Raw genomic sequence first — 72,089 nt, forward strand, 5'->3', positions numbered from 1 at the left:
CAGAAGCATTACTCCCTCTAGCAAGTTATGCATAACATCTGGTGGAAGACATTGAAGACACTAAAGTAAGGCAGTTGGACATTGTCATTTTTCACACAGTCTGTGATATTTATGTACTTTTGTTGTTCAAAGAACAAAACTATCCTCACAAAACTTTTCTTGGATCATGCAAATACAAAATCAGCATATCCGTCCAGCATTGAACGACACTGAAAAACCACCCATTTGAGCAGAGAGGTGAGTAAGTCAGTATAGCTGACCTCCATGTTATTGAGCATAACGGTGAACGTAGCAGCAAGCTCTGCTGGAATGAGTTCTTTACGTTTAGATACAGCAGATGTCAGACATCTACTCTAGTGGATGGTTTTTCTAGGTAAAGTTGAAATAAAGTCAAACATTACAAAAGGCTGGTCAGAAAAGATGGAGTGGATTTTGTGATTTCCACAAAATTGGAACATGCAGGACTAACAGAGCCAAAAAAAAAAAAAGCAATAATGTGTCATCTGTGAATGACATGAAAAGACAGAAAACCACAAACACTGTGTTGAAACACACAGCCAACCAAACCATGCAAACTGAGAGGTGAAACAGGAGTGACTAAATACACCAGGGAGTAATGAGACACAGGTGGGCAAATCACACACAGGTGAGACACATCAGCTAATCACAGGAAGAACAGGTCCTATCAAAATGAAACAGGAAACATGAACTGGAACTATAACCAACAAATAGATGGCAAATATTTTCACTAATACAACTTAAATGAGCCAGACTTATGGAAATAATCAAAGATTTTCTTAATTCTCTTTCACTGGATACCCCCAGTAGTTTTTCCATGTTTGTCTTTCCTGTCTGTCTTCTGAGACTCCGCCCCCTTGCCAGTTTTTCTTCTTAGTAGGGCCGTGGCACAGCGCTGACAACAGGGCACACCTGTGTGTCATCACTCATCAACCTCAGTATAAGAACCCTGGCTCTCCAGACACTTGTCTTCAGACTCTTCTGCTCTCAGTGCAGAAACTCTCCCGACCCCTGAAAAGCGTCACTGTGAATTCAGACTGATCGCTTCTTTCCTTATCAGTGCTCCCCTCTCTCTCAGTTCATACTTGCCCTGGTTCTGCTGCCTGCTCCTGCTGTACTTGACTGCTACACTGTCGTTCCTAGCCATGCCACTCACCAGCCATCTTTCTCCATCTTTTCTGCAACAGCTGGGATCTCTCACTCCTGATATCCCCCCAAACTGCTGCTTTGCCCACTGAAGTGAAGCTCACAGCCCAACACCCCCATCTCCTCATCTCATTAAGCTCTGTACCTGCGGCAGGTACACAAGGCCAGGAAGCCTCCATCAAGTCTAATAAAAGGTGGCAGCATAGCTGGTCTGCTTCTGATTAGTATATTGTGGCATTGCCCACTTCAAGTCTTCTACCTACCTTCCTCCAGAATTGCTCACTGTGATTGTCCAAAAACTATCAACGCCGACATTTATTTTATTGCGCATTAATGCATGTTGCTCACATGCTTTTATTTTGTAAAAGTCTGTTGCTGGCTGCTGCGGTGTAGGGGTCAGAGTCGCCGGACACCGTAAACATGCGCTGTGCACCTCTGTAAAATTCTCAATAAAATTTAATGAATGAGTGTATTTTTCACCACAGAATACTAATATCCCTCCCCCTGCGCTATGCTGACCTGATGCGTCTAGTGGTTGACGGCTCTCTATTTTTCCCCACTTTTAATGATAAATGTCATGTCAAACCAGCCATTCCCATTAGGAGAGCCACATGCCTGACGCACCTGTCTTAATATGGAACTCAACATGAGAGCGAAGGTGCGCTCTGCTCTTATTTCCATCTCACCCCAGAGAGAGAGAGGCCTACTTGCAGCCTACTTGCAGATGGTAATGCTCTGGAGCAGGTGTGAATGTTCAGGGGTTTGGAGTGTGTTGTTGCTCAGGAGAGAGTCTGGTCCAGCTAGCCTTCCAATATAACCTCCCCTCCATGTTTTTCCATGTTTGTCTTTCCTGTCTGTCTTCTGAGACTCCGCCCCCTTGCCAGTTTTTCTTCTTAGTAGGGCCGTGGCACAGCGCTGACAACAGGGCACACCTGTGTGTCATCACTCATCAACCTCAGTATAAGAACCCTGGCTCTCCAGACACTTGTCTTCAGACTCTTCTGCTCTCAGTGCAGAAACTCTCCCGACCCCTGAAAAGCGTCACTGTGAATTCAGACTGATCGCTTCTTTCCTTATCAGTGCTCCCCTCTCTCTCTCAGTTCATACTTGCCCTGGTTCTGCTGCCTGCTCCTGCTGTACTTGACTGCTACACTGTCGTTCCTAGCCATGCCACTCACCAGCCATCTTTCTCCATGCTCTTTTCTGCAACAGCTGGGATCTCTCACTCCTGATATCCCCCCAAACTGCTGCTTTGCCCACTGAAGTGAAGCTCACAGCCCAACACCCCCATCTCCTCATCTCATTAAGCTCTGTACCTGCGGCAGGTACACAAGGCCAGGAAGCCTCCATCAAGTCTAATAAAAGGTGGCAGCATAGCTGGTCTGCTTCTGATTAGTATATTGTGGCATTGCCCACTTCAAGTCTTCTACCTACCTTCCTCCAGAATTGCTCACTGTGATTGTCCAAAAATTCTGAGATCCTCTAATGGCTTGGTCCAGTCTCTAAATTGTGGTGGATTTGGCATGTTGTGCCAAAAGTTACAGGTGAAGGATTACTGCTGTGGGATGAGTAAATGGTAAATGGACTTGCACTTATATAGCGCTTTTCTAGTCTCTTGGACCACTCAAAGCGCTTTACACTGTAGGTCACATTCACCCTTTCACACACATTCATACAGCGCTGTAGCGCAGGAATCTAACCATTCACACACATTCATGCCCCGATGGACACATCGGGGGGCAAGTGTGGGTTCAGTGTCTTGCCCAAGGACACTTCGACATGTTGCCAGGAGGAGCCTGGAATCGAACCACCGACCTTCCGGTTAGTGGACGACCCGCTCTACCTCCTGAGCCACAGCCGCCCGAGTCCGTATACATGATGGTCAGTTTTTGTATGTCTTCCTCTGGGACTCTGTGTCTACACTGCTCCTCATCCTCTAGAGGTAATGGGTGTAATGGAGGGGTCATACGTCTTTTGCCACATACCTTAAAGACCCCCTCCCATGAAAATCGCGTTTTTTGTGCTTTTCACATGTTCCTGTGGCATTTTTCTTGTGTTAGAGGACATATCAGCAGAAATGGATGTGCACAATTGCATTTCTGAGTTTTTCTGCCTTCAAATTGCTGTGAACCAATGGCAGAACCAATGGCAGACACAAACTGGCCATTTCAGGGAGACTGGAGTTGACGTGTCACAGCTCCAGGGGAGGGCACTAGTGCTACAAGCTCCCGCCCCGCTCTGCATCTGGCTCAGAGGTGAAAGGCTTGACAGCTCGGTGTAGCTGGGCGGGTGCAGAGCAGCGCAGTCTCCGCCGCCCCCCCCCCCCCCCCCCCCCCTCCAGAGGTGCGTTGCTAATGAGCTGCTGGTGCTGTGCAGAAGAATAGCCCTGGGAAATGGCACAGGTTTTGTGCTTTGTTGCTAAAAACTTCATAATCACAATTTAAAAGACCACAGAGAATGTTTTAAAATAACCAAAAAGGGTCGCGGGAGGGGGACTTTAAGATTGTAATTCATGTCTGCACTAGTGACACAGGATGGATATCGTTAGGATTTTATCGATACCAATACTCCTTATCGGTACTGATACTTATCGATACTCTTATCGATACATGTAGTTTAGTGTAAAAATTATTATGTTAAAAGATTCAACCATTTTCTTTTTTGTTTGTATTTTTAATTAGGGGGGGTAACACCAGCAACATACAGATGTAGCCACCTAGAAGTTCCCCCTGGTCCCTGGTGGGACCACTGTGGGACCGTGATGGGTCCGTGACGGGCTCCCGCTTGGCCCGTGGCGATAATTTAATCCCCCGCGATGATGTAGCGAACGCAGCCACGACTGTTAACGCCCCTCTGCAGCCCGTGTGAAAATCAGCTGCAGTGTCTCATTTGTCCACGGGGAGGAGCAGTGATTTTGACCCGAGTTAATCTGTCAATCACTTTTCCTCCTCCTTTCTTTTTTCCCTCAGATGAATTGCTATAATTGCCTCCAAAACAGGCGATCTATAAGTAGCTTCAAAGATAAATAAACACCGACAGAGCACAAATAAAAATGTATATCACTCGCAGTTTACCTGTCTACAGAATTTGCATTCTACTAAATGTTTGCCTTGTGGTGGTTTTAATGTTAACACTGAAGCATACGGTGCGCAAATAAACCCTAACCAATAAACAACATACCGACGTGTCCGTGAATATACACGCATGAGACTGTATGTAAAATGAAAGTGTGGTCCTATGTGACCGCCCTTATATTCAAACAAGAGGAAAAAGAAACAATTATGAGGTTCATAAATTAAATCGCCATGGCACAGCTGAGACTTGACATAGGCTACTTGATGTTTTGTGTTTGTTTGTGTGAAACCTGTAATATAGTTATTTACAAGCCCCTCTTTCAGTTTTTGCCAGTCGGCAACCATGAATCTCTGGCTTGCTCATTCACTCCCGATCCGCGAATAAATACATTTCTAGTGACCACAGCGCGTCACGTCTCAGAACCACGGGCTACATTTGTGTATTTATTAGGGCTGTGCAAGTTGCGTTATGGCAACTCATTAAACTATCAACGCCGACATTTATTTTATTGCGCATTAATGCATGTTGCTCACATGCTTTTATTTTGTAAAAGTCTGTTGCTGGCTGCTGCGGTGTAGGGGTCAGAGTCGCCGGACACCGTAAACATGCGCTGTGCACCTCTGTAAAATTCTCAATAAAATTTAATGAATGAGTGTATTTTTCACCACAGAATACTAATATCCCTCCCCCTGCGCTATGCTGACCTGATGCGTCTAGTGGTTGACGGCTCTCTATTTTTCCCCACTTTTAATGATAAATGTCATGTCAAACCAGCCATTCCCATTAGGAGAGCCACATGCCTGACGCACCTGTCTTAATATGGAACTCAACATGAGAGCGAAGGTGCGCTCTGCTCTTATTTCCATCTCACCCCAGAGAGAGAGAGGCCTACTTGCAGCCTACTTGCAGATGGTAATGCTCTGGAGCAGGTGTGAATGTTCAGGGGTTTGGAGTGTGTTGTTGCTCAGGAGAGAGTCTGGTCCAGCTAGCCTTCCAATATAACCTCCCCTCCCCCAGTCCTCCTTCAAAGTTGAACAGCCAGCTCCATTGCAGGCACTGTGCGATTTGTGTGACAATGGGTGACCAATAGGTGGCCTATTAGGGCAAACAAAAGATTGAGCAATGATAATGCTAATTCCCTGGTCGAAGGCATGCACTGAATACCTGCAACTGCAAACATCTTAAAAAGGCTTTCATCACTCCCTTAGTTTTTTCCTATTTAAATGTAGATTCACAGTAAATAAATTGTGATAAAAAAAATTGACAGGTATTATTAGCTACAACAATTTATTTCCAGATAAAACAGTGGCCAGCGCATCTCCAGTAGCTAGGTCTGTTATAATTTCACTTCTTAAATCAAACATGTACTCGTGGTTCTATGAATTATGTGAATTTCCACTCACCACCAGCAGCGGCACTTTAAATGCCGCCTCTGGCGATATGTACTGTTCTGTGAGAGAAGCGCCATCTCCTGGTCATGTCATGTATTTCATTGAATGGGTGGAGTTCCAGTAAAAACTAGTCACACCCAGGAAAAGGAGGGGGTCACTCCAGCTGCTGGGACTTTGCTGGAGCTCTGCTGGAACTCTCATGGGAACAGCATGGTAGCAGCATGGCAGGGGAATTTCTATGTGGCTCCCACTGTAATAAAAAAAATTGACAGCAGAGAAGAACACCTCCTTTAAACCCTGAGCAAGTCAACAGTTAACCTGCAGAAACTGCAGTTAATCTGTCATCATGATAAAATAGGATCTCCTTCTATGGATCTTGATGAATATTTTGCTCTGACTCACAGTTCACGTCAGCTCAGGTGATCTGCAGGTTGTTGTTTCACTTCACTGCTCCGACGCTGCGCCCTGTGTGTCTGTGTACAGCACTGACACACACACGCTGCATACAGCAGCCAGTCCATGTTCTTCACACCGTAGACCAGTCATCTTATGAGACGTGTTACCGCAGAATAAACGACTCAAGCGGCTCAGTGTTTCCGCATGGGAGTTTTCTCCTGCACTTTCTTACCGGAGTGACATCAGGTCGCTCTGACTCCACTCTGCTCCTCACAGCAGCAGACATGAAGCTGCTGGAGCCTCCTCTGTCTCCTCACTGACCTGCTGCTGTAGGCTACTACACTCAACTCTCCGCCTCCGACACTAATCAAAGTACTTGCTGGGTCTCCGGTGCGAGGCTTCAAGCACACGACAACCCGACACACGTGAACGGACCGGGTCGGACTCGTATCATGGTTCGCTCCACACGCACCGTAGGCCGTGTGTCGGCGATGCGGCGCGGAGAGACGCTTGCCGCGGCTCGCCCGGTCCAAGTGCTGATTAGAGCGACAGAGATCAGCTGCAGTGACCGCCGTGTAGCAGTTCCATGGCGCTGACGAACCCGGTGGAAATTGGGGGGTGACAAGCTGCTGTCGCGGCGGTGTCAATATTACGTAACGGTTAGGGAGACGTTCAAAAAGTAGCGATAAGAGTACCGTTTGTCCAGAATCTTAACGGTACTCTGGTACCGACCCAAGAGCCGGTACCAAAAAGTACCGGTCCACGGTATACATCCCTAGTGACACCACCCTATAGCAGTAGGATATTACAATAGATGCGTGGGGAATCCCTGAGGTGGTCTTTGTTTTTTTTTTGGTGTGTGTTTCAGACGTGCACAGTGATTGCAGCTCGTCTGATATCATGTTAATTTCATTTGTTTTATTTGTTTGAGGACAGTGCACATTCATGAACAGTTAACACCATGGCATCCTGTAAGTGTGCCGGATTTAGCTCAGAGCTAATTTCCATCCGCAGTCCTCACATATGAAAAAAAAAAAAAAAAACAGACATCACAGAGCACAAGTAATAATAACAATTACAATAGAAGAGAAGACGGCGGGTGACGATGTACATTGGATCAGACAACTGAATGTAGTATTCAGTGTCTTGAAGTTGACGGCGTGGTTCGTGGACAATGTCAGCTATTTTATTCTAAAAATCTCTCCAGTTTCTATACATGTCTGGCTGATGTCTTTCAAGATGGGGGATGAAGGAATTCAAGGACTTGATCAAATAACTTTTCGTGGAAAGTTGTCGTGGCATGTAAATCACAGCATTAGGAAAAGCCAGTTTTGCTGTGTTGCACAGCGATTCCAAAGTCAGAAAATAAGGATTAGGTGTTTCCTCCCAAATGACAAGATTGCTGTGTCACCATAGGTGAACTTGGTGTCTTATGGCGTGTGTGGGCAGCATGTGAAATTTTGCACCCGGAAAACTGTTTACTTGTACATGGACGTATGGAATGCTATAGGACGCCTAGACAAGTTGGAGTCCCCCTAATTATCGGGGGTCTATGGGGGTTCCAGTCCACTTTGTATTTGTCACCGTGATGAGGATGATGCTTGAAGAGCAGCACATGGTCTGTTGGAAGAAAGCAGGGGATTGACCTTGTGACAAATGCACATTAGTGCAAATGGGCAAGACGTCTCGACTTGGATGACATCCCATAGTGCAGTCTTAAGACGTGGCGACTCCTGCATGCTTTCCCGTCAGGATTTTCAGCAAGACTGGACCCAAAGGGACAACAGGGAACGTATGGTTACATTGTAACCTTGGTTCTCTGAGTGAAGAGACTATCTCTCCACTCAGTTACATATTCCATATGTACGGGATATGACCCCCGCTGCTTTCCATCTGAACGATACCCAAAGCGCTTTACAGTACACATCACATTCACCCATTCACACACACATTCACACACTGATGGCGGTAGCTGCCATGCAAGGCGCGAACCACGACCCATCAGGAGCAAGGTGGGTAAGGTGTCTTGCCCAAGGACACTACGGCAGCGACAGAGCGGGATTCGAACCACCAATCCTCTGATCATTGGACGAACCGCTCTACCACCTGAGCCACTGCCGACCCAAACCAAGGTGTAGAGCTCTCTAGCACCCCCATCGGTGGACCAGAAACAACTCCCGGTGTGGTAGGCCTCCAGGAGGAAACACTGGAAAACCGAGGGACTAAAAACAGTAAAATAAGATTAAAAAAAGGTATAGAAGATAAAAACTGAGGGAATTGAAATAGTAAAATGTATAAAACAGACCAAATAAATGACGTGAAATGGGATAAATCTGTCAACTGACTAAGACATTGAAATAAAATAATTAAAATAAATATGTAAAATATAAAAGTAAAACAAAACAGGGTAAGCTAAACTAGATAATATAAAATAGAATAATAATAAAATTGTAAAAACGGGGGTGTGCATAAAATTAGAATTAAACAACTCAGTTAAAAGTCCGATTTAAAAAGGTGGGTCTTGAGCCTCTTTTTAAAAACATCAACAGTCTCTGCGGCCCTGATGTTCTCCAGGAGGCTGTTCCACATCGGGGGCCATAATAACTGAATGCCGCCTCCCTGTGTGTTTTAGTTCTTGCTTGTGGTATCGTTAAAAGGCCAGCACCGGAGGACCTCAGGGTCCGCGAGGGTTGATAGGGTAAAAGTAGGTCAGATAAATAAGAAGGCCTAAGACCGTTAAAGGAGCATTATCGCAAATACAGCAGTAATAGCATAAAATAAGCTGACATATGCAAAAGATGGGTCGGGGGGAGCCATAAGTAAATTTACAAAAAAAATCGCCAACAGTATAGTGTCCGTGGGGCAAATGCAGCATTTGTCTTTGTTATGATCCAAGCCGGCCCGGCGCTTGCTGCGTTAAAATGCACTCGGAACTCGCAAATCCGACCTCCGAACCGGACAAATATGCAACAGTAAGTAATGTAGCAGTGTTAGGGTGCTCACAGTCACTGAATCGCTGGTAGAACACTTTGTCTCCACGTCCCTGTGTCTTTCTTCAGCTGTCCTCTCAGTGTTATTAAGGAGGAGGACGTTTCAGTTGTCGTTGTTGTGGTTGTGCGCGACGTAGATAGCTTGTGCTGATGTGCCGCTTCCACTAGCGAGTTTTCTTTTTCCCGCGATTGCACGTTCATTCGGCCTGGTGAGGGAGGAGGAGGGGGGAGGGAGAAGGAGGGGGGGCGGGGGGGGGGGCTAAACGAGGCTGCTCTCTCTCTCTGACAGCTGCCCACTTGTTTATATCTGATAAGCTCCGTCTGGCTCCATCTAGTGGCCGAATTTTGCGATAATACTCCTTTAAGACATTTAAAGACTAAAAGAACCTTAAAATCTTTCCTGAAGCGCATGGGGAGCCAATGCAGCGATTTTAAAACAGGTGTAATATGCTCCCGCCCTCTGGTCTTCGTCAGCACGTGTGCGGCTGAATTCTGTAGTAATTGTAGATTGTGCATGTTCTTTTTGAGAAGACCAGAGAGTAGGGCATTACAATAATCTAAACGACAGGTGATAAAAGCATGCATCAGCACTTCCGTGCTGGCCTGAGAGAGAAACAGGCGGACTCTGGATATGTTGATAAAAACCTATCTTTGTTATGTTCTTGATGTGCAGAAAAGTCAGCTCAGAGTCAAAAATCACATGCATCAAACTAGATGTGCCCAAACTTCTTCCACTGTGGACAAGCCCAAACTTGTCCACAGTGGTCAGAGACAACTCAGAGGCTCCTTAACTTGACATTTCAGTTTTTCTTCTGGAGTCTCTCCATGACATGGACACTGATGACAGCAGCCACCATGACGATCAGACCCACAGAGAAGACGACTGTCTTCACCAGGCAGAGAGAGACACCAGCAGAGAGACTCTCTGAACCTGCAACACAACAACCACCTTCATCAGACTGACACTGGTCAACAGGAAGTCATCAACCTCTTATTATTCTTCCTCTGTTTGCTCAGCACCTGTGTGTTTTACACTCAGTAACATCATCCACAACATCTGTCAAACTTGGCGAGAAAAAAACAAAGTTGGTGATGTCATTAAGTTATTATATTATTTTTTTTAGGGAATAAATTCTCATTTGTTCTAAATGTAACTGTGTAACATTATCAACAGGATGTTTTCTCTGTCAGACTTACCAGTGTGTTGAGGACAAAAGTGATCAATCATCATACTGTCATTGGTCCTGCTGACCTGGTTGCTATGGTTACAGATGATTGTGTCATTCAGCAGGTAAACATGGAGAGTAGCACCAGAGGTTGTGACCTTTGACCTCTGACTGCAGGTGGTGCTGATGCTGATCTGATGTGAGTCCAGTGATCTGCAGGTCACAGGAGTCTGAGCTGTTTGTCACAGAGTCGACTGTCAGCTTCACTGGAGACACTGGATCTGAGGGGAGAGTTTACAGGAAGAGTTTTAGAAACAGCAGCAGATTCTCTCTGGCAGCGTCTGAAGAGTTAACAAACCCACCTTCAACTGTGACGACATATCCAGGTAGAGTTGGACTTTGACCAGTCGATATCACTTGTGCAGTATAAACTCCACTGTCGGACTTTTGTAGATTCTTCACTTTCACAGAGAAATTTTCCACAGACACCATAACCCTTCCACTGTAAAGATCAGAGACTGTTGGTTCTTTTTTAGGGAAAAATGTTACAAAATTGTCACCATTGAATCTCCATTGAACAAGAAGAAATCCCTCAGGTACATCAACCTTGACCTCCAGATGTAAATCCTCTCCTGTCTTCACAAACACAGGAGTCTGAGCTCTGGACCCTGTGGAAACAAAACACACATAATACAAACTGTGGATTTTTAGTAAATACTAAATTCTACTGTGTTTCTACTTATCATTTCCGACACTTGGATTATTAGATCAAAAATTATGAATCATCTGTTTCATCATGATTCACAGTAAAAAAAAATAGTTGTGGAAACATATTTAACGCCACCTGTTGGAGGACAGAGCTCTTTACTTTTTCTCACAATGTAGAGTGACACAAATTATTCATAATCACCACAGAACGACCAACGACACTGTCACATTCAGTGAGGTCATGACCATTAAGATATTAATATCCAAAAAGCTTTTTCTCTATATAAAAATGTTTCTGTTCTCACACTTATTATTTAACAATGTAAATTCATTTTAATTTAATATCTGCCTGATTATCATACAATCCCGTTTTGTTTCTATTTTCCATTTTTCTTAAATCTTTTATTGTTTTTTGTTTTGGAACTATTGGTTTTGTTTTCTTTGTTTTGCACTCACTTATTTTCAGTTCCTGACTTTACCACAATGTTTCAGTGCTGAGGTGCAACAACCAGAATTTAACAAGAAGAAGAAAAACCTAAATATGGAGCATTAGTTAAAATATATTATTTTACCTTGACATGAAGACACCAGGAAAACAGCAAATAGAAATGAAATACGTCCCATTCTGATGCCTTCCAACATTTGGTTTAAGTGCAGGAGAAACTTTAAAGACGTCCTGAACACGACACACGTCACACAGTGATCTATACGAGGAAGTCAACTTCTTTTCTGTGGCTGACCAGACTTCCTATTGTTCTTACACAGCATGTGCACACGTCACTTATCGACTTTAATGCTTAAAATACAATCCAGTTTTATTTAGAAAGTACAAATCACAACACACCTGGTCAAGTTCATTTAATAGATGAGATCAAGACCTTACAATATAGGCATAATAGTATTCAAAGATCAAAGAAAGTAGGCAGGGAATTGTACAAAAAAAAGTTTCAAATCTTAATTATCCATCAGTTCTGGAAGCCTGTTCATGGAAAAGGGATCAACCTTGTACTAATTCGCAATGGTTAACAGCAGGGGTGTCTTTCTACTTGGCTTTAGAAAAGATAAGCTACATCACAAAAAATAAGCTTGACAAGTTTTGGAAAATCTGAAAGGATTTCTGTAATTTCCTTGAGAAAAATGATATTGAAGTAGATGGAATGATGAACTGAAGATTTATTTATCTTTTCATTTTATCTTGTTTTAGTATACACATTTATACCTTTACAGACATGTACTGTATATGGATCTGTGTGTGTATATTTATATATGCAGTAATTAATGCACTGATCTTGATCTCGAACGGTGGATGTGTGAAACATAATTTCGTTTTTATGTGACACATAAGAATGACAAATAAAACCTATCCTATCCTATATAGATATATGCTTTTATTTGTTTACAAATTTTTCATTTATTGATCTTTTTTTTCCTTTTTCCTTCTCGATATTTTATTTTGTTTTCTTCATTATTATTGCTATCATTATTGTTGTTGTTTTCTTGCATGTGCCTTCTTGTTGTTCACCGTTTGTAAATTAACAAAATGTGCAATAAACAAAAAAGATATCCATAAGTTTTTCCAAATCCGTTTTTACTCAATAAATACAATAATTGAAACAGATTCCTCTGATAAACTGTTTGTGGAGGCAGTTTTCTTGAAAACTTTGATTAATGCATTGTTGTAATGTATCAATGAATGAGGTAATCTTTACAATATTCTAAAATATTCAAAAACATTTGAGAATTTCACCTTCAGAAACAAAACAAACTTAAAAAAAGAAAAAGCAAAGCTGTTTATTGTACATTCAACATTAAAACTGTAACCACTCTGAGTTGAAATAACCTGAGAATTGTATGTTTTTCAGCAAAGAATTGAACATTGTAAACTTCACAGACAAAACAACTGATACAACTTGCTCAACAAAATATGACACTGAAACACAGAACTGATAAAACTACACTTCACTCAAGCAGACACATTCTAAAATGATAAGTATAAGGTGCCTGACATACAGATTCAATCCAGTTCAAGTACGAGTTTAAAAAAAACAATCTATTCTTAGATACAGTATCTTAGAAAAAATATTTTATTCTTATCATTTGTGTGTTTGTTTCTCGTGGCACATAAAAGTTATTTCAAGTTTTTAAAAAGAAGATGAGCATATAACACTGTGTATCATTGAGTTATTTTTTGGGCATTAGCTACTACAGTAAATGGATTACAATCCCTCCGGTCTCATGTGATGTACTAGGTCCGGTGTGAGGTCCGACCATGGAGTAGATGGACTGTGAAGGTTCACTGGTTGGACTCTGATCCAGAATTTGGCTTATTTCAGCCTGGGAGATAAATCACAGAAAACATTTTTGATGAAGTTTTCCTGTTTGTCATGAAATGACTAGCACAAGAAAACACATGCATACTTTAATTCTGTGTGCAGGTATGAGGTACCACATGTAAGTTTTCTCTGTGGCTGAAATGGCCGTGTATCTTCACATATAATTTGTGCAAAATGAATATACAGTGCAGTAAATGGGGTACAGTATATTTATATTACTCAAACTGCACCTTTCACACTTTCTATATGTTTTAGCTTGGTGATGAAGAATAAATAGACATGAAGGCAATATCAACTCTGACTTTGACTTGTGTTGCTACAGTTCAGCTGATTTGAACAACACAATATAAACCCACATGTAACATAGGTGCTTTAAGTTACACAGGTTGAACAGTCCCATTGTTCCTGTAAGTATATGAACAGTAATTCTCATGAGGATTTGGAGATTTGACTGTGTGTTCTGTTACAAAGCACACTCTGACTCACCTCTTTGAGCTGCTGCAAAACCTACTACAACAAACAGGACAAGAGCTAAAACACCACCAACACCAACAACAGGAGCAATGTGATTACGAAGTGATTCAGGATCTGTAATAAAAGACAAAAAACTGATTAGAAATGCATGCCTATTCATAGTAAGAAAGTGTCCTGTTATAGCAACTCATCTTGTGCTTTTGACATATTACACAAATTACAGTTTTACGAAAGATCTAATCATTAGGAAATAATTAGCCATTTATTTGTTCATAATTTATATCTGGCTTAAATCCAGGTTGTACATTGTTTTACTCTTCTTATTAACATGTCAGTAATAAACATTTAATATGAGTATTTAAATTACATCTGTTTATTTAATCCAAATAGTCCAAGGTTAAAGACCGAGCTGTAAACTCTGTGATGACAACAGCAACATTAAACACAAGGTGGTAATATTGACTAATTATTTCACTAATATTAATTAATGTCTGTACTAAAAAAAACTTAGCTTGTATTTCTATCTGTCTATGGTGGATCGTTCTCATTTGTTCTAAATGTAACTGTGTAATATTATCAACAGGATGTTTTCTCTGTCAGACTTACCAGCATGTTGGAGACAAAAGTGACCAATCATTATACTGTCATTGGTCCTGCTGACCTGGTTGGTGTAGTTACAGATTATTTTGTAATTATCCAGGTAAACATGGAGAGTAGCACCAGAGGTTGTGACTTTTGACCTCTCTCCTCCCTCCTGACTGCAGGTGGTGGTGTTACAGGTAACAGTGGTGCTGATGCTGATCTGATGTGAGTCCAGTGATCTGCAGGTCACAGTGAGGTCACAGGAGTCTGAGCTGTTTGTCACAGAGTCGACTGTCAGCTTCACTGGAGACACTGGATCTGAGGGGAGAGTTTACAGGAAGAGTTTTAGAAACAGCAGCAGATTCTCTCTGGCAGCGTCTGAAGAGTTAACAAACCCACCTTCAACTGTGACGCTGTATCCAGCCAGTTTTTGGTTTTTAGTCGATATCACATGTGCAGTATAAACTCCACTGTCTGACTTTTGTAGATTCTTCAGTTTCACAGAGAAATGTTTCACAGACACCATAACCCTTCCACTGTAAAGTTCAAAGACTTCTCTTTCTCCACCACGTAAAAATGATACAAAATTGACGCTTCCATTGAATCTCCATTGAATAGTAATAAAATCCTCAGGTACATCAGCCTCCTTGACCTCCAGATGTAAATCCTCTCCTGTCTTCACAAACACAGGAGTCTGAACTCTGGACCCTGTGGAAACAAAACACACACAATACAATAAAAATAACAGACAGTGGATTTTTTTTCTTCTTTTTTAGCAAATACTGTGTTTCATCATGATTCATAGTAAATTGTGGAAACATATTTAAAGCAGATATCAGTGGAATGTTTTTGTTAATATAAGTCCTAAATAGTCCTATTTTCCGTCAGCAATCACTTACATGAAGTATTTCAGCCTAAACACGAGTCTCTCCGTCACTCTGCTCTGCTGTAACCCGAGGAGAAAATTTTCCTTGTGGGATACAAGTGTTATCCAATGAGGAGAGAGAACGGCATGAAGGGCTGTGTGTGCAGCCAAGGGATGCGCGTGAATGTGGTGACGTAGCACGAGGACCAATTGATGCCTGACAAGGGCGGGGGCTGCTAACTCATGGTGCGTTCAAAGAAACTCGTACTTTGTGTTTTTCCTTCCTGTGAAGTCATACCAGTTCGATCTGGTACGAGTTCACGGGTCGGAAGTTACGAGTGGCCGTTATAGGGAACTTTCACAGACAACAGGATGGTAAAAACACGAGCTACGGGTTACCTGGAACGCTACCAAGTCGTAGTTGTGACTTGAAGCTGTAACTTACGGTTTCAAAAGCCTGCCTTGAACGCAGCATTAGCCGAAACGGCCGTGAAGCTGATATCTGCTTTAACGCTTCTCTTAGGGCCACCTGCTGGAGGACAGAGCTCTTTACTTTTTTACACAGTGTCGAGCAGTGTTTTTCAACCTTGGGGTCAGGAACCCACATGGTGTCGCCTGGAATTCAAATGCGGTCGCCTGAAATGTCTAGTAATTGATTAAAAAAAATTACTTTAAAATTAATTAATGAATTAATAATTAGTTAAATTTCCTTTAACTAATTATTATTCTTTCAAAAATATGATGAAAAGCCAATACACACAATCTTAAACAATTGAATTCTACACTTTCACTTTCTTAGTTAAAGTAAAATGCAGCATCTAAAAATAAACGCATGTTTGACGGCAGCGATCACATGACTGTATGTGATCGGGGGTCGCCAGAAATTTGTGATGTCAAAATGGGGTCACGAGCCAAAAAAGGTTGGGAACCAGTGAAGCAAATAAGAGCAACACTGTCACCATCAGTGAGATAATGACCATTAAAATGTGTTTTTCTATTTATGAAAAATAAATGTTTCTCTTCTCACAATGAACCAGACAAATACCGACATGTGTCCACCCCTTCCTGTACATTTCTACGTGATATAATTTAACAGTGTAAATTCATTTCAATTCAATATCTGCCTGGTTTACACACAATCCCTTAGTTGTTTGTATTTTTTTAAATACATATTTTACATTTTTCTTAAATCTTTTATTGTTTTGGTTTTTGTTTTGTTTTTGAACTTGAAGTTTTGCTTTCTTTCTGTTTTTGCTCACTTACTTCACCAGAATTTAACAAGAGGAAAAAGAACCCAGATATGAAATAAAGATATTATTTTACCTTGACTTGAAGACACCAGGAAAAGAGCAAATAGAAATGAAATACGTCCCATTCTGACGCCTTCCAACATTGTGTGTCAGTGCAGCAAAAACTTTACAGACGTCCTGAACATGACAAATGTCAAACAGTGATCTATATGAGGAAGTCAGCTTCTTTTCTGTGGCTCACCAGACTTCCTACTGTTCTAACATAGCATTGTGCGCATGCTTATTGACTATAATGCTTAAAATTCAACACAGCACATCAGTGTCTTTACAAAAGTATCCAAAGAAAGCAAAACTGCAGGAAATTTCCCCCAAGAAAGTTTCATATAATGACATTATTTATATCAAGAATCAAATGTTATTGCCTAAGGTTTGTTAGGTCTGATCGTGTTATTCAATATCACAGTACAGAAGGATATATTTGCTTTCAGCTGGATATGTATGTAAGGACAAAGGATTAATGGGAATCTATCTGATGATCTAATGAGATCTTATTGCATTCTTCTTGGAGAAAATGTCAAAGTCAAATATATATGATGATGATGATGATGAATTAATCTGAAATATTTTTTTCTGAATATAATAACACAAAACAGTCCTGACTGAAAACACGTCTGTTGTTACTCAGCTCACTTTTAATCATCACTGTGACTGAATCATGCGATTTAATTGAAGCATGTTGTGTTGTTTTCACAGGGTCCAGAGATCTGACTCTGCATTAACTTAAAAAATGAATAAAGATAAAATGACAGGGAGTAACAAGATTGATAACATGCTGCTGGGTCACTAACAGAATCAGAAAATTGTGTTTTCATGAAAATTAAAGTCCTGCACTTCCTTGTCTGCACCTGGAAGCTGAGTCAGTTACTCACCTGTCACTCAGCTGTAAAAGTCGTTTAATGACCTTGAAAACTAAAAAAGAGAAACTGTGGAAACAGGTTAGTGCTGATGATGATGTGTGTTGATGACTTTGTTTCCCAGGTGTGAGTTGCATTTTACAGTTTTCATGGTGACAGAGGATGAGGTTGTGTGGATCAGTCGCTGTCACACGTAGAGCAAAGGAAGTGGTCTGTATACGTGATGATGCATCACATGAAGACAGATCTAACCTGAGTTGTGTTTTCATGTGTTAAATTCAAGGTTAAAAACATTAAGATCTTCAAACTTCATTGTTCTTCCTCTCCGCCATTTTCTTTATACTTATTAGTGTGAATGCTGAAAGCACTATTGTTCTTCTGTTCGGCCATTTTCTTTATTCACTTTTTATATTCTTACTACTTTCTGCCTTTTTACGGTCTTCTTCTAGTCCTTCATACTTTGTGCTATTTCAACAATTCTCACATCAAAACGTTCAGCCTTTTCGGGACATTATCGGAATGACTTTTCTCTTTTCAAATAGTCATACTTTTTGCAATATTCAACTATTTCTGATTTTTTTTTCGCCATAGACAATGCATTGGAACAGTCTTCAAACTCTTCAAATCTTCTTACTTCTTTCAGCCTCTAAAGCTTCAGAATAATTTCTGCTAGAGACTTCATTCAAATTCTAAGCTGTAGACAAACTTTTTAAGTGTTCCTCTATGACTCAGTTTATTGATATCTTCAACAGTTTCTGATATATGGCAGTTTTAAAATCATTAAAAAAATTTTTTTACAAAATCCAGCTTTATAATGGGTGTGTGTTGCGTCTAACGAGCAGAGAGTGGTGACATCGTCAGCCAGAGTGCAGGAGATCCAAAAAAGCGACTGGAACTTTTCTTCTGAAACTGCCAGCAAAGCTACAAATGACACTCTACACTCATGATTTTGGAAACAGTTTGTAGCCACACTTGTCTTCTGTCTCACAATGCCGTCAAAAATGCACAGAGACTCAGAGAATAATTTAAAATATTTTTTTAATGCAGCCTGGGTGCTCTCTCTCTGCCATTAACCCAATGCAATTTTTTTCACAGCAGAGGAGAAGAAGCTCAACTTTGTAATTCACTGGAATGGGCATTATACTTTGTTTGATTTCATCAAAAAATAGTCACAAGTCACAAAAGTCCTCTACGTGGCTCAATTATTCAGCTGTCACTGGACAGTCTTTGATTCCTCATAGTCAGAGGTGGTCCTGGCTAGTTTTACGCCCTGGGCGAAACCATCCCCTAGTGCCCCCCCCCCCCCCCCCCCCCCCCCCCCCAAAAAAAAAAAAAAAAACCGAGCAGCTTGACTACAGCTTCTGAATCTCTAAAAAATACACAATTTAAAATAGTTTTTGTTTGTGAGCGTAGGGCCAGCAACATGATGATATTTTGAATATAAAGTAATGACAGGAACCACTGTTCCATCTGTAGGCTAAAGTAAAAATGTGCTTAAACTCACGTCTCTGCTGAAGTCGGTGTGGTTTTGGAACCAGCGTGACGTTGCTGTTAAACCGCTCATTAGAAACATCATGACAGTCCAGGATCCTTTTTAACACATGATCCTGTCGCAGTTCATTCATGTTAACCAAAGACCGGACATTGAAGAGGAAGAAGAGGAATATTGCTGGGCATCCCATAGCAACATTACCTAAATGAAGCCAACTTCAGGGCGAGGAGTTTAGCTCTTAACCCTCCTTTCTTTCCCCGCATGAGAGCCCTCGGGGCCGGCGGAGCATCCGACGTGAGACCTCAGCAGTCGCAAGTTGATCCCCCCGCCCCCTTGCCTCTCCTGACACACACACAACCTGTAGTAGCTACATGACTCTCAGCAGCAAGTTGACGTGACATAGGGGCGCCCCAGCGACAACTCCACTAACTTGACGGCAAGTTTTGTTTTGTCTTTTTTTTTTTTTTGGAGAGCGCTCGTGCGCCCTCACAAAGATTGCGCCCTGGGCGGTCGCCCATATTGCCCATAGCTAAAACCGGCCCTGCTCATAGTATAAAGCTCATTGTAACTCAGGTCCTCTGTGGCCATATGGTTAGTGTGTCAGGTTACCACTCATGAAGTTGTGTGTTCAATTCCTTCCTTGGACATGTTTCTTGTACGCCATTCCACATGTCTTTGTCAATTTATTCTGCTAATTCAGCATGGTTCAGCAATGGCTTTCAGCATTCACACACATTTTCCGTTAGGAAATGCTGTTTCTAGTTTCTTTTATTTTACTTTTTATTCTTTTTTGCTCCTGCTTTTAACTCTGTTTTTTTTTTCATGCTGTCATTGCTGTTTTGTCATTGAGTTGCCTTGGTATGAAATGCGCTATATAAATAAAGATGCCATGTCATGTGTTGCACTGCTACTGCTCACTACTGCTGTGAGTCTTTTGCCACAAACTACATCACTGAGACTGATGAAGATCAATATACAGAACTGAAAGAGGGAGTTTGCATAGAGGAGTTTACTTTAGCGTGGGAACATGTGGTTTTTGACAACACTTTAGGGGGCTACAAGATTCTCACATTGTTTCTTTAAAAGATAAATTGATTGTACATCAATTACACCCAATTATCAATTTTCTCACTCTGTAAATACAATAATTGCAATACATTCCTCAGATAAAAATCTTTGTTGAGGCTGTTTTTTTGGCAAAAAACAAAACATAAAATAGCTTTAATTAATACATTGAAATGTATGAATGATGTCATCTTTACAATATTCTAAAATATTTGCTTATTTTTACAAATTCAATCACTTGTTTGTTTGTTTGTTTAAAGTTAGTTTTAATCTTTGGGTAAACGAGCAAACATTAAAGCTATAACCCACTCTGACATACTGGACCTGAGGAACATATACTGTATATCACAAATTTTGAGTATAATAGAACATTAATATATGCAGCAACAACTGATACAACACATGCACAACAAAATATGACACAGAAACACAAAACTGATAAAAAAATAAGCTATGAGATTCTAAATATATGGTACCAGACATATATTTAATCCATTTCAAGTATAAGTTTACTGCTAATATTTTATTAAACAACAACATTTAAATATATCTTATACAATATCTTACAATATATAATATCTTACGAATGAGTAAAATGTTTTTCTATGTGTGTTCATTTCTCATTGCACAAAAAAGTTAAAGTCTTTAGAAACAAGAAAAGCATAAAGCTCTGTGTCTCTTAACAGAAAATCAAGTAATTTTGAACACACACTAATCGGATTACAATAATAGATACAGAAAAAAATTAGATATAAATGACACATAAGAGACTTTTTAAGGTTTATCAACTGAGACTTCCCTCTGGTTGATGCAGTGGGTGAATGTCATTTGGCTCAAAATGTTTGCTTCTGATATGTTCATGTTATGACGACAGAAAATAATGTCTTTATACATCAATTTTGTGATTTAAAAACAACAACCACATGGAGACTCAAGTTCAAGTAACAAATCTCTTCCATCCAGTTTGTGCAAAACTGCTTCTTCCTCTTGGTTTATTCTCAAATAATGTAATCTTTCAAACTCTCTTGTCTGTGTCAATTGGTTCACCAGAGTTGATGAGAGAGTGATTGTGTTTTTTGATTCTGTTGTATTGCTCTTAGGAGAGCCATACACATGTTGGTCTCTCATTTCTGCACATTTTACGTCCAGTAGCATGTCCATGTTTTTCTCTAATGGCTTAAATGGTCGTGTATCTGCACGTATCGATGCAAAATTAATATACAGTGCAGTAAGTGTGGTACAGTTCCTGGTTAATGAACCTCAGCATATAGGCTTTCTAGTGGAGAGTTTCCTCTGGTCTCAGTGGATTTTATGGGTCCAGTGTGAGGTCCTACCAAAGCATAGGTGGTTGAAAGACCTGAATCATCATTATCCCGACTCTGATCCACTGGTCGGACAGTTCCAGTCTGGAAGATAAATCACGGAGAGTCTTTTAAAGGTGCCATTATGATACACATTAAGTAATTTCATTATCAGAAACTCACATGGAGAACATGGTTTATAAAAACATTCACACAGCCGTGATCACACAGTTGTTGCAAAGTGGCAATGTTTCTGAGAACACTACATCTGTTGGAAGAACAACCTTTATCCAATGAGGAGAGAGAACGGCATAAAGGGGCGGTCCTCTCTGTGTGTGCAGCCAAGGGATGCGCGTGAATGTGGTGACGTAGGGACGAGGGCGGGGACTGCTAACTCCATCGGCTGACAAGAAGTTAGCCAAAACGACCGGATCACTTACTTCTGCTTTAAATTTCTCAAAATTCTTTGTCTGACTGAACTCTAGGAGACATAACAGAGGAAAACTTACCTCGGCATAAATCGTATTTTCGATGCTCACTTTGTTACCTGCAAGTTAGTTATAAAGAATATTTTTAAATTGTTTTTACCTTTCGATTTCTAGTGTGTAACTGCATTAATATTTACATTATTCAAACTGCACCTATCAAACTTGAAACCTCTATTTCTAGGATTTTATACTTTGCAATGCAGCCTGGAGATGAAGAATGAATGGACATAAAGACGGCACCAACTCTGACTTTGACTTGTTTTGCTACAATTCAGAGTAATTTAAATGATACAAATAGTCAATAATATACAGAAAAACCCACATATACTAACATTGGTGCTTTAAGTTAAACAGATGTTTGTCACAACACTGAACAATTAACTGTCCTATTGATCCTGTTCCTGTAAGTATGTGAAGGGTCTGAGAAATTGTTAATTGTGTAATTATTGTTTTGTACTGTACAACTGAATGTATAAGTATAGAAAATGACACACATACTGTGAAGACGCTGAATTCTCATGGACATTATGATGATTTGGAGATTTAACTATGTATTCTGTTACAAAACACACTCTGACTCACCTCTTTGTTTTATTAGATGAACCATAACCCCCACGGCTGCTGCAATAACTAATGCAATCACAACAAGAAGAATAGTAGAGTATTGGACATGACGTGGTTCAGGATCTGTAATAAAAGATAAAAATCTGATTAGAAATTTGTATCTGTTCTTAAATTGTCCACATGTTCACCACATCTTGTGCTGATTACACACATTTCATGGTAAACAATCTAAATAATAATAAAAATAGCGTAATAATGTTGCAAAATTAGAAGCTATGCCAACGTGACAGTCAAAATGTTAAAGCCAAATGGAAAACTGCTAATAAAACAAAAAACAAAACCCTTAAACACGATAATTTTATTAAAAACAACTATTTATTTCTTTATGTTTTTTAACTGGCTTAAATCCAGGCTAAACATTGTTTTGTTCTTCTTATGAACATGTCAGTAATAAACATTTATTATGTGTATGTAAGTTAAATTACATTGCAGAGCTTTGACTTTCACAGATTGTATCACAGATACCACTGAACTGAAACAGTACGATAACAGTTTTCTTTAGATCTGTTGTAGTCTGTTTATTTAACCCAAGACCAAGATGTGAACTCAGTGACGACAACAGCAACAGGAAACACAAGCAGGTTATGATATTGACTTATTTATTCACTATTATAATTTTACTGTAAGCAGCACTATCGCAGATTCCAATACTGTGTTCGGCCACTAGATGGGGCCAGTGGTGCAGCATCAGATATAAACATCCTCATCTTCTTTAGCGTGCTGTTCAGGAGGTGGCGCTAAGCACCGGGCCGGATGTCTCATGACAAAGAGGAATTCTGCATTTGCTCCACAGGCACTACACCATTGGCTATATTTTGTGTACAGATAGTTATGGCTCCCCTGGACCTATTTATTGCATATTTCAGTTTTTTTTTATTGCTATTATTTGCTTAATGTACCTTTGTACCTGACATGATGATGAACTATATTTTTTATTTGTTCTAAATGTAACTGTGTGATATTATCAACAGGATGTTTTCTCTGTCAGACTTACCAGTGTGTCGGGGACAAAACGGATCAATCATCATACTGTCATTGGTCCTGCTGACCTGGTTGCTATGGTTACAGATGATCGTGTCATTCATCAGGTAAACATGGAGAGTAGCACCAGAGGTTGTGACCTTTGACCTCCCTCCTCCCTCCTGACTGCAGGTGGTGGTGTTACAGGTAGCAGTGGTGCTGATGCTGATCTGATGTGAGTCCAGTGATCTGCAGGTCACAGTGAGGTCACAGGAGTCTGAGCTGTTTGTCACAGAGTCGACTGTCAGATTCACTGGAGACACTGGATCTGAGGGGAGAGTTTACAGGAAGAGTTTTAGAAACAGCAGCAGATTCTCTCTGTCAGCATCTGAAGAGTTAACACACCCACCTTCAACTGTGACGAGGTATCCAGGTAGTTGATTAATTTTATCAGTTGTCACTTGTGCAGTATAAACTCCACTGTCTGACTTTTGTAGATTCTTCAATTTCACTGAGAAATTTCCCATAGTGACCTCAACCCTTCCTTTGTAAGAGGGAAAAACTCTTGGATCTCTACCAGCTGAAAATTTCACCAGAAGATCAGTTTTATTGAGTAGCCAGGTGAGATCATCATAATCCTCAGGTACATCAGCTTTGACCTCCAGATGTAAATCCTCTCCTGTCTTTACAAACACAGGAGTCTGAGCTCTGGACCCTGTGGAAACAAAACACACACAATACAGTAAAAATCACAGACAGTGGATTTTTAGTTAATACTGAATTCTACTGTGTTTTTACTTGTCATTTCTGACACTTGGATCATTAGTTCAAAATGATGAGGCCTCTGTGTTTAATGATGATTCACAGTAATAATAGTTGTGGAACATATTTAACTGCACTGACTCTCAGCGCCACACTGCCCGGCCCAGGGAGCGCTGCCACAGAGATGACCCCAACCTCTAGCCCCCCGGGCCTGAGCCATCCATGGGACAGCACCCCCATCGGTCGACCAAAGCAACTCCCAGTGTGGCAGGCCCCTATGAGGAAACACTGGACTAAAACTAGTAAAACAGTAAAAGCTAAACGCCTAAAACAGTAAGATAAGATAAAAGGTATAAAATAAACAAAGTACAGACATAAAAACATACAGTAATTAAAACATATAGCTAAAATCCTATAAAATAAAGATTAAAGGGGAATTGCTGTTTTTTACAATCTGGAGTTCTGGACCTTATTCCTAGCATAAAATACGATCATTTAGTCTATTCATCCAGATAACTTTAGTGTCATTACGTTGTTCTGACGAAATTAGCTCCAGCCTAGAGCCACGTATATCCATATAATGCGAGTCTATAGGGCAGGCATCACCAAATGGCGGACCTCGGGCCGGACCCGGACCGAGTGATGGTTCGATCCGTGTAGTACCAAGACTGTGAGTTTATGATTATCCACGTTGCATCTAATGTCATTTAAAATATTTAAATGGGCTGTCTTGGTACTGTGGTTCGCCCTAAAACAACACAGTCTCACCCCTTTGCGTCAAACGGTTGACGCTTGGTCAAGGCCCCTTACGTCAATATACTGACGTGGAGGGGGTACCCTCGAGGTCGTTTCTCGACGAATAGGGCCACTCATAGACTTGAATGCAAATCCCTCATCCTCGGATTTTGACGCAGGGGGGCGGGACCGTTTCTCCCTCGACGTTGCTCCAGAACGCAAAGGGCCACTCATAGACTTGAATGCGAATCCCTCATCCTCGGATTTTGACGAAGGGGGGCGGGACCGTTCGCGTTGTTTCCAGACGCTCAAGGTACCCCTCAGCGTGGGACCTGAACGCACAGGGATTTCAATTGATTTTAATGCAATCCCCTCCGCGGCGATATGTGACGCTCAGAGCAAGTGCTCCAGCCATCCATTCACTCCTATTCCGATCCGGCCGCGGTGCAGATTCAGAGCCTCTCAGACTTAATGCCTGAGAGACCTTCTGGGTCAGAAAAGCTGAAATGGATGAAATATATTTCTAAAAGTCGTACAGTTCTGAATTTGATATCAGTGGTTCCGGGGGCCCAAGACGAATGCGTTGATGTGCGTTCGGTCCTGATTGAGCCATTACTTTTCGAGAGGCGGGGCTTCAAACAGCCGCATTCCTCTGTCTCCAGGAGGCCGCTGTTTCCATAGAAACCAACCGAATCACTTGAAACTTGGCCTGTGGACTCATTGTGAGGCCCTTTATTCATCACCCTGACACCCAACTCTATGGGAGCATGGGAAAGCCAAGTGGCCCCCAGGGGCCTCCAGGGGCCCCCAGCGCAACGGGAACGCAATATTTTGATAGAGGACTCTCTGATATACAACTCATCTAAATTTCATGATGATTACTTAAAGCGTGTGTGTTTTGTTAGGACTCACTTTGATGTTTGACCCCTGCGACCTTTGACACTTACCATGGCCATTTTGGACACTTCTGAGTGGAGCACAGCTCTGATATTTGGCACCATCAATCTGCTCCAAGGTCTGGACTAGAATCTAAAGATTTCAGCTTCCCAGCTCAAAGTATTGGTGTTTTATGCCTGAAATAATAGCAAAAATTGTCAAATTTCACATTAAACCTTGACCTTTGACCCCTTCTGAATGTGGGATTGGTCTGAAATTGCAGATGATGAATGGCCCTAGTCCCCTGATAAAACCCCGAAACTTTCAGGCTTCCAGCTCAAAGCATGTGGAAGTTATTAAAGAATATCTGTTGAATTTAGTCTTGTACACAATGAAGGATTAGAAATGAACACTGCTTTTTGGCCATTTTGGACACTTCTGAGTGGAACACAGCCCTGATATTTGGCACGCTCAATCTGCTCAAAGGTCTGGACTAGAAGCTAACATTTCAGCTTCTCGGCTCAAAGTATTGGTGTTTTATGCCTGAATTGATAGCAAAAATCGTCAAATTTCACATGAAAAGTTGACCTGTGACCCCTGTGAAGGTCAGATGGGTCTGTAATTGCTAACACTGGATGACCCTAGGCCCTGCCCTGATAAACCTCTGAACGTAACCCAACGAATGTGGAAGTTATTAAAGAATAGCTGTGTCTCCTGAAAATGAAGCCTTAATCAGTTTCTCCAATGTAAAACCAGAAATAAAGGAGCTGGCTAAAGTGGTGCAGTTGTGCATAAACATTACTACAGTGGACGGGTTCATTCTACACTATATTATAAACTAAGGTTCCTGGGCGGGAGGAGGGAGAAGGGGGGAGAAATGTTGTTTTCTGGAATTTTAAAAAAAAAAGGCCTATATGACTTGAGTTACTTGAATTATTTGGACTTTGTTGAAAAAGAGCTGTCTAACTGTTCTGATTCCTCACTGTTTATTCACATGTTGTTGAATTAAATCAACATGGCTTAATTTCCACACTGTTAAGGTGTTGTAGTTCCGTCCAGACGCCGTAGATGGCAGTGTCGCAGGCTATGGTCGCGACCGGTGGCGCCGTTGCAATGACGTCACATCCTCGGCAACAACGCGGAAGCTGCATGTCCGCCCGTCGGCTGGAGAAATAGGTCTGCGGGCCGTTGTTATGGCAACATGACACCCAAAGCGGCTCGACAGTCACAAGCACAAGCTGTGATATCGTTACAGGACAAATAAAACACAATCTGCTTTCATTCAACATATATTTAGAGAGTAAAACATACATTTCTCGCTAGAAATGTCCTCAAACAATGCCAGATATATCCCGAAATGTTGTTTTTATGGCCAGAAAGCTGAATGAACATATTGTACACATTTTAACAGATTCAATTTGCCAAACAAAATATAATTTGAATTCGTTCAACATAGATTTTGAAAGTAAAACACACATTTCTCGTTAGAAATGTCATAAAAATATGTTGAAATGTTATTTTTGCGGCCAAATTGCTGTATAAATATACGAATTCAGCTGCAAATGGTACGAGGATCAGTTATCCAATGGGAGGGGAGCTCACGGCGTCTTTCAGCACCGCGGCCGGATCGGAATAGGAGTGAATGGATGGCTGGAGCACTTGCTCTGAGCGTCACATATCGCCGCGGAGGGGATTGCATTAAAATCAATTGAAATCCCTGTGCGTTCAGGTCCCACGCTGAGGGGTACCTTGAGTGTCTGGAAACAACGCGAACGGTCCCGCCCCCCTTCGTCAAAATCCGAGGATGAGGGATTCGCATTCAAGTCTATGAGTGGCCCTTTGCGTTCTGGAGCAACGTCCAGGGCCGGCCCTGTACATCTGGGGGCCCTAAGCAGGATAAAATTGGGGGCCCTGCCTCACAGTGTAGCTATATATGTACCATCAAATATTCATAAAACCAGCTACCATATGCAACCCTTGCATATTTTATTGTACCTCTATCAACATGATGGCGAGCAGATATTTTATTACTAATTAGAGTCACTGAAACACTTAAAGCTGTCTAATTGCACTTGTCATTTTTTCTTCTACTTAGTTTTTGTCTGAATGTTAAAGCAGATATCAGCTTCACGGCCGTTTCGGCTAATGCTGCGTTCAAGGCAGGCTTTTGAAACCGTAAGTTACAGCTTCAAGTCACAACTACGACTTGGTAGCGTTCCAGGTAACCCGTAGCTCGTGTTTTTACCATCCTGTTGTCTGTGAAAGTTCCCTATAACGGCCACTCGTAACTTCTGACCCGTGAACTCGTACCAGATCGAACTGGTATGACTTCACAGGAAGGAAAAACACAAAGTACGAGTTTCCTTGAACGCACCATGAGTTAGCAGCCCCCGCCCTTGTCAGGCATCAATTGGTCCTCGTGCTACGTCACCACATTCACGCGCATCCCTTGGCTGCACACACAGCCCTTCATGCCGTTCTCTCTCCTCATTGGATAACACTTGTATCCCAGAAGAAATGTTTTCTCCTCGGGTTACAGCAGAGCAGAGTGACGGAGAGACTCGTGTTCCGGTCGAAACACTCTATGTAAGTGATTGCTGACGGAAAATATGACTAATTAGGACTTATATTAACAAAAACATTTCACTGATATCTCCTTTAATGTTAATATTGTGAATGGCGATAGGTGGCTCCAAACCTGCAGTATTAAATCACTACTTTTGATGTAGCAGAAAGATAAAATATTCTACAAAAGATTACAGTTTGAACAGATTTATTTTCTTTAAATTATCTGTACAGCTAAATTCTATAACCCTTAAAACAAAACTTCAGTTGAGAAGAAGATAGAGGATGTTGGTTGGTCAGCAGCATCATCAGCAGTAACCATTGGAGCTGTGGAGAAGATTAGTAGAATTTTTTTAGCCACTTGTGTACACACAATTTAATTTTCCAACAGAGATAAACATATTGTGGCAACAAACAAGAAACTTACCAACTGTATGACTGGAACCAGCCACAGGGGAATGAGGATGTGGCAACATGACATATCTAATCAGCCATTAATAAATGGGTGATTGATCCTTTATCCCCTCACAGGAAAACAGCTGTTATCTTTTCACTGTAAACAGACCTTTTACAGTCTATGAAACAGACCTTAAAATCAGCCAGGACATGTTAACTGCAGCAGGCTGGTACATGTAGCAGCTAGCCAGCTAAGTGAGCTAACACAAGCACTGACATGTTTTTCGGCTAAACGTACATCTGGTAAACATAACATTAATTAGCCTTACCTTGTCCTTGTTTTTTTTTCATCCTCGGCCTTCTTCTTTTTCCTATTTTCTGCACCTGACAGATATATCCTTTTGGACATCGTCACTGTTCAAAAGCTAATCACCTCCTCGCAAATCGCGATCTCAGTGAGTGAGGGAGGGAGGGGGCCAGGGGGGAGAGGGGGGGAAGGGGTGGTGCGCGCTCGTTACCGGACAACGGCCACAGTCTGCGTTACGTTTACGTATGCGTGTCACGGTCATTGTTGCCAGTTGGGTCAAGGGTTACACGTTGCCGTTGTCAGAGACGGTTAGACAAATGATTGAGCAAAGTTTGGGGGCCCCCTAGTGGCTGCGGGGCCCTAAGCAGCTGCTTAGTTCGCTTATAGGGAGGGCCGGCTCTGGCAACGTCGAGGGAGAAACGGTCCCGCCCCCCTGCGTCAAAATCCGAGGATGAGGGATTTGCATTCAAGTCTATGAGTGGCCCTATTCGTCGAGAAACGACCTCGAGGGTACCCCCTCCACGTCAGTATATTGACGTAAGGGGCCTTGACCAAGCGTCAACCGTTTGACGCAAAGGGGTGAGACTGTGTTGCCTAAAACTGATAACTCTCTAAAATGTTGTTTGCGATTAAAAAGTAATTTACTTGATTAAAAACAAGTTTTTCCAAGATTTTACCTCAAAATGTTAAGTGAAGCTGAATTTATTCACAGATGTTTCACAGATGTTTCACAGACGATTCATCTCTTCCTGTTTAAGTATCCAGACTGTTGGTTCTTCTTCTTGTTACAAAAACTTAAATTGTACTTAATATTCATGATCCGGACCTCCATTATTATTGATCTATTGTCAATATCAGTTTATCAGACAGTGTTCATGTCTTACCTGCAGCCTTTGTGCAGACCAGCAGTCCCAGTATCACAAAGACGGACTTCATGTTCTCTGGCTTCTCTCAGACCAAATTGAACCAGTGTGACGTGTTCTTAAGATATAGAGCCACACTTCCTGTCAATGTCACACCATCTCCACCCATAACTTAACTCCACTATTCATACTTCCCTTTTACTGTAAGTTCTATTTTATTGATCTACTGTACATCAGTATCGGTCATCGTCGCAGCTAAAAACTCACAGCAGTGCAACATTTTTGATTTGTACAAGAACTATGACATATTACCTTTAGTTTTATCTTTATTTATTTATAAAGATTATGTTGCTTAACTTTTGTTTGCCACTGAACTTATTTACTAAAATGATCAAAAAGCCAGTGGAAAAAAATCGCATTACCCTTGAATCAAGGTAACCATGGTGATGCTAACATACATCATCCCTGCAGGTTGCTGCATCACTTTGTAGAGGATCAATATTATAAAATACTTGAAACCATCTTCACCTGCTTTAGAGTCCAAACTGAAAAATGAAAAAGCTGAAACATTTTTTCTGCAACCGAGACTCAGTTTCAAAAGATGTAAAAACCAAATTCAAAGATATTCATAATGTTTATGTCCATAAAAACCACACAGTTCAGTTCCTCAGGTTCTGCAGAAGCCAGCAGTTGATTTTATTCTTGCTCTTTGCTGATAATTGTGGTTCAATGATCCAGATATCATTGTTAGCATCTTGTGTCTTTGCTGCATTCAGAGAATATTTCAGTTGTTTCTCATTTTATAAATTATACATCAAATCACGAGCAGGATTTTTTGGGTTAAAGCTGAGAATCACTGAAGCTTTACAGAAGAGTTTCATGTATTTTAGAAGCTGATTTAACAAGGAAATAAAATCCTGACTAGTTTACATCCAGGTTTCATTTCTTGTTCACATGCATCAAACTAGAGAAAGGTTCACACATGACAATAAAAATAAAAAGCCCAAACGTGTCCACAGTGCTCCCAGTGGTCAGAGACAACACAGAGGCTCCTTTAACTTGACATTTCAGTTTTTCTTCTTGAGTCTCTCCATGACATGGACACTGATGACAGCAGCCACCATGACGATCAGACCCACAGAGAAGACGACTGTCTTCACCAGGCAGAGAGAGACACCAGCAGAGAGACTCTCTGAACCTGCAACACAACAACCACCTTCATCAGACTGACACTGGTCAACAGGAAGTCATCAACCTCTTATTATTCTTCCTCTGTTTGCTCAGCACCTGTGTGTTTTACACTCAGTAACAACATCCACAACATCTGTCAAACTTGGTGACGTCACATCAGAATAAAACAAAGTGGGTGATGTCATTAAGTTATTAATCATTATCATCATTTACTGTCTCTTTGAAAGAAGTTTGGTTTTACTTTTTAGTATTTTGAAAATAAATTCTCATTTGTTCTAAATGTAACTGTGTAATATTATCAACAGGATGTTTTCTCTGTCAGACTTACCAGTGTGTCGGGGACAAAACTGATCAATCATCACACTGTCATTGGTCCAGCTGAGCTGGTTACTATGGTTACAGGTGATTTGGTCATTCACCAGGTAAACATGGAGAGTAACACCAGAGGTTGTGACCTTTGACCTCTGACTGCAGGTGGTGTCACAGGTAACAGTGGTGCTGATGCTGATCTGATGTGAGTCCAGTGATCTGCAGGTCACAGTGAGGTCACAGGAGTCTGAGCTGTTTGTCACAGAGTCGACTGTCAGCTTCACTGGAGACACTGGATCTGAGGGGAGAGTTTACAGGAAGAGTTTTAGAAACAGCAGCAGATTCTCTCTGGCAGCGTCTGAAGAGTTAACAAACCCACCTTCAACTGTGACGACGTATCCAGGTAGAGTTGGACTTTGACCAGTCGATATCACTTGTGCAGTATAAACTCCGCTGTCGGACTTTTGTAGATTCTTCACTTTCACAGAGAAATTTTCCACAGACACCTCGACCCTTCCTCTGTAACGATCAGAGACTGTTGGTTTTCCAGCAGGTAAAAATGTTACAAAATTGTCACTTCCATTGAATCTCCATTGAACAATAATAAAATCCTCAGGTACATCAGTCTTCTTGACCTCCAGATGTAAATCCTCTCCTGTCTTCACAAACACAGGAGTCTGAGCTCTGGACCCTGTGAAAACAAAACACATTTTTTAATAAATACTGAATTCTACCCTGTTTCTACTTGTCATTTCTGACACTTGGATCATTATTTCAAAATTATGAACACATGTCACATTCAGTGAGGTCATGACCATTATAGGGCTGGGCATAAAATGATAACGATATCGAGAAATAACTTTTACTCGATAGCAATATGAGATGTGGTCAATAGAAAGTCGATAGGTTTCATTCATTAATGTTTTGACAAAAAATACAAGTAGCCAATGATAACGAGAGTTGCGCCGCACTGAACCAATGGCTGAGTCAGCCAGGTTACAGTAGGTTGACACAGCACAAGAAGACACAACACAACAACACGTGGTAATGATTGGGCTGCTGCAGGAAATTGCCGGGGAAAAAAGAGAGCGAGGGAGAGAGAGACAGAATGAGTGAAATGAGGCAACACTCACCCCCCCACCCCCTACCCCCTTTCACCTTAGAGCATAACTATTGAGTCAATCCCCCCCTCCCTCTCTCTCTCGCTCTCTCTCTCTGAGATGGCGGAGTGTGTGTGGAGCTGAGAGCGGAATGTTTGGAGTGTGTGTGAGGTTTTTGTAGAAACTTCTTTTGGCTAAATCTTCTGTTTATGTGCTTTTGTTTATCTTTTGTTTATTATTAACGTAGTGTAGTTTGGTGTGTGTGCGTGCGTGCGTGTGTGGGAGAGAGTTTTTGTGTGTGGGGCTGCTGCGGCTGATTTTTCGAGCGTTTAACTCGTCGTCATGCCGTTAAACTGGTGCCCTCAGTGCCGTGCAGTGTAGAGGAGGCCGGCCTGGCTGTGGGTGAGGTGGTGGGCTGTGAGTGTGTGAAGTCGGCCTCCAGGATGAATAACTCCTAATGAAATAAAAAAGTTCTTAGAGCGAACTAAAGGTCAGAGGCTCATTGCAATGGAGGATCATTTCCATGATCTGAGACAGTTCCTGAGATCGGCTAAACCTCCTACTACTAGGAGATCTGGGATGGCAGACGATGTGCTGTCTGATCAGGAGATTTACAGGTTAAAGAAGCACATTCTCAGGGTTAAAGGCCATCTAAGCAGCCAAGATGATGAGGTTTAAAATCTGCCACTCTTTTATTCTGATTTGGTGTGTTGTTTTCTTCCTTTTATCCATGTGTGATTTCAATCTGGGTAGTTTAAATCTAAATGGAGCAAGAGCTGATTTTAAAAGAGCTGCTCTGTTTAAACTCATGGAGATTAAGAAAATCAACATCATGTTTGTACAGGAAACCCACAGCACTACAGAGAGTGAATGGAGGCAGGCTTTTAATGGGGAGGTGGTTTTAAGTCATAAGTCCAGCTGTAGTGGAGGGGTGGGAATATTATTTTCAAGAAGTTTTTTGCCAGTTTCTTTTAACTCTGAAGAAATAATTCCAGGTGTTTTACTTAAAGTGAAAGCAACTTTTGAAAATGTCCAACTTGTGTTTTTGAATGTCTATGCCCCAACAAATGCGTTGGAGAGGATGGCATTTTTAAACATTTTAAATGATACTGTTAAGAATTGCGATGATAATGATTTTATGTTTTTAGGAGGTGATTTTAACTGTACGGAGACACCTCTGTTGGACAGGAATCATCCAGAACCCCATCCTGCTTCTTCCAACAGGATCACACAGATAGTTAAAGAACATAAGCTGTCTGATGTGTGGAGGGTTTTTAACAGTAATCATTTGTGTCACTGTTGTTGTATGTGCTTTTATTGTCTATATTTTAATGTTACTCCCCCTCTCCCTTCCCCTTAGGAGGTATTTCACCTCCTACCAGGCCATTGCCTTAATAAGAATGTATTCTTAGCAATTCTTGCCTGGTAAAATAAAGGTTTACTACTTACTACATAGACAATACACCTGGAGTCATTCAAAAGAGAATGTTTTATCCTTAGCTCGGCTGGACCGCCTCTATTGTTTTACACACCATTTGTCAAGATGTCATATTCGGCCTGTGGGTTTTAGTGATCACTCTCTAGTCTCCTGTTCTGTTTTTATCAAGAACATTCGTTTAAAAGGTGCTTATTGGCATTTTAACACTGTTCTTTTAGACAACCAGGCTTTTAGAACTGCTTTTAAGTATTTCTGGGAGAGCCATAGAGACAGCAGGCATGCTTTTTCCAGCATTCAGCAGTGGTGGGATTTTGGCAAGGCGCAGATCCAACAGTTGTGCCAGCAGTTCTCTCGCAATGTCACAAGAGATTTAACCCGATCTTTAAAAAATCTGGAGTTTGAGGCGGGAGAACTGCAGTCTTTAGCAGAGTCCTCTGAAAATCGAGGGCAACTCCCTCAAACACAAAAAGGCAGCCATAGCCAACCTGCTGGGTGTGTCAGCACAGGGGGTTCTGGTCAGGTCCAGGTTTTTAAATGTGGTTCAGATGGATGCCCCATCTCAATTTTTTTTTGGGCTAGAGCGAAAAAATGGACAAAGGAAGATCATGCATTGTTTACGCACGGATAGTGGCTTTGAGGTCTCAGACTTGTCTGAGATCAGAAAGTTTGCTGTAGGTTTCTATAGAAACCAGAGGGGAACCCTCTGGGCCTTCAAGGTATTCAGTGAAGGCCTAAGAAAAAATATTGAAATAATTATTGTACTACTATATATTTATTTTATTTTTAATTTTAATTTTATTTATTTATTTTATACAGTGAGCAACACACAAGTAATATTAGATAATTGTTATAAAGTTGGGACTAATATTTCTTGGGAAACAATGGGTTAATATAATGGAACGGGAAATGGACCAATCACAATTTTTCTTCCAACGGTATCTGGGCAGTAAATCATCGACTCCCCCGGCAGGGCCTTCAGTGGCTGTGACTGAAGGCCCGTGTAATGCAAGTCAGTGTGGGCATGAATTTGAGATTGACAGGTGTCTTAGCCAATCATATTCCACTGAGTTGTGGGCGGGACCATATCACGACAGCTTCCGGGTATTCGCGAATACCCAGCAGAACAACATTGCCGCCAAAATAGTGAGGGAGCGGGTTGCCAAGTCCGCTTATTATACGTGACTTTGTTTTACGTGACTTTGTTTTTCTGTGAAGTCGCTTATATTGGTAGTCGTGGGTTGCGGGTTTTTGGGCTTGTTGTTAAAGTGTAGTTACTTATTTAGGGCTGCTTCCAGCTCCATGAGTTGTCAAGCAGATATTTTCGACATGTTATTTAAACGCAGGATAGTTTGTCCTCCTGCTGGACCTGTCACCCCCGCCCCTCCCTTCCCCCGTACACACGACACTTTGCCACGGTGACAACAACAACAACGAGATTGTCTTTCACCCTACAGTCTATGCTTTCACCATGCTGATCAAGAGAATAGTTACCGTAAGAGCGGAGCCTACAGTCTGTGGCCGGAGCGCACATTTATTTATTAGAAGTTTAAATAGTGCTGATTAAACGCATGACTTTAAGCTGGGTCAGTTCCGCTGTTGAAGCCCTGAAGCCCTGAAGCCCCACAGACCCACAGACCCAGCGCCGCCGCCGCAGCCGCAGCAGCAGCAGCAGCAGCAGCAGCAGCACAGAACTGAATTTGTACTGTAAACCTACAATTTGCATATACCGGTAGTTTGATAGCCATTAAGGTCAGTGAAAAATGGCTGAACATTTACAAAGAGCCTGTGCCTTTTTCCCATGTCACCTCAGGAGGTGTTTGTTTTATAGCCACTTTTGGAAGAAATATTAAATTCACAGTGAAATTAAACTGTGTCTAAAGCTCAAACAAACACAAAAAACATTATCAAAAATACATCTCTAGTTGTTGAACAGCTCATGATTGACATTTTACTTTCATTCCAGCTAAACAAATAAGTGAATGTGTGATTTGCTAGTTTCTTTTTTTTTAAATAGCCTAAGTGATTCATGATAGCCAGCTTTGAATGACTGTTTTTCCAGAATCACCTTGTGTGTTGTGAAGCCAGTTAGGGCAAAGAAACATGTAATATGCCGACCATCCATGTGACAAGGCTCTGGCTATTATTTCTATTGCTATGTTTAATTTTGTATTGCTACATGGTCCTATTGAAGGCCCAGGGTCTGGGTCCACGGTTCGCCACTGATAGAAACCTTTTTAAGAGTGAATAGTCAGACAATCCAGATGTGCACAGCAGCTTCCTTACAGGTCTCCCTCAGGTAGACTCAAAGGTAAACTCAGAGCTGGGGGCAAATTTGACGCTGCAGGAGCTGTACACAGCAATGATGAGTTTGCAGAGTGGTAAAGCACCAGGGATTGACGGTCTTCCCATTGATTTTTATAAGTCTTTCTGGTCCATTATAGGACGTGATCTGCTGGAGGTGGTGTCTGACAGCCTCCAGAGAGGGCGGCTCCCTCTGAGCTGCAATAAGGCCGTCATCACCCTGTTACTGAAGAAAGGAGACCTGCAGTTTATTAAGAACTGGAGGCCAGTGTCGTTGCTGTGCACGGATTATAAAATCCTTTCCAAAGCTCTGGCCATTGAGAGAGGTGATGGCATCCATCGTCCACCCGGACCAGACCTACTGTGTTCCCAGCAGGCTCATAAGTGACAATGTCACTTTAATTCGTGATGTTTTGGCGATTTCCAGTGAATTGGGCTTTGATACTGGTCTGATTTCAATAGACCAGGAAAAGGCGTTTGACCGGGTTGAACACCAATACCTCTGGCGGACTTTAGTAGGGTTTGGTTTCAACCCTGGGTTCATTGCCAAGATCCGGGTTCTCTATGGTTACACCCCGCCTTTCCGAAGCCCCGCCTTTCCGACAATAGACTTCCATTCATCGTAATAGCGGGGTTTTCTAGTTTTTCTAAAGACCCCGCTATTCCGAAAAGGCTATTGGGGGAAACCCCCAGTGCGCAGTGCGCATTGATCCTTTTTTCCTTTTTGGGGTCGAAACGGATCATGTGCATAATTAACTGCAAAACAAGCAAATACTTCATATTAATGACATGTAATGTTCATTATGCTTCTAGCCTGTCTAGCCTCTACCTGGTCTTTTTACTAAACTTAACCAACTCCTTTCTTCATTGCCTAAACCCAACCAAAGCATCTCCCTCAGTCAGCTGTCAGCACGAGCGGCGGCTGCAGCAGACTCGCACCCTGTGAGCTCAAACCGGGTTCAGCCGCGCTCGAGCGGAGCAGGGGGGGAGAAAAAAAAGTGTATTTCTATTACTGTGTGGGAGATCTCCAACAACAGAGTCGGGGAGAAAGCAAGTGGGACAGATCTGCCCAGTCTCTGAGCAGCGCACGTTTCACAGACAAGCCAGAATGCAGAATGTAAACAACGCAAGTAGGGGTGCTGCTTTTCGGCTACAATTTATTCAGAGACTGTTGAGTGGACCAGAGCACACTGTGTGGAGGGCTCTAGCCTGCTGCATCCTGAAGCGTTTTAACAGCCTGGGTTTGGATTTTAGTTTGTTTTTAATGAACAGCACACAGTTTAACAGGTCATCACTTCCAAGTTTTTATAAGAGTATTTTTAATGTCTGGAGCTTGGTAAAAAAGGGGAGACAGAAGCAGGCAGACTCGCTGCACTGGTTGTTGCAGGAGCCAGTCTTCCACGGGACAGTTTTGGATTCTCCGGGTTGGGTGGGCTCCTCTCTGTTCTCCTTGTTCCAGGCTGCAGGGGTCACCACTCTGGGCCAGGTGGTGGAGCTGGCTGGCCCTCGGCTACAGGACTCTGCTGCTCTGGCGTTCAAGGTGGGGATGAGGTCCAGTAGAGTGGTGCAACAACTCCTGGATCACTGGAAAGAGAGACTGAGTGGTCACGAGCTCCTGATGTTGGACAGCTTCTCCTCAGGTGAAACCACAGCCAATACACAGGACCCCTTCCCCCTGATCCAGCTGAGCCCAGAGCTAAAGGACTGTGCGGGTCCTCACCTGGACCACTGCCCTCAGGCTTCTCTGCAGGAGGCTTCAGGGAAGACTTTGTATCGCCTGGTGGTAAAGACTCTGAACAGGGACAAGCTGAGTGAGCGGACAGACACTCCCTGGAGGGGTCACTTTGACCTGAGGGGGTCGAGACCGGCCTGGAGGTCTCTCTACAAACCTCCACTGACTAATACCCCTTTCCCACTGGCCAAAAAACCCGTTTAAACCCGCTAACAATCGGCTTTTGGTGGCAGTGGGAAAGGCGTACCGAGCCGCGTCGACGCGACTCGGCAAGCGACGCGGGTTAAAATCGCCTTTAATCGGCTCGGCCCCGAACGGCTTGCAGTGGGAACGCCAGACCCGCGTCAACCCGCTAATTTACGTGATGACACTGAACGTTACGTGACGCTACGTCATCGCGCCGGTCGCGTCTCATGTCACGTACCAAAACAAAGCTCTGCTCCGCTCTGCTCTCATCCGAGACTGGGATCAAAACATCAGAGAACACTGACCAAAAACGATAGAAAAAAAGAAAAGAAAAGAAGCGACAGTCTGTTTAACTGATGTGTTGTGTCGCGGACGTCCGTCATCCGGCCGCAGCAGACTCTCTGTCCTCCGCGGTCCTGGTGCTCCAGGTCAGCCAGCCAGAGAGTCTGCCTCGGCGGACGGACACTCCGCGGCGGGCGGCTGTGGCATGACTGTGTGTGTGTCTCTTGCACCGCGGATGAGAGCGGGGCGACTGGTTTCTGCTCTGTCTGATCCCTCAGCGGGGGGGGGCAGACTCGGCTCATTTTGGTCAATGGGAAAGGGGCCAAATGCCGATTGTTAGCGGGTCGACCCGCGTTTAAAAAACCCGCGTCGACCCGCTAATTTTAGTGGGAAAACGGCTTAAGAGACATGGGGACTTACAGTGGAGGATCCTCCACGGGTCGATTGCTGTGAACTCCTTCATTTCTGTAATTAACAAAGATGTGGAGGATAGATGTCCGTTCTGCACAGAGAGGGAGACGGTCTTTCATTGTTTTTCTGAATGTCACCGACTGTCTGCACTGTTTTTGTTCCTACAGAGGGTTTTCACTGCTTTCACTGAGGTCTTTACACGAGGGGGTTTTATCTGTGGTTTTAAATACACTCGCCAGAAGAAGGAGAAGAGCCAGCTCTTGAACTTTGTGTTGGGCCAGGCTAAAATGGCGGTGTATGCAAGCAGAAAGAGGAGGGTGGAGGGGGGAGAAACCATCTCCTCTGTTCTTGTGTGTGTGGAGATGATCAGGGCCAGGATCAGACTGGACTTCAGTTTCTACAGGATCTCTGGAGACTTGGACTCTTTTAGGAACTTGTGGTGTTACCGGGGTGTGTTGTGTAAGGTGGAAGTTGATGATCTGCTGTTTGGGGATGTGCTGAGGTTATGATGTTTCTCTATGTGTATGTGGGTTTGTATGTGTATGTGTGCATGTATGCAGATGTGTTACGAGGTATGTTTGTGTGCATGTGTGCACGCAATTATGTACTTGGATGTTTTTTTATTTCTCTCTCTCTCTCTCTCTCTCTCTCTCTCTCTCTCTCTCTCTCTCTCTCTCTCTCTCTCTCCCTATATAGCATTTTTCTGAAACTGTTATCGTTCTTGCTGTTATATGTTCATCATTACATCTGTCATGTTCAATTCTTTGTTTATATATATATTTTTGGGGCTTTTATGCCTTTAATGGATAGGACAGTTCAGAGAGTGACAGGAAATGGGAGGCAGAGAGGGGGGGGGGGAACGACACGCAGGACAGGACCGCCCCGACTGTCATGTTCAATTCTTGACGGAAAATAAATATTTAAATCAGAAATAACCTTCCGATATCTTCAAATCTAACTTGTGAGTATGAGGGAACATTTTGGCTTGACAAAAATAGTGACTTGAGTCATATCATGATGTATATGGATATCGACTGATATGAAAAAAAATTATTGTGATTTTTTCTCATATCGTCCAGCCCTAGACCATTAAGAAATTAATATCCAAAAAGCTTTCATTTAAAATTCATTAAAAGCCTGATTTTCATACAATCCTTTATTTCTTTGTATTTTTTACCTATTTTACATTTTTCTTAAATCTTTTGTTGTTTTGTTTCTTGCTTTGTTTTTGAACTATAAGTTTTGCTTACTTATTTTCAGTTCCTGACTTTACCACAGTGTTTCAGTGCTGAGGTGCAACAACCAGAATTTAAGACAAAGAGCCCAAATATGGAGTATTAGTTAAAAGATATTGTTTTACCTTGTATTTGACATGAAGACACCAGGAAAACAGCAAATAGGAATGAAACACGTCCCATTCTGACGCCTTCCAACATTTGGTTTCAGTGCAGGCAAAACTTTAAAGATGTCTTGAACATGACACATGTCACACAGTGATCTATATGAGGAAGTCAACTTCTTTCCTGTGGCTGACCAGACTTCCTATTGTTCTTACACAGCATATTGTGCACACGTCACTTATTGACTTTAATGCTTAAAAATGCAATAGTATATATATTTTTTAATATATAATGATATAGTGTTGGTACCCCTTTCAGTGTATATATGTATATATTTTTTGTTTGTCTATTCATTGTATGTTTAATGTCTGAATATTTGTATGTTTGTGTATATATAATTGTTTAATAAAAAATAAAAAAATGCAATTGAATTTTATTTAGAAAGTACAAATCACAACACACCATGGGTCAAGTTCATTTAATAGATGAGATCAAGACTTACAATAAAGAAAGTAACATGGCAGGGAATTGTACAAAAAAAAGTTTTACATCTTGATTATCCATCAGTTTTGCCAAATCAGTTTTTACTCAATAAATACAATAATTGAAACAGACATCTTGAAAACTTTGATTAATGCATTGTTGTAATGTATCAATGAATGAGGTCATCTTTACAATATTCTGAAATATCCGGACATTTGGGAGTGATTTATTGACCTCATTCGGGGCAGCACTTACACTTTTTCTATTTTTCTCATACAAAGTTGTTTATTGTACATTCAACATTAAAACTGTAACCACTCTGAAATGAAATGACCTGAGGATTGTATGTTTTTTTAGCAAAGAATTGAACATTGTCAACATGACAGGCAGAACAACTGATACAACACCTGCATTACAAAATATGACACAAACGTAAAACTGATAAAAAAAAAAATACACTTCACTCAAGCAGAAAATTTTTTCAGATAAGTACGGTGGCCGCGAGGGGCCAGGACGCTGCAAACTCCACAACACAACACATTAAGACAAACGCGCTGCAAATGTCACAACACAACGGAAGTGTTTCCAAGGGACACTTGAAAGTGATGCACAGCCACTGTGGTATTACAGTCTATGGGTATCTATCAATTGACAAGTCTGTTAAAAGAACACTTACCTCTTTGAAAAAAACTTGGTTGGTTGGTTTGAACATTCATTGATTCAGACCGGCAACAGGATGTGGGTCCATCTCTGATTATGGTCCCCCTGGAAAACACTTCCGTTGTGTTGTGGCATTTGCAGCGCGTTTGTGTTAATGTGTTGTGTTGTGACATTTGCAGCGCGTTTTTCCTTAAAGTGTTGTGTTGTGGAGTTTGTAGCGTCCTGGCCCCTCACGGCCACCGTAGATAAGTATAAGGTGCCTAACATACAGATTTAATCCAGTTCAAGTATGAGTTTACATCTAATATTTTATCAAACAACCACATTTAAAAAAATCTCTTCTTTGATAAAGTATCTTACAAAAATATTTTGTTCTAGTCATTTGTGTGTTTGTTTCTCATGGCACATAAAAGTTACTTCAAGTCTTTAAAAAACAAGACAAGCATAAAGCGCTGTGTCTGTTAACGGGAACTCATTGAGTTATTTTTTGGGCATGGATGGATTACAATAATGGATAGAATAAACAATTAGATGTAAACATAAGTGACTAAAGAACTATTTTAGACTCCAGATAAAAAATACCCTCGCGTCACCAGGCTCTGAGAAGAGCTTGATGCTTTTATTTTGACGGAAAGACTGCAGAAAGAACGGCGCCTTTAACTGTTTAGCAATGTTGTCACCTAGTGATAAAACCAGTTATGCTGCTAATTAACATTGGTGGATACATCTTAATGACCCATATGCCTTTGGTGCAGGTGAGTAGATAAATAATGAGAGAAAATGGCCCAGACTTTGGTGGCTGGACATCCGTTCTTACCTGATAGAGACACTAGTCTCTATTCCCAAGCTGGCATCCTACAGCTATATAACAGACAATCATGTCCAGTACCGTAGGCTACTCTTACACAATTTCAACAATAAAACCTTTGTGGCTCTGAGGACTGAGGTAGGCTACTGCCTCATCAAAGACAAGGGAAGAGGACGGAGATCATGAAGTATAAAGTCTGAGTCATTGAGAACAAGGAGAACAACCGCATCCTGACCGCGAACTGCACCTGCATGGCTGAATATGTAATTAAAAATAATATAACGTAACAAATGAACTTTAGCTTGCTTTCTAGTATCCTCGTCTTCAGTCACTGTTGTTATTGTAGTAATCATTCCACAACTGATTTCAAAATTAATCTCCAATGTACTATTTTCTCTCAGAAGAAAGCTCAATTCAAACTATCTATCAAACTTTATTCTCTCTATAAAAGCTGCGTGTTGTTATTTTTGGCAAAACGATCAGTGCAACCAACAGCACTTCTTTCTGCAGCTGACGTGCGCAGTAGAACGTCGTCGGGGCTACAGTGATGTAGACTGATAATCCATCTATAGTAATGATGACACATGTTTCACAGCTGCTGCTCTCTACTAGCCAGGCTAGCGCCGCCTACTGGTTCCGGCAAATTTCATTTGCCTCAACCATGTAGTCAGGAAACTAGCAATGCGTTTCGGTTTGCTCCGTCCGCCAGAGCGGACGGACCAATCAGCGAACAGACGGGTAAGTGAAGGCGATGACGTTGAACTCAAGCGCTCAAGATTAACCTATGAGCTTAACCGGTGTATAGCACACGTGACCACCAAGCAGCAGCGATTAGTTGAAGCAAATGTAAGCAACCGCCTCCCGGAAGCAAACGAATCCCTATGGCTCGTGTTCAGACGCTATATGAAATGTAATGAAATAAGCGGCTGATGCATCAGGCTAGCTCTCTACACCTTCCTCATGAGAAAAAGCATCAATGATCAACATTTACAGATTTTCTTTCAGACTTCTGAATGTTTATCTACTGAATTGTACAGACTCTCTGGAGGCTTCCGTCCGGGCTCAGGTGATGGACTGGGTCCAGTGTGAGGTCCGACCGTGGAGTAGATGGACTGTGAAGGCTCACTGGTTGGACTCAGCACCAGAGTTTGGCCTATTTCAGCCTGGGAGATAAATCACAGAAGACAATTTTGATAAAGTTTTCCTTGTTTGTCATGAAATGACTAGCACACATTTAAGAAAACACAGTGTTTGGATGCAGGTCATTTGTTCTGCAGTTCATTATGACCCATAGTTATGTTTTTCTTTAAAAAATAATAGGAAGGTGTATAAATAACATAGTTGTAGTGTTACTTGTATGAAGATGGTATCACTCACTCAGATACAAAACTCTTTACAACCACTTGATTTAACATTTAACAAATAACAGATTGAATGTAAATCATGCAGAAGAGTGAAAAAGTCTCCATCAGGAGGAAGTTGTAGACTCCAGAGGATGAATCAGACTCAGGACTTTGTGCAGGAGAGTGAGGTTCAGTTTTTCTATTTTCTTTCTTTTTTACTTGAGTCATATTTATGCAGGAGTTTTATTAGAAATCATTAACTTTTTCTAAACAACGTTTACTAAGCCAAGGAGTTTTACAGTCTGAACCTAATGAAGTAGTTTTGTTTGCCTAAAATTAACAAAGCAATGATCATATGGAACAGCATTTCACTCATAACGTCTGTGTTGGTCTTGATGTCTTCATCAGAAAATAATGTCTTTAATTCTGTGTGCAGGTATCAGGTAGCACATGTTATTTTTTTCTACGGCTGAAATGGTTGTGTATCTTCACATATAACTGGTGCAAAGTGAATATACAGTGCAGTGAGTGGTGTACAGTTCCTGGCTAATATACCTCAGCATATGGGTTTTCTGGTAGAGAGTTTGCCCTGGTCTCTGGGGATTTTATGGGTCCGTTGTGAGTTCCCACTAAATCATAGGTTGTAGAAGGACCTGAAGCATCATTGGTTTGACTCCGATCCACTGGTTGGCCTGTTCCAGTCTGGAAGATAAACCACATAAAGTGTTTTAAAGGTGCTTTTATTCTCTTTAAATATAAAGTAACCTCTTTATCAGGAAATCAAATATGGTTTATAAAAACATTAAGAGAAATAATACTCTAGTTGAATTTCATTCTGTGTGAGAATATAGCTACAGATAAGACATATTACTTGATGTGAGACAGAGAGCAGAAGAAAAGAGAGAAGAAAACAGCTGTGATGATCATGTAGGCTAGTTGTTGCAAAGTGCCAACGTTTTTGAGAACATAACATATGTTAGAACAAGGATTTTTGTTTCGAACAAAGCAACAGCAAAGTGATGGGGGGGGAAAACATGTAACAAAAGCAAACTGAGACACATTGAACCTTTAACACAGCAGAAACCTACTGCAGTCACTGTTCATGTTGAAACACATCAGGCTGATCTGATGCAGAGCGTTTTACAAGCAGTGAGACCAGTGATGTAAACATGTGGCAGATAGGAGCAAGAAGCAGGAACAGCTGATGGAGCAGGGGCACTGGGAAGTAAAGTGGTAGGTTTTGATTTTAAATGCATTTCTTTACTTCTCCTGTTTCCTCATATCTGATTTTTATTGTTAAATTTCTCAGATTTCTTTGTCTGACTGAACTCTGGGAGACAGATTGGAAAAACTTACCTCAGCATAAACCGTGTTTTCCTCCTTCAATCTGTAACCTGCAAGTTAGTCATAAAGAATATTATCTTACATTTTCTTTACCTTTAGATTTCTACTGTGTAACTGCATTAATATTTATATTATTCAAACTATCACACTTTCTATTATTTTATATGTTGTAGCTTGGAGATGATGAATGAATCGACATGAAGGCAATATCAACTCTGACTTTGACTTGTTTTGCTACAGTTTAACTGACTTGAACAACACAATATAAACCCACATGTACCAATATAAACCCACATGTACAGGTGTAGGTGCTTTAAGTTACACTGACGTTTGTCACAACACTAAAGGATGAACAGTCCCATTGATCCTGTAACTCTGTGAAGGGTAGTTCTCATTAAAAAGATTTGGAGATTTAACTGTGTATTCTGTTACAAAACACACTCTGACTCACCTCTTTGGTTTTTTTTAGCTGCTGCAAAACCTCCTACAGCAAACAAGACAAGAGCTAAAACACTAACAACACCACCAACAACAGCAGGAGTAATATGATTACGAAGTGATTCAGGATCTGTAATAAAAGACAAAAAACTGATTAGAAATTTGTGCCTAATAGTGTCCTATTATGGCAACTCATCTTGTGCTTTTGACATGTTACACATATGATAGTTTACGGAAGATCTAATCATTAAAAAATTAGCCATTTATTTGTTCATAATTTATAACAGGCTTAAATCCAGGTTTACATTGTTTTGTTCTTCAACCTGTCAGTAATAAACATTTAAAGGTGCCATCCCGGGCGGCTCATTTTGTGGCAAAAATATAAAAATCTGAGTATATCGGTTAAGTATTAGACAGTAATTGATGACATAAGTGATTTGACATATCAATGACAAAATTTGGTCATCTGTGTAAGGAGTAGGGGCTAAAATTTGGCAGACCAATCAAATTAGTCTCAGACAACTTTGGTTGGATGGCCCGTCTGTCAGTCAACGTGCACGCTGTTCTGCGCATGCCCTCTAGTACTTGTGTGAGAGACCCATTGCTGTTAGAGGGGACTCCATGATTTTCTTTTAATTTTCTGTGAATGTAGCCTATTATTTTTATAAACATGGTTAAACTGAGTGTGAGTTAAGAGCAGTTGGGAAATAGAATGTTCACCAACAGGTAGCGCGTGTAATTGTCATGGTTACAAGTGTTCTTTTGTTGTTGCTATGGTAGTTCCTGTGAGACGGGAGAGCGAAAAAGAGAAAGAAACTTTGTAACGCCGTAGTTTTTGAGACGGAAACAAGAAAGTTACATGATAGCGCAGCAGTTGTGTGAAGAGAATAAACGGACCAGACGTGAGACTGAATCCGTGAGTCTGCCTGTTTATGACTGCTGCAACACAAGTACTTTGATTGTAGCTACACTTTTTGACAGCACATCACAGCCAGCCAGCCCGCAGCTAGCAAGCTAGGAATTCGACCTCCAACTGCACCTCCTAGTCAACTACCACCCAAAAAACCTGAAACTTTTATTGAAAGTATGAAAGACCGTCAAAAGTTACTTGGCTCGTTTTCTCCCCCGAGATGACGACGGAGGTCGCCCTGGCAGATCAGCTCAGTGGAGCTGCTGCTGCTGCAGCTGTGACAGCCGCTGCCATAGACCAGAGCAGCTTTTTTATGCAAATGAGAATGACCGATGCATTCTGGGTAATTTAGGGGCAGCTACCGGCATTTTTACATTGCACTCAGTGGCTTTTTGTGTTTTGATGGAGCGTAGACTAACTAACAATCAATCTGAATGTTTTATTTTTTGTTTCTTTTGTAGCACTATGTCTCATAATTATTTTGACACCCTCTTTGAAACCCACCGTTCACGCTATCTTGAAAAATTACAATTAATGAATCTACCGGTATGCTCATTTAGCCTCCCACAGTGATCAATGACCCCACAAAGTGGCCAGAAATGTCTGACCCAGACATCTACACGTATTTGGTGGAATCACCGGGAGGTTTTGGCTAAGTGTTGTCTGTAAATAGCCTGTTAATAGCCAACTTTTTTGTTAGTTAGTTTATCAAGCCAGTTAGGCTGAACTTTTCAATGGAGGGATGCCGGGCGCTGCCCCTAAATTACCCAGAATGCATCAGTCATTCTCAGATGCCGCTCTGGTCTATGGTCCCCGGTCGCGGCTCCCACAGACTCTGCATGTCTCCCAAAACAAACATTGGAGCAAATTTCCCAACAAGCATTATGGATTAAACAGAAGCTGTGTGTGTCAAGTCTCAAAAGCTGTCGCCGTGACGTTGGGTTTTACTTTACTTTGCGGGGTTCGGGCGGCTTCTCTGCTCCACTTGGTGCCGTCTCTACTGTTGTGGAGCATGCGCACATGCATTGTCCAGTTATACTCTGACTAAGGTGTATACATGACGGAGAAAATCCAATTCCAATCGCATTATCTGGGTGTCTTAATCGGAGTTCTCCAACTCCGATTTCAGTCGGACTAAGGTGTTTACATGCACTTCAGTTGTCCAGTTATAGTCGGATTAAGGCAATAATTCGGCTTTTTCAAGTGTCATGTAAACGTACTGAGTGAGTGAGGCACGAGCTGGAGCCGAGCAATGGGGGCATGGTTTTTGTGATTCCTGATTGGATGGAGGGCTGGGTGTGCAATTCAAAAAAGAAATCGTTAGTCCAGTAAATCCAGCCGCCCGGGATTGTACCTTTAATATGTGTTTAAATTAAATACATTACTACTGAATCAGTACAATGACAGTTTTCTTTAGATCTATTGTTTATTCAACCACAACAGTCCAAGTTTAAAGACCGAGCTCAGCTGTAAACTAAGTGATGACAACAGCAACATGAGACACAAGGTGGTTATGATACTGACTAATTAATTCACTGTGTCTGTAAATAAAACTGAGCTTATTTTTCTGACATAAATCACACATTCTTAATTGTTCTAAATGTAACTGTGTAATATTATCAACAGGATGTTTTCTCTGTCAGACTTACCAGTGCGTTGGGGACAAAACTGATCAATCATGACACTGTCACTGGTCCTGCTGACCTGGTTGCTATGGTTACAGATGATCATGTCATTCAGCAGGTAAACATGGAGAGTAGCATCAGAGGCTGTGACCTTTGACCTCTCTTCTCCCTCCTGACTGCAGGTGGTGGTGTTACAGGAAACATTGATGCTGATCTGATGTGAGTCCAGTGATCTGCAGGTCACAGTGAGGTCACAGGAGTCTGAGCTGTTTGTCACAGAGTCGACTGTCAGCTTCACTGGAGACACTGGATCTGAGGGGAGAGTTTACAGGAAGAGTTTTAGAAACAGCAGCAGATTCTCTCTGTCAGCGTCTGAAGAGTTAACAAACCCACCTTCAACTGTGACGACGTATCCAGGTAGAGTTGGACTTTGACCAGTCGATATCACTTGTGCAGTATAAACTCCACTGTCGGACTTTTGTAGATTCTTCACTTTCACAGAGAAATTTTCCACAGACACCTCGACCCTTCCAGTGTAATTAGGAGAGACTGTTGGTTCTTTTTTAGGGAAAAATGTTACAAAATTGTCACCATTGAATCTCCATTGAACAATAATAAAATCCTCAGGTACATCAGCCTCCTTGACCTCCAGATGTAAATCCTCTCCTGTCTTCACAAACACAGGAGTCTGAGCTCTGGACCCTGAGGAAACAAAACACACATAATATAATAAAAATCACAGACAGAGGATTTTTAGTAAATACTGAATTGTACTCTGTTTCTATTTGTCATTTCTGTCACTTGGATCATTAGTTCAGTGTTATGAAGCATCTGTGTTTCATGATGATTCACAGTAATAACAGTTGTGGGAACATATTTAACTGCACTGACACAGTCTTTCAGCGCCACCTAGAGGACAGAGGAGTGGACCAGGTCAAACTGAACACGACACTCAAGCTCTTCACTTTTCATCATCCTACATATCTGCGGATCCATCGTCTCCTCTGAAGAACAGAAATTTTCCTGCTATCACCGCTTAACTGTTCCCTGGAAAACACATCTAATAAACTAATAATATGTTTACTTATTTGCTTGTGTTTTCTTCAGACTCATGAATCAACCTTGTGCAATCATGCAGTGTTATTACAACCATTGAACCACCATGAAGAGTCACATCTTCAAATTAACATATCGAAAACAAAGGACATGTTAATTGATTTTAGCAAACAAATCCACACATATGATGCCACAACCATAAGAGGTCAGTTAGTGGAATGTGTGGAATCCTACAAATATCTTGGGACTATCATTGATTTTAAATTGAACTTTCAAGAAAACTGTGAAACTGTGTGTAAAAAAGGACAACAGCGTTTGCACTGTCTGAGAAAACTGTCTTACTGGAATGTTGACAGAACCATGATGATTCTTTTTTATCGTGCTTTTATTGAGTCCATTTTATCCTTTTATTTGGTGTCATGGTTTGGAAGCCTTTCTACTAAAAACAAGAACACATTGAATCAAATTGTGAAATGGTCAAGTAAGCTGATAGGTGAGCCACAGCTGAACCCTTCTTCCCTGTATACCAGACAGTTACAGCGGATAGCCACGACCATTTTAAATGATCGTTTACACCCTTTGCACAGTGAATTCCAGTTTCTTCCCTCTGGGCGGAGGTTGTCAGTCCCATACTGCAGAACAAAACGTTATAAAAACAGCTTTGTTCCAGCTGCAGTAACACTGGTAAACAAGCTGTAGTTTGCACAAAAGCTGCACAAGTCACTTTTCGGAGCATGATGTATCTCCTTTTTTTTTTTAATCTCATTGCTTTTATTCATTCTTAACTTGGAGGAAATTTAGCTCTTTTTAATTATTTTTTAGTTTCATGTTTTTTACTTCTTATATTTATTTCATGAACTGCAGCACTTTCTGTCGAGCCGAAGCTGTCTCTTGTTTTATGTGTATGTGTTCTTTTTAAATGTCCTGTTTCTGATTTGATTGTTCGTTTTCTGTTGCTTGTTTAACTCTCGACTGCAAAACTAGTTTACCCTTGGGTATCAATAAAGTAACCTGAAACTGAACCTGAACCTGAACACACTTACTGTATTTTGTACAGAAGAGCATTAGAGAAACATACAAACCTCGATGTCAGGACCATGAACCAATCAGATGTGTCTGATTATAGTTTGTTTATTATTACACCATATTTCGCTATTTCGCATGAGTTATAGAACATAAGCATCATACTTAAGCTGCTTAGTGTAAATATGAGATTGTACTATTTCAACTACAGGCACAACAGTACTACAGAGACGGTGCATGTCTTGTGTGTAATACTGTCCCGTCTAAATAAACAGGACATTTGCATTTACATTTAGGCTATGCAGTGTTGTTTTTAATCATATTTTACGCTGGGGTGCTGTGAGATTTTATGCACTTTTGAAAGGTGCTGTGACTGAAAAAAGTTTGAGAAATGCTGTTGTAGGCTACAAATCCCTTCGAGACCGCTCTGCCAGTCCGAGACATTGCGAGACCGAGACAAGACAGAGACCAAAGATTGTCAACACTGTGACAAGACCAAGACCACAAAAAAGACCAAGACCGGTCTCGAGAACTACAAGTCTAACAATCAGAGAAACAATTACCATTAAAAAAATAAATATTAAAAACAAAGGTGGTCGAGTGGTTAGAGAGCACATCCTGTGTTGGCCTATGCTTGAGGCGCTGATCACTGGTTCAACTCCCGACCAAGACGATGCTTTGTGCGGGCAACAAAAAAAAAGGCCAAATAATATAATAATAAAATGAATAAGGAAGTGAGTTTGCAGTTCAGTTTCCTGTTCACACGTTGGTGTGTAAAAAAAATGTTCCTCTTCTCACACAAACCAATATGTCTTTAATATTAAACTGAAAAAATAGGCGATAGTTTGTTAGTGTGATAGTTGCAAATAACTGTTTATTGTCATGTATAGCTATATTATTAATGTTAAACTTCGATCAGAATCAGACTCATTACTTCATATTAAAGTAACAGTTTTGGCATTTAGGTTGGTACAGCTTTACCAATTATTTTAAACATTTCATTTTCACATTTTTACTGTATTTTCACCTATTTTACATTTTCCTTCAATATTTTTTTCTGTCTGCTGCTTCACATCACAAAATTAAATCTCTTTTTTCACAAGTTTTGCTCTCTTCCTCTTTCTGCGCATTTACTCTTCCTGACTTTACCACAATGTTTCAGTGCGGAGCTACAACAACCAGAATTTAACAACAAAAAGGAAAATCCAAAATATGGAATAAAAACAAACAAACAAACAAAACATGTACTTTTACCTTGTATTTGATATGAGCAGACAATCAAAATGGCAAATATAAATGAAATACATCCCATAGTGACACATGCCACAGTGAGCTATGTCAGGAAGTAAATGCACTTCCTGCTCCTCTTGCGCTGCGCATGTGTTAGAATAGAATAGTATAAACTTGTCCTACAGGGGAGATTTGTTGTGGAGTGGAGTGCATGGTAAGGCTGCCTTAGACAATACATATACCTAAATACATATGTAATCATGCTTATTGAGGTAAAACAATTGATTTAATTTACAAATCACAACAGGGCCTAGAACCGGCCCTGTTGTGATTTGTAAATTAAATCAATTGTTTTACCTCAATAAGCATGATGGCATATACTGTATGAGGGGGCAGTCAGAAATGTGAAGGGGGCATCATGTGAACACATCATGCTCCAGCACTTTTTTTCTCTGTGCTTATAGTAGTAACTTCATTGAATTGGATTGTTGGCTATGTGTCCAACCCCAACCTGGAGAAGTGGATGGATTGCACATTGTCAGGCCTCTACCTTCAGACCTGTCCAACTCGGGGCCGGGGGGGCCAACCAGGGTCTTAGAGCCCAAATTTGTTACTGTCATAATGCAAAGAGCCACATTATATGGGGGGTTTAGGGGTGCATACCTGAAGATGCATTGCAAACCCAGAGGGGTGAAAAGGTGAGTAGCTAAACCCCTGTAGGAGGGTCTGGGGGCATCCCCCCCAGAACATTTTTGTGATTTTAAAATGTGAGTGAAGCATTCTGGTGTACTCTGAGAAGGGGGGGGGGGGGGGGGGGGGGGTCTACTATGGTCAAGATTTACAAAACTGAAAGGTAGTCTTATGAATACTAAAAAAAAAGAACAGAACATTTTAGAAAAGAACATCTCTTTTTCAGCGGATTTTTGTGCTACTGCAGATTATTTTGTCAACTTGTAATATAAACATTTTTTGAGTATATTAAAATGTGCTTTCTCAACTTCTAAAATTTGAATTTGAGGGGGCAAGACATTTATTTGAGGGGGCGCTTTTTGATTTTAATTATACAAAATTTAAAAACTGAGAAGCACATGAATGTTTATATCACTGACCCGACGAAGACTCTTTTAATATGTAGTCCTTGAATAAATATATTTTCTATTCGGGAGAAGACAGTGTTACAAGTTTTCTTTTTTGCCTTGTTTAACTATACAAAACTAATATAGATCCAAATGCACCACACTTTTGAAGCATTTAATGCTAGAAACAAAGTCCAGTTAGATCCAAACCAATACAATACATGAACGCTCACCGGCTGCTTCTTCCTTGTATAAAGCTTCGTTCTGCACAGAAGTGTCTTAGTATTTCAGTCCAAATCCTCTCATGCTGTTTGTTCCCACTGCTGCTCCGTAGTGATTCTGAGTGATTAGCAAAAGATTATTAGCTAGTCACCCTCACCTAGTCGTGGCCCTGAGTTCAGCTCAACAGTGAGCACTTGAATACAACAGCTGATCCTCTCCTCTGTCCTCCTTTCTCCCTCCTCCTGTCTCTTCCTCTCTTCCCTCAGTCTGGCTCTCCTGTTAAAGTTTTTCCTGCACTTACTGAAGTACTGGTTTCAGGGGCCGGTCTTCCATGGTGGCCAGGGTGTCAAGTGGAAAATGTGGAAAAGTGGAAAAAAAGTGGACCCGCCCCTGACTGGTTTACACTATTGTAAGGTCTTGGATATGGAGGTACAACCCGGAGGAGAGAACCAACACAGACACTGCATGGGAGAACATGCAACTCTACCCAGAAAGCCGGGAATTGAACCCAGAACCTGACAGTGCTTAACACTGCTGCACCATGCCGCCACAACAATCTATACAACAAATCAGTCTTCAATGATTAATGAAGGAAAATGTCCAATGGAAATAACTGTTCATGGCTGCAGGGCGAGGTTACACTTCCTGTACAGAGCGTCTAACTCTTAACTGCACAAACCAGACGACACTGTGGTTGGACCACCGGATGTGAGTGAGAGCAGAGGAATTGAACCTGGAGCCTTCTTCCTAACAGGAAACAGTGCTAACCACTGTACCACCATGCGGCCCCAGGACCTATTGCTAATAATAAAATTAATAATAATAATAATTCTGGAGTTAGATGCATTGAATTTGATATTTCTGGTGTCTTTGTTGCAAAAATATTTATTTATTACAAAGAGGTTTAATTGTAATATTTTCACATATAGACTGGGCCACACACACACACACACACACACACACACACACACACACACACACACCATATACACATACAGTATATATAAATACAAATACACATAAATGTACATGTGAACAAACAATCAAAATCAAATACAATCAAATTCACAAAAAAATAACAAATCAAATAGCCTCACAACAGTTCGCACGGAGTGTAATTTTTTCTTCTTTTTTTTTGCCAGAGCCACCTCAGTTGAACCAGGTTATATACTGTAGGCCTATGTTTGTTTTCCACTGAACCGGCTTCTAGTTAATTTCAACCATTTTTATTGATTTAATATAATTGTTGATGATAATGTTTTTTTTTTATTCACACATACAATCTATGACTGAGTTTACTGAACTCTAGGGGTAATAATTACGTAGTTGTGTTTCATAGACAGCAGGTTCGGCATGATCTGTTTCTAATACAGCCCAAGTGTCCAGCACTTAAGTTTAGCCTTATATGTATCTTTCATCAGGGTATCTCAGTTCTCTGTGTTGGTTCTGGGGGGGGTTTGGACTTGAGCTTTCGACCTTTGTTAACCTCGGCGTATATAGTCTCTGGCTTGTCGGGGACTTTGGTCTTGGTGGATTCATCTGGTCCAGTGTGAAACTGCACCAAAGCATAAGTGGTACAGCCTTCTCCGGCACTCTCACTCTGAGTTTGGGCTGCACCCGTCTCCTGGAAAGAAATAACATGAGGATCTTGTTAGAAAAATACATGTCTGCCATTAGTTTACCAAAACACACATGACTTGAGCAGATTATGTCAGTGCATCTGAAAGATATTGAGTTCAGTGTGAATCAGCAGAACGCACAGGGTATAAACAGTGGCATGAGCATGTGGCAGGTCCTGTAGCTGCAGCAGTGACAGCAGACTGGATGAAGCAGTTAGTGCAGCAAGGAGATGGATGGATGTCATACAGACCGACTAGTTACAGGCAGAAGATTGTATTTCTGTTGCACAACCAACACAAAGCTCTCTCTTAAGCTCATTTCTTTATTTCACCTCCTTCTGAAAACTACAATTCCTCAGATTGACTGGCCAAGACTGGGACAGACCTTATTAAATAAAACTTGATGCTTACCTGAGGAACTGCATATACTGTATTTTCGCTGTCCTTTCTTCTACCTGTAGGTCAGTCATAAAAGAAATATATGTATATATGTGTTGATTTCCTTAATAATTACATTTTCCTCAAGTAAAAGTCAAAATGTGAGTCAGGCTGGCCACACACTAAAATCTTAACATAAACCTATACCCACATAAACCCATAAACCTATGCATCTATTTTTTCACCAGTGCAGTTTGGTGTCCCACAGGGATCAATAGGTCCTCTGCTTTTTGGTATCTACTCACTGCCCTTTGGTGAAATCTTTCATCAATTCGGTATTACTTAACTATCACTGTTATGTTGACGACACTCAAATAGACATTCCCCTTAGACCCAATGACCGCTCCCAACTTGCTTATCTCCTGCTTAGCCGCTGTTACTACTTGAATGTCATAAAACCTTCTGTGATTAAACACCAACAAAACTACTCGTCATTGGTCTAAAACTCCAGTTAACACTCCTCACTGACTTTAGTTTAAATATCAACAATTGCATAATTACCCCAAACTCAACAGTAAGAAATCTAGGTATGACGTTTGACTCGGCTCTCTCATCTGACACTCACATTAGGGAAATCAACATTTTTCCATCTCCACAACATCTCCAACAACATCTCCAAGATCTGTCCCTTGCCCAGAGGCAGAAATCTTAGTACAGCTTTTATCTCATCTAGACTTGACTACTGCAATGTCCTTTTTTGCAGCTACCAGAATACTGACCAGGACCAGGAAATCTGACCACATAATCCCAGCGTTAATCACTTAATCTCAAACTATGCAAGTACTTCTACTGACTTATAAATCTCTACATGGGCTTGCACCCTCATATCTATCAGATCTAATCATCCCATATGTATTACCATACTTCCTGTAACTATTTAATTGACCACAAGATCAATAAAAACTCGGCAGGCAGTAGGATCAGGTAGGGATGCAGGTTCCATTGATATTTTTAAATCTTCATCAAAAACCTTTTGATTTTCTCAATCATTTGGTATAACTTCATAGTGTTACTGCCTGTTTCCTTTGACCAGTTGTATTTTATTGTATCATTGTGCCTTCAATTGTAAGTGTTTCAAGACCATATTTATAGTGATATTACACTTTAAATGAAACTGAATTGAATTGAACGCAGACACTAGATCATCCAGCCACACCTGCTGTTTGTCATAACTAACTCACACAAAACATGTGCAATCAAACATGGCTTCAGAAGAAAAACAAACAAGGACGACCAACGTCATCAGCTTTCTGTCCTCACATGCACAGCAAAAAACAAAAAAAGAGAAAAAGAACATACTGGCTGAGGAGATAGAACAGGCCTCGCTCGATAAACTATATATATGGTTGGTGACACTTCTTTGTATTGCTGGCGAACATAGGTATCTGTAGTCTAGTGACAGTGGAGGCTCTGACTCAGTTGTGAGCAGTAAAACCATTTCATTTACACAACACACTTCAGGATTCTTTGGATAAATAATGTTGTGCATTGTGTATTGCTTCAAATCAGGCCAGGACCCTGTTTGATGGGAAGGAACAATTGACCCAGACTCAGACCTAAAACCATCTTGTGTGCAGCCAGCTTGTTTTATTTATTTATATATATATATATATATATATATATATATATATATATATATATATATATATATATATATATATATATATATATATATATATATATATATATATATATATATATATATATATATGTCTTTTATATATCTTACATGAGTGCGTGTCATTAGAAGTTATCACACTATCAAACATCTGAAATGACTTGATCTTGACTCCTGTTTACCAGTTTCCAAACTGTTCAAACTGCTTCATCCAATGAGCCACTGTAGTTACTGTGTTAGTAAAGCCACTTTTTTTTTCCGAAGACAGGACCGACACTTAAACCGAAACTGACCAACAAGTGAGGGACAACACTGAAGCCTCGGAGCAGCAGGAAACTTTGGTGTTAGCATCGAGCTCTAAATGAGGCAAAGTGAAACCAGATGTGGAGGAGCGGTGCACTCTATACGTGTTAGCTTGTTAGAGGTGTTAGAGATGTAGGTGTTCGTGTTAGAGATGAATCTTCAAGAGATTCTTGAAGATACAGAGGGACACATCCGCTCTGACAATGCTTCTGATTTTATTCTGTTCAACTTTACATTCTGTTTTAATTAGTTTTTCAATCCCTCACAGTACCAGTGTATTATCCTGGGTGTAGAGAATACAGAAACAATATTTCTCTGAAGCTGGAAACATGATCATGATTCAGGTTAGTAAGTTTTACTTGACACACATTAAGGGTTATGATGAGAGAAAGGCTCAACAGTAATCCCTCGTCTATTTTACTCTCACACTCAAAACTGAACCTGAATGAATTAGTTAAAAAAATGCTATTAATGTTCGTGATAATATTATCTGATGATGTTATGACACACTGGAGACTAGAGATTTTCAGCTTGTAATAGGAGGCATTACTGAAAACCAAATAATATCCTGAGGTCAAAATTAATTCACTGTGTAGTAAAAATAAATCTTTTAATTATCCTGATTCTGTTGTCTAATAAAGAAGTTTAGTGTAGGAAGACATATTGATGTATTCTCATGCGTGTGTTTAAAAAAACGACTTTTACTGCATTAATCTCTGCACACTGGGACTTACACTTCAAGTAAAGGACGCTGCAAAGGATCGAAACCAGAACGACAACAGCAGCAGAAACTGAAGATCCAATTATGATGGCTGCATTAATAACTGTAAAGAAACAAAAAAAAAAGAACTTTATCAGAAATGTTGTCCATACCTACAGTTTCCATGTCACAAATGCTTCTACTGTATAAGCAGTATAAATACATGAGTCCTCAGGACTGTTAGACCATTATTGTTTCAAAAATCACTGGATCCACTAGATCATACTTTACACATCACACAGACTTTCTCTCGATAGTGTAACTTTTATTTCTGTTGAGAGAAGGAATCGTTAACAATCTGTGACTCTTACCAACAGGCTTTCGAGGGCAGAAATCCCTGATCCCCTTCATCCTATCATTGGTCCTGCTGACATGGTTGCTATGGTCACAGGTGGTCATGTCATTCATCAGGTAAACATGGAGAGTAGCACCAGAGGTTGTGACCTTTGACCTCTCTCCTCCCTCCTGACTGCAGGTGGTGGTGTTACAGGTAACAGTGGTGCTGATGCTAAACTGTGAGTCCAGTGATCTGCAGGTCACAGTGAGGTTACAAGTGTCATTGCTGTGGGAGTTCACTTCCAGCTTCACTGGAGACACTGGATCTGAGGGGAGAGTTTACAGGAAGAGTTTTAGAAACAGCAGCAGATTCTCTCTATCAGCGTCTGAAGAGTTAACAAACCCACCTTCAACTGTGACGACGTATCCAGGTAGTTGATTAATTTTATCAGTTGTCACTTGTGCAGTATAAACTCCACTGTCTGACTTTTGTAGATTCTTCAATTTCACTGAGAAATTTCCCATAGTGGCCTCAACCCTTCCTTTGTAAGAGGGAAAAACTCTTGGATCTCTACCAGCTGAAAATTTCACCAGAAGATCAGTTTTATTGAGTATCCAGGTGAGATCATCATAATCCTCAGGTACATCAGTCTTCTTGACCTCCAGATGTAAATCCTCTCCTGTCTTCACAAACACAGGAGTCTGAGCTCTGGACCCTGTGGAAACAAAACACAACATCACAAAATCACTTGAATGTTCAATTTAGTCACATTGAACATTGATAAAAGAGAGACAAGGAGAATTATGACTTAGCTATTGAACCAAGTTGCTACATTGAGTTTTTGTTTGTTTGTTTGTTTGTTTGTTTGTTTGTTTGTTTGGTTGGTTGGTTGGTTGGTTGGTTGGTTGGTTGGTTGGTTGGTTGGTTGGTTGGTTGGTTGGTTGGTTGGTTGGTTGTTTCTTTGTTTGGTCCACCTTTCCTCTAATGTCCGAACTCTTTCTTTACTACAGGTGCCAACAAAGAAGATGATAAGATCATCCTCTGAAATGTCTCCATCCTCACTAAAGTAGAGTCATACCAACATAAAGACATCCTAAAATCTTAATGTTTCTTATTCCATGTTCTGCTGCACTGGAATCCAAACTTTGCTTTCTCTGACATATTGTAGCTACTGTCCATCCATACCATATCATTTATTATTCAACTATTAATCATCAAACTTTTATCAGTTATTAACTTGCAGAATCTCCGCTGTAACACTGTGTGTTATACAAACATTGACGAGTGCTAATGATAGTCTGTAATTAGCTAATGTGGAAACAACATTAACAAACAGTTCCTGGAACTTAAAGAAAAAAAAACTGTAAAAACGAATGCATTGAAGAAAAAAAAGGAAGTGACTTAGCAGCCGTTTGTTTCCTGTATAAAGGAACAGGCCAGTCATACATGTTTTCTCACGCTACAAAAAAATATCAAATCAAATATCAAATCAAAGCAAAAAATCCACAGCCATTAACTATGTTAAGTTTTAAGGATTACTGAAATCAAAGCATAAAATAAATGAAGATTTCAAAATAAGAACAGACGTTTGAAAAAGAGGTTTTTGAAAAGAAATTAAACTGTTTTGTTTTTGTTTTATTCTGGATCCAGTTAACATCAGATGACCTTGTTGATCACCTGGCTGATGGTGATGATGATATTCTGTAATTTCTCTAACTCTAAAAAAGAAAATAGTAATTTTCCTTTCACACTAACAAGAAACAAATACATACTGTATGATTTTCTGTATGAACAGACTTCACTTCTGAATCTACTGACAAAAAGAGCTGAGCTGAGAATCACAAAGGAGTTGCCATCAAACATTAAGGTACACCTCCTCAAAACATACTGTATGTTTCAACATGCGTACCTCACATTGTGAGGTGCGCAGGACCCCCTCGAAAACGAGTTGCGACAACTCAAGGGGTTTATCCTGCTGATAATAAACAACTTAAACAACATCAAACATCCTACAATACTGAATCAACAATACAATAAAACAATAAAACAGTATTTAAAGAGGAAAATGAATAGAAAATGGTGTTGTTACCGTGAACTTCATGTTCAAACAGCAGAGACACAGAAAGGAGAACCACCACAAACGAAGCCATTTTGCTAAATGTGCTGTGCAGGAAGTTCGAAGAGTATTTGTTGTGCAGCAGTACCTTTCCTGTAATAAGTACTATAGCTAATGTAAAAGGCTGTTTCTAAACTGAAAATAAATAATCCCCTTTTTTAATGTCAGTTCATTTTACTAAACTGAACTGAAGGCAGCATGTTTTATTATTTCACAATAGGGTGTGGCTAAAAAAAAAAAGTGATGGTTTAGAAAAACTTCCTGGTTCAGAAAGTCATTATCTATGGAGTGAAGGTAAATAATGTTATATCACCTAGTTCAAATCAAAAGGAGTGAGTTTAGTCTCCAGGGACCGTCTACAAATATAACTGATGTAGTGTACCAGATATAATGTAAAGACCCAACGTTTTTATTCTGTGTAAACTATCACCACAGCATATTTTATTGAGACCAAGTTTGTTCATGTTTGTGTGTTGTGGATTTAAATCACTGATGTACAATTTTGGAGGATTTTACAGTTTTATGCCACATATCTTTCCTCTGTCTGTTCAAGAATTGTCATTCAAAGATTTCAGATGAGATTAGATTATGGGGGCTGTAATATGTCCTTTAATATGCAAAATGTTCCTTAGTCTGTCGGCACAGCAGAAAATATGGAAGTGTTGCGTCTATCACATCCTTCTCTCTCTGACTTGGGAACTAAAGGCTGGAGGTCATGGCACATCTACAGGGGCATAGCTAGACACTCTGGAGACCCGAGGCAAGAGGCACCTTGCCCCCCCCCCACCCCCAGATGTGGCTGCAAAAATGAACTGTTAATTAATCCAAAAATCCAAAACTATTGATGATTCTTTTTTTCAAAACAATGTTCTGTGTACACAACTATTAGCAATGTCATGTTGTCATTGATATGGACCAATGTCAGCCGTCTCTGGTCCCCTTGCCTGCCCTGTTGCAACGCCTCCACACATCTGCAAGAACAAGACATATGGAAAGGGGTGGAAGAGGACTCTACTATTCATCTCTGAGCTCTCTGTTGATTCACCTGATTAACACAATTGTTGTATTTCCTTCAGACTTTATTTAATGCGTCCTTCCCCTTTGTCATCACTGACATTTCTTCATGACAAATGTGTGTGTCTCTCTCTCTCTGTCCAGTCAGGAAAATATCTCCAGTGAAGCAAAACACCGTCTTTAATGATTCACAATTAGCTTTATTTAATCACTTTTTTAGAGAGAAGTTTCTCCTTCGATCTCTCCAGCTGCACTTTAAACACTAATTACACTCATACACACATAGCTCGATGTTAATTAAGAAAATATTACAAATACAAATACATGTTTCCAACATATCCACGTCCATCACACAACCATGACCGTCGTCTCACGTTTCCATCAGAGTTACCAGTGAGTTTACAGACATCACATCGTCACCTCTCATCAGCACTCACCTCGGCCCAAGTCCTCTTCACGTTCACCTTGGAGTCTACACTGAAAAACAGAGGGGGGAGGGGGGGCTTCAACAAAAAGCCTGTGGTTCATTTGACTTCTTCGCACAGAGAGGAGAAGCTTCTTCAAGTAAAATTACCAAATGAGCAGCTGTTTGCTTGAAACCACTGAGACGGAGAAACAGCTTTTTATTTCTCATTTCTCTATAGCTGTGTTGGAAGGAAGGTGTTTTAGTTTCTTCTAAGTTCATAGATTCATAGATATTCAAGGTGTAAGTGCTTCTATAGTGGTATTACAAATCAACCGCTAAGGCAGCTCTAATAGGTGCAAATGTACATCACACATATATAAAGTGCTAGCTTTCGGTTTTGAATCAGCAGTAAGTGTTGCACAATAAGAAATTCTCAAGACCCAAAAGAGATGCTGCTTATAGAGCACCGTAAACGCAGCATATTCTCTCTGTGCGTCAAAATTTTACTTGTAGTGCTACATTAGTGAAACATAACCTCCAGTGCATTTATTGTGCATGTATATATGTATATGCACAGTAAATGTCTGTGATGGCTGTGAGTGTGTGCTTCTGTCTGGCTATCGCAACAGGAAAGATAAAAATACAGAGCTGAGAAAAGGAAGTGTGGGGCGGAGATAAAAAGAACTATCATGGGGTTTTTAACCAGTGTGTTTTTTTAACGCTGGCCTTTTTTTAAATAAATGCGCGTTTGCTATATAAGCGTTAGGTGTGTTTTAACCTTACACTTACGTGTATGTTAGAGGAGGATTTTACCTTTATAAACCTGTGAGTGTGGGTGTGTTTCCTGCTGACTTAAACCACCTATATCACCCCCATACTCGTCTACGCCTCATACACTGGAAAGTTTACGCTCGTTTTGTCTGCCACTTTGTTGTGTGTTGTTGAGCTTTTTTCTCCTTATGACTTGGTGTCTACGACGTTTTGTTTTTCTGCAACCCAGTCGCCTGAAAAATGTCTTTTCTATACAACCAAACTGCAAATTAAAATTTTTCATATGCAACATGTTTTTCTTTTTTTTTTTAATGAATACCTTTGGACCAGTTGTAACATTTGTTGTATTTGTCTCTGCTCCAATAACTATGTAATATAACATTTATATATGATAATGAAGTCTCATCCCTCTGTTATTTACACCAAGCTTTCAGATGTCACAGCTGACCCAACCCTGGCGAATGTTGCAACATCGAACAAGGATGTTACAGGAAATCCCAGCAATTTTTCTCTTTTTGTCTCAGTTGTAAAGTGACAAAAAATCACATGCATGACCGAGCATCATGTGCTAGCTGGAAACACCTAGATGCATGTTAACTTTGTCAACAAAACTATGATTCAAACAAGATTTTGATGCATCTTATGAAAAAAAAATACTGTCTTATCTTCAGAATGAGTTATCGTGTGTTACTGATTGGGGCAGATAAGACTTGTGGCAACCGTCACCAATATGATATCTTGGTAGAAAACCAAATATATCTCTCTGTGAACTTTTTTCGTGTTGTTACTTACAGCATATTTGCAACCTAACAAATACATCAACAACACATCTTCATTAAGTTAATAAAAACATAACGCAGTCGCAACCGTCTTTCATTCAAAATGCATTTGCTGTTGCAGTTTAGTTGTATATAAACACGATTATTAGGAGATAGGGAGATAGTTTGCTTCATGTTGTGTTTCATATTGTTGTTTTCTGTATGAATAAATAATCCAACCTATTATTATCTTTTTTTTTAGTTATAAAACAGTACAGATGTAAATGCACACTCGCCACACAAGTGTAAATGGTAGTGGCTGTTAGGTAGTGTTTTTATGACGTCATACGCTGCAGTCAAACCATGAATTATCCCAGCGGATGTACGACAGTGACTGATTTTGAATTGACCACACAGGAGTCTCTCGAACTCTTCCAAATCTGCTTTCTGCATCGTTCTGTGCTATAATAAGAACCAAAGTATCGTTCTGATGTAAGTTCAAGTTTTCAACCGTCCCAAAAAAAAGACAGCGTCCAGAGCTGTTTTGATGTTTTCCGATGATTTTCTGTGGACACTGAACTCGTCAGTCTTCCTGCAGTCAAACCTGTCTGTTCACACGTTGCTGATGCGAACGCTGAGAGGAGTTTCTCTGGCCCGGCCGCGCTCCTCCCCTCGCTCCCTGTAGCTCTGCTCCAGGCGGATCTTCTCCGGGTCGGACACCTCGGGCACAGTCCCGCCCCCGTTGCTCTGGTAACCGTGCTGGGGGCTGGACGGTTTGAAGACGGGCGTGGTCTTGGTCTTGGCCACTTTGTCGAAGAACGCAAAGTCTGCTACGTATTTGCCCGACGGGGAGAGGGAGACCACGGGCGGGAACTCGTAGCCCCAGAGGATCTCGTCGGGCAGGTAGGAGGTGCGGACCTGGCAGGTGGCCGAGGTCGGCTCCACCGTGGCGCTCATGATCACCAGCAGCTCAAAGTCGGCCAGCTCCGGGTCCGTCCAGCCGCCACCTGGTGGAGGAAAACGAGATATGAGGAGACTAAAGCCTGGTAAAGATTTAAATCTCAACATTTTTTAAAGAGACAACGAGGAGTTTCTCCGTCGGCAGAACGAAAAATTCCGCGACAATAAAAAAGTCTCATATTAATGTGGATGAACCTACGCTACCAACACTTGTTAATGGGCCCATTTTCGATAAATATATCATTTTGTCTCTATCGTTATTTTGTTATTATTAGTGGTGGCGGAAATGCTGGGCGAGCCGACCAGCGTTTCCTTACTTTCGGTTTTGCGGACGCTGCCTGGCGAGTCATGTGAATAACGCCGCCGAATCGCCGTTTATGGTCAGAACTACGACGGTATGTGATCGTCTTTGAACCTCTGACTTTAATTCTTGATGAATGAAAACATGAGTCTGTCTTGCGCCGGTCAAAGAATTTCATAAATGCTCATAAATGTAGTGTGAAAACGCTTCGCTTTTCCAAAACTCCTCGTTGTCCCTTTAACTGTGACAGACCCGACACATATCGAAGGAGACGGAGCTCCATCTAAATAGCACTTTTTGTCAAACAAGTTACAATTTAACATTTTTATTACACCCAAATACAAATGCCATTCACCTTAAATTCCGGTCATTTTTGACCCCTAAATCTTTTTCCTGATGGTCACCCAGTGTTGGGGGGAGCAAAAAACGTGACTAAAATTGATGCAGGCAAACCGGAGTTACACCATGGCTAGACGGCGCTAGCGCTAGCGACAACGCTAACCGATGGGGGCAATTCTTTCAACCACAAGAAACGCTAGGTTTAACGCCACACTGAACGCTAATTCAGTTTCAGTTTCACAGTCGTCCAGTAGGTGGCACTGATGCAGATAAGGGGTGGTCCCAGAACTGTGGGCCTGAATCTGCAGCCAAACTGTGTGACATTTCACTTAGTTTCATGTTGCAGGTGAAACTACAACCACGACAAACCTCACCCTTGGCTGCCCAGGCCCGCAGGGGGCTGCTGTCGTCAATGACGTGGTAGAAGGTGAGGGGCAGGATGAGGAAGGGGCTGTCGCTGGACGTGTCCACCTGGAAGGGGACGTTCCTCTGGTCCAGGCGAACCGTCTCACCTTCTTTGGTGAGAGACGTCTGCAGCAGTTTCCCAGTCACCTAAAACAAAACCACGTGGTGTTTTGCTGAACTGTTTCTCGGATTGTTGTTGACAGACATGAAAACCACACAAACCGCACGGTGACCAATGAATGTTCCTGTCAGCGTGTTCAGTGAGCTCATATCTGATCATCTGGACTCATCTATAAAACATTTACCTGACATCCAAGCAGGAGACTCTTGCGCATGTTGGCCACCCTGATCATCAGGCAGGGTCGGCCTTCGTGGGTCGACACCACGGCGTGTTGGCTGAACTTCACCGTCTCCCCTCGCTTTTTCGGCCGAGCAACCTGAGCAGAGGAAACTGTCAACCACTGGTTTCAGCTTGATGATCTCACACACAGTTTCTCACCATAGAGAGCAGTTGAGTACACCACATGCAGGGTGTTGCAAATAGCTGTGTGTGAGTCATTGGAAATACAACTACACACTCTTTTGACCTATATAACTAGGTCTCTTGTATATTCTACAGTGTGATTATGGAAACTACACGGTCATATAGTAAATACAAGGCATCCCTCTCTTGTTTCACTGTATAAAGACATTCAACCCTTTGACTATTGGCTACCTTGGCCAGGAAGGTGCCAGTGATGAAAATCTCCATCAGCATGGTGAGGACCAGCTGGATGATGAGGAGGATGATGGCCGCCGGACATTCTTCAGTGATGCAGCGGAAACCGTAGCCGATGGTTGTCTGGGACTCCAGGGAGAAGAGGAAGGCCCCAGTCAGAGTCTGCATCTGCAGCACACAGGGCGTGTGGTTCGACGGGGGGTCGAACTCTGGAGGAACAAGTTTGGGGAAAATTAAACAGTGTGATAACCACTGAAGCAACGGGAAGCAGCGTTAAAGCAACACTATGTAGTTTCTCAACATTAAAGAGGAACTAAGCAGAATTTTCCCGTGACTAACTACATTTTTACCTTAAAGGGACAACGAGGAGTTTGTATTTGGTTATAAAAGAGTCACATATTTATGTAGATGAATCTCTGTTACCCACACTTGTTAATGGGTCCATTTTCAATAAATGTATCGTTTTGTCTTTATCGTTATTTTGATATTATTATTATTTATTGGTCGGCTTGCCCAGCATTTCCTACTTTCGGTTTCGCGGACGAAAGGTCATTGGAATAAGGCCACCGAATCGCGGTTCATGGTCGGAACTACAATGGTATCTGATCGTCTTCGAACCTCCAACTTTCATTCTTGATCAATGAAAACATTCTTGGCAAATGTTTTGGCTTTCGTGCGTCTTGCACCGGTCCAAGAATTTCACCGTGCAAGCAACGACTCATGGGAAATGTAGTGTGGAAACACTTCGCCCACTTCCAAAACTCCTCGTTGTCTCTTTAATTAAAAAGCACCTTTGAGTAAGTGATAGTTAACTACTTGACTCTGCCTTCCACCTGGCGTCTCATGGCTGAAAACCAACCTTGCAACATCAGTGCAGTACTTGTCCGCCGCCCCGGTGTCCCAGCTTTCGTCTCTCGCACCGCGACACAAATGCGCTCCGTAACCCGCAATCTTTTGTGTATGACAAGACTACACAGATTTACACGTCACAACATCGTATATGTTGGATTGGATGGATTGATTTTTCAACGGCTTCATTTGAAAACAAATGCACATGGCCAGGCGGAGGGTTAGCAAAACAACGGAAAAGCGACCAGACTTGCATAGTTCCTCTTTAAGATAATGTTTCTAAACTCATATAAGTGGTAGAAAAACGGTTAATAGGATGAATCGTGCCGCCGCTGCAGCCTGAGTGGGGTAGCACCGGCTGAAACTGGCACCAGTACCGGTGGTACGGTAACAGCAACAAATTCACGTCAGCTGCTGTGCTTCTCTGGTAACGAGGTAGCAGAGATTGCTCTTCTCAACCAGAGTACCAGTAACCACGAATCCTACATAGTGAGGCTTTGAAGTTAAAGTTGAAGTTTTGTATTTGTACTTGTATGAGCAACCCTCACAAGGCAAGTGGGAAGAAAGGAAAAAGAAAAAGAAAAAGAAAAATCCCCCCACCACTTGTTTCACATACTATCGGTCTGTGGTGTGGTTAAGGTTTTTCCTTTTTTGTTAATGTTTTTTCCTTCTTCCTCTTTATCTTCTACTAATATCACATTGAGCTAACACTAGAAACGTGGGACATTAAAGGAGGAGAGATGGAAACAACATCCTAAGAGGAGTCAGTAGAGGTGAATAAAACATCAGCTCTCTACAAGGATTGATATATAAAATAAACTTGAGAGGAGCTGTACAAAGTGTGGTCTGATTGTCTCTGAGGTCAAAGGTCACTTTAGCTATTCCCCACTCAAAGCAGGATCAGAAAGCAGATCATCGTCAACCTTGTTGTTGTCACATTATACAAAAAAAACACAACTGGTTTCACATCTGTCTGTGGTGAGGGTTTGTTTTAAAGGGATAGTTCAACATTTTGGCAAATTCGCCTCGGCCCTATTGCCATAATCCCTATAGCCATAGGGGTAGGTTAATTACCTTTAATTATCAATGTTGTTTTGAGATCCAGGGGGCAATACACAATCCTGCATACACAATCCTGCATATTCACCACACAATGAAATAATCATGTAACATTACGAGACAGAGTTGTTTTGGAGCCAAATGCAGCCGGAACTACATTACAGACGGCTGCTGTGCGGAGTGATTTCAAAAGTGCAAGTAGTTCAGAGTATTTGCTTCATGTGTTGTAATGTTACATGATTAATTCATAGCGTGGTCACAACTTGTCCACCAGAGCGTTTTGGAGTTGTTGAATTGTGTATTTGATGAGTTTGATGAGGGACAGGGGACCTGTACCGTTCACCTCCATTGTGTTCACTGAGCAGCTCACGTCTCTGCCCCACCGATCTCAAAACAACATGCACCGATAATTAAAGGTAATGAACCTACTGCTATGGCCATAGGGATTATGGCAATAGGTGAATTTGCAAAAATGTTGAACAATCCCTTTAAGGTTTTTCATAGTTGTCCCTCTTCTTCCTAGTATCACATTCAGGTGAGCAAACGCTAGAAACATGAGACCTTAGGGGAAACGAGAGAGAGGAACAGGTGTGGTGAGAAGAAGATGTGAGATCATTTCCTGGTATCAAAATGAAGTTCAGGATAGACAACACCAACAAAATAGCACAAACATCTTCAGTTTATAGTTTAAAAGCACGGCCCCAACTGTCATTTGCTCCAGCTGACTCATAATGAGCAGCAGAGACCGGTGCACGGGGGGAGAGGAGGTGTTCTCTCTGAGGTGTTCAAGGTTTCTGGATGACTCAGCTCTAGGTCCCACCACAACTGTATTATTCTTACTTTTAACGGAGCAGCTCCTATGGAAACTATATGAAGAGAAGAAGGTCTGATGATCTTCTCAGCTGGGGCTAAAATCTTTAAAAGTACTGTATAGTTCAACATTTTGGCAAATTGGCCCATTGCCATAATCCCTACAGTTTTAGCAGTAGGTTCGTTACCTTTAATTGTCGGTGCAAGCTATTTTCAGAACGGCGGAGCAGAGCCATGAGCTGCTCAGAGCTACTACGGAGGCTAATGGGATTTCTTGGTTTCCCTTATCAAACTCATCAAATACACAATCCAACAACTCCAAAATGCTCTGGTGGACAAGTTGTGACCTGCACATTCACCACGCTATGAGATAATAACACAACGTTACGTTGTTTTAGAAGTGAATTCATGCAAAACAGCTGATGCGTGTTGACTTCAGGGTCGGTTTTTCGGCAAGCATCAACTCAAAAACAACTGTGTCTGGTAACGTTCTGTTATTATCTCATAGCGTGGTGAATGTGCAGGTCACAACTTGTCCACCAGAGCGTTGTGGAGTTGTTGGATTGTGTATTTGATGAGTTTGATGAGGGAAACCAAGAAATCCCATGAGCCTCCGTAGCGTAGCTCTGAGCAGCTCGCGGCTCTGCTCCGCCGTTCTAAAAACAGCTTGCACCGACAATTAAAGGTAACAAACCTACTGCTATGACTATAGGGATTATGGCAATGGGCCTTTGACATGTTCACAGCCCCCCTCGTCCTCTCTCACCCAGCAGGTCTCCGTGCACGAGCGCCACCAGGTACCACAGCACCCCGAACAGGAACCAGGTCCCAGCGAACGTGGCCGTGAACAGGAAGAACTTGTAGCGCCACTGCATGTCCAGGAACGTCGTCCAGAGGTCGCGCATGTAGAGCGCGCTCCGCCCGCTGACGTGCTCGATCCGCACGTTGCTCCGCCCATCCTTGGACAGGACACGCCTCCTCTTCCTCAGAGTCCCGCCCCCTCCGGCGATGCCACCCAGCAGGGGCTTTAAAACGTCCGTCTGTGTCTGGGAGTGGCAAACCTTCTGGGGGGAGGAGCTACGAGAGGAAGGGGGTGTGGCCGACGTCATCTAGGAATAACGAAGAAGAAAAAAAAAGTGGCGTTAATGTGCATTATAAATTTAACCCTCCTGTTGTCCTTCTGGGTCAAATTGACCCAATCTGTTCCATGTAAGCTCCATCCTTCCTTCTTTCCTTCCTTCCTTCCCTTCGTCCTTACTTCTTCTTCCTTCCTCAATTTGATCCAATTGATCCAATCTGTTCCCTCCCTTCATCTTTCTTTCTCTCCCTTCTTCCTTCCTTGAACTAATCTGTTCCCTTCCTCCATCTTTCTTTCTTTCCTTTTCCCCTTCCTTCTTTCCACAATCCTTTTCCCCTCCCTCCCTTCCTTCCTTCCTTCCCTTCGTCCTTCCCTTTTGACCCAATTGACCGTATCTGTTCCCTCCCTCCTCCTATCTCTCCTTCCTTTTACCCTTCCTTCTTTCCTCCCATCTTTCCCTTTGTCCTTCCTTCCTTCCTTCCTTGAACAAATCTGTTCCCTGCCTCCATCTTTCTTTCCTTCCTTTTTCCCTTCCCTCTTTCCTCCCATCTTTCCCTTTGTCCTTCCTTCCTTCCTTCCTTCCTTCCTTCCTTTCTTCCTTGACCCAGGAGGACAACAGGAGGGTTAAATTGGCCGATGTTATTTATTAGCTAGTTAGCTCTGCATAGGAGGGTCAAGGTTATTTTCCATTACGTTGTAAAATGAGGAATTTTTCAGCATTTTCATTAATATCACAAGAAATAAGAGTTTAGACTTTGCTGTAAAGGCAAGAAATTGAATTTTGTTTACAGTTTGGTGCAGATTTAGATAATTTTCAGTTTGTTTCACTTTGGTATGTAGATTAGTTTTAAGGGGTTGGATTGTTAATTAATTGATTTATAATTACAGAATCAAGTTGGATTATTGGACACATTTTACAATATTCACAACATCAGCATGATCTCATACTGTAATGTCTATTCAAACGTTTCACTCTGTTCAGGGAAAGAAAGAAACTTCCCATAACGACGTCACTTTTTGGTAGTTTCCCCTGCAGCAACCTGCTTCCGTTTTCAGGGTGAATGTAACTCATCATTAGTTAGAAACAAACCTGTGGCTGTCTATATTCAAATCATAAACCAAAATACAATTAGACACCTGGCAGACAAGCTGATGTCAAACACTTATTTTTAAGTTACAAGGCAAAAGTCAAGTCATTGCTCATTTATCCGTTTCAGTGGAAATTTCGGGGGGTAACTATGGTGGGAGTTTCCTGTGGTTTTCTAAAGTTATACTGTACCGTGGTGTCAGTAAATGCAAAATAGTGGGTAACCCATTCTGATCAACTGATCCATCATCACACTAGTCTCATTACATCAGAAAACTCTTCTCAGGCTTTTTCACGAGGAACAGGAAGTTAGTTTTACAAATATATCCTGTTATTTCCAGACAAACGATGATTACAACATCTGTATGGATGTACTGTTTGTGTGTCTATGTGTGTGGTTCCCAATCTGTCGACTCATGCAATATTTCTGAAGACTGCAGACTGTCGGGTTAAACTCCAGAGACAGGAGATCAAATGGTGGATCAAGTACGATCAACACCCTACACCCAAACATCAGCTCTCTACAAGGATTAATATATAAAATAAACCTAAGTAGGACTGTACAAAGTGTCATCTGATCATCTCGGTCATCGTCAACATGGGAAAGAAGTGAATCTTAATGATGGCAGTCAGATCTTTCTTAACTTCATATTTCTTCTCTCTCTTATCTTATTTCACACTTCTGCACATCTGGCCGACTGCTGCATGATGTAGTTTCCTGTTTGTACTTTTGGTTTTGGAGACTCACAAATATTTTCAGACCCGTGGCGTGTTGTCACATTATAAAAAAAAAGAGATAAAGACAAAGAGGGAAGTTGGTGTCCGGTTGAGACTGACACATCGATAGAAGTGACAAGAGTTTCTCTGAAGAAAAATGTTATCATATGGTTTCGACAGTTCCCTATAACTTAACAGAGGAAGAACAGGTATTTCCTCAGAGAGGGTATATTGCTCTATTAAACACAAACATGAAGCAACTGTCATGGGTGCAAACTACAGTATCCAGCTTCTGTTTCCTGCTGCAGCCTGTGAACGAGCGCTATAGCTGAAAAACCACTCAAACCAAAACTAAAAATTAGAGCGAAAACCCGAGGTGAGACAAAAACAAGTGTGTCATCTGAATAATTTTCATGTCTCTCGCTCTCGCTCTAAAACAAAATCCCCCCCTTGCACAATTTTCCCCCCTTTGACTTTTGCTCCTGCACCTTTTTCAGGTGAAAGGTTTTCCAATTCAAGCAGCATTGTCGTTAGCCTTGTCACCACCAGTGAGGCTGTTAGCATGATAGTTAGACGCACAAGTTTGTGTCAGTCACGGCCACAGGATCAAGATTAAAGATTAGAGGTGTGACATTAAACTTCCCGAAATTTGCACTATCTTTACTGACTTATTTAGATAGAGTGGGGAACTGAGGTCATCTGATAAGAATATCTCAAACCCTGTCATTTCTGATGCATAAAGAGTTCTCTACATGACAAACTTTATTCATTATTGTCTAATAAATCAACTGCAAACATGCAAAAATTTGTTTTTAATGGTTCACACTGTAGGATGTTGGTTTGAATGTGTCTCTGTGTTCACTCCTGTCACACACACACACACAGAGACAGACAGTTACTGTATCTCCAAACACTTGACACGCTCACTTACGTCCAGCAGGCAGAGGACATCCCACAAAAAGAGGATGATAAGGGAGAAAGAGAAAGAAGAGTGGCATTAGGATGAAGATGTGCTGCATTATCACAACAAACCTTTCACACAGTCACATTTAAGAGACGAACAGAGAGGAGGAAGTTGAATGAGTCAATTAAGGTTAAAAAAAAGAAGAAGATTTTAATCCAGATAAAGTTTGCTTTTAAAATAAAATAAGGCTTTCACTGTTGGTTCGAACCATGGAGACGCTGAGGGTGGACAAAGAGTGACCTTCTGACTGGAAACTGGAGACGGCATTAAGAGTTTGGTAGGAAAAGGGCCAAAGTTGAGCTTTTCTGAGAGCCCAGCTTGTTTTTCAGCTCTTGTGTAACGTGTCTCTCAGTTTTACCCTGAACTTCATGGACAAAAGTATCCGGACGCCCTGACGTTGCAACTCTCATCTCAATCTGACCTCTGCTGCTCTGCTTTAAAGGGATAGTTCAACTATGGCCCATTGCCATAA

At 41.3% G+C, this 72,089-nt stretch overlaps 3 protein-coding genes and 1 long non-coding RNA gene across 4 annotated transcripts in view; all 4 read right to left on the bottom strand.

Annotated features, from left to right (window-relative positions):
• Nucleotides 1–9,816: 9,816 nt before the first annotated feature.
• LOC311000127 (uncharacterized protein) lies at nucleotides 9,817–16,521 on the bottom strand (the record flags this gene model as incomplete). Its single annotated transcript, XM_083990761.1, has 7 exons — nucleotides 16,468–16,521; nucleotides 14,679–14,987; nucleotides 14,359–14,597; nucleotides 13,137–13,224; nucleotides 10,783–10,850; nucleotides 10,214–10,376; nucleotides 9,817–9,947 (listed from the first exon to the last, which is right to left on the bottom strand). The coding sequence occupies exons 1-7, from the start codon at nucleotides 16,517–16,519 to the stop codon at nucleotides 9,817–9,819; spliced, it is 1,050 nt and encodes a 349-aa protein (XP_083846887.1). The 5' UTR covers nucleotides 16,520–16,521.
• Nucleotides 16,522–28,426: 11,905 nt separating this feature from the next.
• LOC311000337 lies at nucleotides 28,427–28,972 on the bottom strand. Its single transcript, XR_014596081.1, has 3 exons — nucleotides 28,902–28,972; nucleotides 28,604–28,729; nucleotides 28,427–28,503 (listed from the first exon to the last, which is right to left on the bottom strand). It is a non-coding gene; the product is annotated as an uncharacterized lncRNA (long non-coding RNA).
• A 24,543-nt stretch (nucleotides 28,973–53,515) lies between these two features.
• LOC311000754 (SLAM family member 9-like) lies at nucleotides 53,516–59,468 on the bottom strand. The gene is made up of 6 exons (XM_083991580.1): nucleotides 59,355–59,468; nucleotides 57,672–57,980; nucleotides 57,300–57,590; nucleotides 56,963–57,052; nucleotides 54,281–54,324; nucleotides 53,516–53,874 (listed from the first exon to the last, which is right to left on the bottom strand). The coding sequence occupies exons 1-6, from the start codon at nucleotides 59,413–59,415 to the stop codon at nucleotides 53,668–53,670; spliced, it is 1,002 nt and encodes a 333-aa protein (XP_083847706.1). The 5' UTR covers nucleotides 59,416–59,468; the 3' UTR covers nucleotides 53,516–53,667.
• A 3,474-nt stretch (nucleotides 59,469–62,942) lies between these two features.
• Nucleotides 62,943–72,089, bottom strand: part of LOC311001143 (ATP-sensitive inward rectifier potassium channel 10-like) — a gene marked incomplete at its 3' end in the record, with an annotated part of 10,801 nt that continues 1,654 nt past the window's right edge. Inside the window, exons 2-6 of the mRNA XM_083992132.1 lie at nucleotides 68,538–68,848; nucleotides 65,051–65,262; nucleotides 64,641–64,772; nucleotides 64,305–64,482; nucleotides 62,943–63,337 (exon numbers count right to left, since the gene is read on the bottom strand). Of these exons, the coding sequence (XP_083848258.1) occupies nucleotides 62,943–63,337; nucleotides 64,305–64,482; nucleotides 64,641–64,772; nucleotides 65,051–65,262; nucleotides 68,538–68,848 (1,228 nt within the window). The remainder of the gene's footprint in view (nucleotides 63,338–64,304; nucleotides 64,483–64,640; nucleotides 64,773–65,050; nucleotides 65,263–68,537; nucleotides 68,849–72,089) is intronic.

The sequence above is a fragment of the Trachurus trachurus genome, assembly GCF_905171665.1.
Source record: "Trachurus trachurus genome assembly, chromosome: 17".
Lineage (NCBI taxonomy): Eukaryota > Metazoa > Chordata > Actinopteri > Carangiformes > Carangidae > Trachurus > Trachurus trachurus.

What these genes read in the sequence shown, in the direction of transcription:
- LOC311000754 (XM_083991580.1), bottom strand. Translation starts at nt 59,415, where the DNA reads ATGGCTTCGTTTGTGGTGGTTCTCCTTTCTGTGTCTCTGCTGTTTGAA. An exon ending in ATACGTCGTCACAGTTGAAG is followed by an intron (nt 57,591 to 57,671) that starts GTGGGTTTGTTA and finishes CTCTCCCCTCAG; the next exon opens with ATCCAGTGTCTCCAGTGAAG. An exon ending in CAGTATATGCAGTTCCTCAG is followed by an intron (nt 53,875 to 54,280) that starts GTAAGCATCAAG and finishes ATTTCTTTCCAG; the next exon opens with GAGACGGGTGCAGCCCAAAC.